General features: G+C 35.9%; 1 protein-coding gene across 1 annotated transcript; it reads left to right on the forward strand.

The window, feature by feature from the left end:
- The first annotated feature begins 23,955 nt into the window (after nt 1–23,955).
- On the forward strand, nt 23,956–58,563 carry LOC142345957 (uncharacterized). The gene is made up of 4 exons (XM_075398423.1): nt 23,956–24,018; nt 44,987–45,439; nt 50,726–50,878; nt 58,362–58,563. The coding sequence occupies exons 2-3, from the start codon at nt 45,165–45,167 to the stop codon at nt 50,874–50,876; spliced, it is 426 nt and encodes a 141-aa protein (XP_075254538.1). The 5' UTR covers nt 23,956–24,018; nt 44,987–45,164; the 3' UTR covers nt 50,877–50,878; nt 58,362–58,563.
- Nucleotides 58,564–68,469: the final 9,906 nt, after the last annotated feature.

Consider the following 68,469-nt stretch of genomic DNA (forward strand, 5'->3'; position numbering starts at 1 on the left):
CTGTCCGAATAGATTCTGGGAAGGAACGAATTTTTGACATAGGTGGTATACGAAAAAAGTACTCGATACGTTGTCAAACTTCGCTCTCAAAAACTCGCTTTATAGTGTTTCAACATAAATTTCATTTCAATCTAGTCAAGGTCTTATTCAAAATGAATTAAGGGTCTAGGGAGGAGTGTCACTGTCCGAGCACAGTTTGTGGGGGAAAAGAACTTTTGAACTAGGTTGTATACCAAAAAATTGCTCATTTCGTTGTCAAATTTCGCGCTAAAAACTCGCTATATAGTGATTCAACTTAAATTGCTTCCGAACCTAGTCAATGACCTATTCAAATGAATTTAGGGCCTACGCTAAAAATTCGATATATTTTGACCTAGGTGCTATAAGAAAAATGTACGCCATACGTTGTCAAATTTAGCGCTAAAAACTGGCTATATAGTATTTCAACATAAATTGCTTCTCAACCTAGTCAACAACTTATTCAAATGAATTGAGGGTCTAGGGAGGAGTGCCACTGTCCGAGCACAGTCTGAGAGGGAAAGAGTTTTTGACTTAAGTGGTCTACGAAAATAGTACTCGATACGTTGTCAAATTTCGCGCTAAAGAAACTCGCTATTTAATGTTTCAACATAACTTGCTCATCAACCTAGTCAACAACATATTCAAATGAATTGAGGGTCTAGGGAGGAGTGCCACTGTCTGAGCACAGTCACAGAAAATATAACTTTTTCACTAGGTGTTATACGAAAAAAGTACTCGATACGTTGTCAAATTTCGCGCTAAAAACTTGCTATAAAATGTTTCAACATAAATTGCTTTTCAACCTAGTCAAGGATTTATTCAAATCAATTTAGGGTCTAGGCAGTAGTGTCACTCTCCGAGTAGATTCTGGGAAGGAACGAATTTTTGACATAGGTGGGATACAAAAAAAATACTCGATACGTTGTCAAACTTCGCTCTAAAAACTACCTATATAGTGTTTCGACATAAATTGCCATTCAATCTAGTCAGGGACTTATTCACATGAATTGAGGGTCTATGGAGGAGTTTCACTGTCCAAGTACTGTCTGAGATGGAAAGTTTTTTTGACCTAGTTGGTGTACGAAAAAAGTACTCGATACGTTGTCAAATTTCGCGCTAAAAAACTCGCTATATAATGTTTCAACATAAATTGCTTATCAACCTAGTCAACAACTTTTTCAAATGAATTGAGGGTCTAGGGAGGAGTGCCACTGTCCGAGCACAATCTGAGAGAAAATAGTTGTTGACCTAGTTGTTATACAAAAAAAGTACTCGATACGTTGTCAAATTTCGCGCTAAAAACTCGCTATAAAGTGTTTCAACATAAATTGCTTTTCAACCTAGTCAAGGATTTAATCAAATGAATTGAGGGTCTAGGCAGGAGTGTCACTGTCCGAATAGATTCTGGGAAGGAACGAATTTTTGACATAGGTGGTATACGAAAAGAGTACTCGATACGTTGTCAAACTTCGCTCTCAAAAACTCGCTTTATAGTGTTTCAACATAAATTTCATTTCAATCTAGTCAAGGTCTTATTCAAAATGAATTAAGGGTCTAGGGAGGAGTGTCACTGTCCGAGCACAGTTTGAGGGGAAAAGAACTTTTGAACTAGGTGGTATACGAAAAAATTACTCGATTCGTTGTCAAATTTCGCGCTAAAAACACGCTATATTGATTCAACATAAATTACTTCCGAACCTAGTCAATGACTTATTCAAATGAATTTAGGGTCTACGCTAAAAATTTGATATATTTTGACCTAGGTGGTAAGAGAAAAATGTACGCCATACGTTGTCAAATTTAGCGCTAAAAACTGGCTATATAGTATTTCAACATAAATTGCTTATCAGCCTAGTCAACAACTTTTTCAAATGAATTGAGGGTCTAGGGAGGAGTGCCACTGTCCGAGCACACTCTGAGAGAAAATAATTTTTGACCTAGTTGTTATACGAGAAAAGTACTCGATACGTTGTCAAATTTCGCGCTAAAAACTCGCTATGAAGTGTTTCAACATAAATTGCTTTTCAACCTAGTCAAGGATTTAATCAAATGAATTGAGGGTCTAGGCAGAAGTGTCACTGTCCGAATAGATTCTGGGAAGGAACGAATTTTTGACATAGGTGGTATACGAAAAAAGTACTCGATACGTTGTCAAACTTCGCTCTCAAAAACTCGCTTTATTGTGTTTCAACATAAATTTCATTTCAATCTAGTCAAGGTCTTATTCAAAATGAATTAAGGGTCTAGGGAGGAGTGTCACTGTCCGAGCACAGTTTGAGGGGAAAAGAACTTTTGAACTAGGTGGTATACGAAAAAATTGCTCAATTCGTTGTCAAATTTAGCGCTAAAAACTGGCTATATAGTATTTCAACATAAATTGCTTCTCAACCTAGTCAACAACTTATTCAAATGAATTGAGGGTCTAGGGAGGAGTGCCACTGTCCCAGCACAGTCTGAGAGGGAAAAAACTTTTGACCTAGGTGGTATACGAAAAAATTACTCGATACGTTGTCAAATTTCGCGCTAAAGCTCGCTATTTAGTGATTCAACATAACTTGCTTATCAACCTAGTCAACAACTTATTCAAATGAATTGATGGTCTAGGGAGGAGTGCCACTGTCCGATCACAGTCACAGAAAAAATAACTTTTTACCTAGTTGTTATACGAAAAAAGTACTCGATACGTTGTCAAATTTCGTGCTAAAAACTTGCTATAAAATGTTTCAACATAAATTGCTTTTCAACCTAGTCAAGGATTTATTCAAATCAATTTAGGGTCTAGGCAGGAGTGTCACTCTCCGAGTAGATTCTGGGAAGGAACGAATTTTTGACATAGGTGGTATACGAAAAAAATACTCGATAAATTGTCAAACTTCGCTCTAAAAATCTCGCTTTATAGTGTTTCAGCATAAATTTCTTTTCAACCTAGTCAAGGTTTTTTTCAAATGAATTAAGGGTCTAGGGAGGAGTGTCACTGTCCGAGCACAGTTTGAGTGGGAAAAAACTTTTGACCTAGGTGGTATACGAAAAAATTACTCGATACGTTGTCAAATTTCGCGCTAAAGCTCGCTATTTAGTGATTCAACATAAACTGCTTCTCAACCTAGTCGAGGACTTATTCAAATGAATTGAGGGTCTACACTAAAAACTCGATATATTTTGACCTAGGTGGTATAAGAAAAATGTACGCCATACGTTGTCAAATTTAGCGCTAAAAACTGGCTATATAGTATTTCAACATAAATTGCTTCTCAACCTAGTCAACAACTTATTCAAATGAATTGAGGGTCTAGGGAGGAGTGCCACTGTCCGAGCACAGTGTGAGAGGGAAAGAGTTTTTGACTTAAGTGGTCTACGAAAATAGTACTCGATGCGTTGTCAAATTTCGCGCTAAAAAACTAGCTATTTAATGTTTCAACATAAATTGCTTATGAACCTAGTCAACAACTTATTCAAATGAATTGAGGGTCTAGGGAGGAGTGCCACTGTCCGAGCACAGTCACAGAAAAAATAACTTTTTACCTAGTTGTTTTACGAAGAAAGTACTCGATACGTTGTCAAATTTCGTGCTAAAAACTTGCTATAAAATGTTTCAACATAAATTGCTTTTCAACCTAGTCAAGGATTTATTCAAATCAATTTGGGGTCTAGGCAGGAGTGTCACTCTCCGAGTAGATTCTGGGAAGGAACGAATTTTTGACATAGGTGGTATACGAAAAAAATACTCGATAAAATGTCAAACTTCGCTCTAAAATTCTCGCTTTATAGTGTTTCAGCATAAATTTCTTTTCAACCTAGTCAAGGTTTTTTTCAAATGAATTAAGGGTCTAGGGAGGAGTGTCACTGTCCGAGCACAGTTTGAGTGGGAAAAAACTTTTGACCTAGGTGGTATACGAAAAAATTACTCGATACGTTGTCAAATTTCGCGCTAAAGCTCGCTATTTAGTGATTCAACATAAACTGCTTCTCAACCTAGTCGAGGACTTATTCAAATGAATTGAGGGTCTACACTAAAAACTCGATATATTTTGACCTAGGTGGTATGAGAAAAATGTACGCCATACGTTGTCAAATTTAGCGCGAAAAACTGGCTATATAGTATTTCAACATGAATTGCTTCTCAACCTAGTCAACAACTTATTCAAATGAATTGAGGGTCTAGGGAGGAGTGCCACTGTCCGAGCACAGTCTGAGAGGGAAAGAGTTTTTGACTTAAGTGGTCTACGAAAATAGTACTCGATACGTTGTCAAATTTCGCGCTAAAAAACTCGCTATTTAATGTTTCAACATAAATTGCTTATGAACCTAGTCAACAATATATTCAAATGAATTGAGGGTCTAGGGAGGAGTGCCACTGTCCGAGCACAGTCACAGAAAAAATAATTGTTTACGTAGGTGCTATACAAAAAAAGTACCCGATACGTTGTCAAATTTCGCTCTAAAAACTTGCTATAAAGTGTTTCAACATAAATTGCGTTTCAACCTAGTCAAGGATTTATTCAAACCAATTGAGGGTTTGGCAGGAGTGTCACTCTCCGAGTAAATTCTGGGAAGGAACGAATTTTTGACATAGGCGGTATACGAAAAAAGTACTCGATACGTTGTCAAACTTCGCCCTAAAAATCTCGCTTTATAGTGTTTCAACATAAATTTCTTTTCAACCTAGTCAAGGTTTTTTTCAAATGAATTAAGGGTCTACGCTAAAAACTCGATATATTTTGACCTAGGTGGTATAAGAAAAATGTACGCCATACGTTGTCAAATTTAGCGCTAAAAACTGGCTATATAGTATTTCAACATAAATTGCTTCTCAACCTAGTCAAGGACTTATTCAAATGAATTGAGGGTCTAGGGAGGAGTGCCACTGTCCAAGTACAGTCTGAGAGGGAAAGAATTTTTGACCTAGGTGGTATACGAAAAAAGTACTCGATACGTTGTCAAATTTCGTGCTAAAAAACTCGCTATATAATGTTTCAACATAAATTGCTTTTCAACCTAGTCAACAACTTATTCAAATGAATTGATGGTCTAGGGAGGAGTGCCATTGTCCGAGCACAGTCTGAGAGAAAATAACTTTTGACCTAGGTGTTATACGAAAAAAGTACTCGATACGTTGTCAAATTTCGCGCTAAAAACTCGCTATAAAGTGTTTCAACATATATTGCTTTTCAACCTAGTCAATGGTTTAATCGAATGAATTGAGGGTAAGGCAGGAGTGTCACTGTCCGAATAGATTCTGGGAAGGAACGAATTTTTGACATAGGTGGTATACGAAAAAAGTAATCGATACGTTGTCAAGCTTCGCTCTGAAAAACGCGCTTTATAGTGTTTCAACATAAATTGCTTTTCAACCTAGTCAAGGACTTATTCAAATGAATTGAGGGTCTAGGGAGGAGTGCCACTGTTTGAGCACAGTCTGAGAGAAATATTTTTTGACCTAGGTGTTATATAAAAAAAGTACTCGATACGTTGTCAAATTTCGCGCTAAAAACTCGCTATAAAGTTTTTCAACATCTATTGCTTTTCAACCTAGTCAATGGTTTAATCGAATGAATTGAGGGTAAGGCAGGAGTGTCACTGTCCGAGTAGATTCTGGGAAGGAACGAAATTTTGACATAGGTGGTATACGAAAAAAGTAATCGATACGTTGTCAAGCTTCGCTCTGAAAAACGCGCTTTATAGTGTTTCAACATAAATTGCTTTTCAACCTAGTCAAGGATTTATTCAAATGAATTGAGGGTCTAGGGAGGAGTGCCACTGTTTGAGCACAGTCTGAGAGAAATAATTTTTGACCTAGGTGTTATACAAAAAAAGTACTCGATACGTTGTCAAATTTCGCGCTAAAAACTCGCTATAAAGTGTTTCAACATAATTTGCTTCTCAACCTAGTCAACGACTTATTCAAATGAATTGAGGGTCTAGGGAGGAGTTCCACTGTTTGAGCACAGTCTGAGAGGAAATAATTTTTGACCTAGGTGTTATACAAAAAAAGTACTCGATACGTTGTCAAACTTGGCTCTAAAAAAACTCGCTTTATAGTGTTTCAACATGATTTTTTTTCAACCTAGTCAAGGTCTTATTCAATTGAATTGAGGGTCTAGGCAGGAGTGTCACTGTCCGAATAGATTCTGGGAAGGAACGAAATTTTGACATAGATAATATACGAAAAAGGTAATCGATACGTTGTCAAACTTCGCTCTAAAAAACTAGCTTTATAGTGTTTCAACATAAATTGCTTCTCAACCTAGTCATGGACTTTTTCAAGTGAATTGAGGGTCTACGCTAAAAACTTGACATATTTTGACCTAGATAGTATAAGAAAAATGTACGCCATGCGTTGTCAACTTTAGCGCTAAAACTTGCTAAATAGTATTTCAACATAAATTGCTTCTCAACCTAGTCAAGGACTGATTCAAATGAACTGAGGCTCTAGGCAGGAGTGCCACTGTCCGAGCACAGTCTGAGAGAAAAAAATTTTTGACCGAGGTGGCATACGAAAAATGTACTCGATACGTTGTCAAATTTCTTCTAAAAAATTATTCTTAAGCAGTTTCATAAAGGGTCTTTTTAAGTATAGTCAAGGACTTTCTCAAATGATCTGATAGTCTACGCAGGAGTGTGATGACACTAATAGGCGTCGAAAGGGAGTTAATTGCTGACCTAGCTGCTCTGAGAAAAAAGTACTTTATACGTTGTCAAATTTCGAGCGCAAAAATTGTTCTTATGCCGCTGCATAAAAAGTCTCTTTCAGTATAGTCAAGGACTTGTTCAAATGACTTGATGTCTACATGGGAGTATCACAGTCCTATTAGGTTATGACTGAAGGCTAATTGTTGATATAGCTGGTCCGAGAAAAAAGTACTTAATAGGTTGTCAAATTTTGAGCTCAAAAAGTGTTCTTATGAGGTTCCATAAAAAGTCTCTATGAGTATAGTCAAGGACTTGTTCAAATGATTTGAGGTTCTACGTGGGAGTGTCACAGTCCTAGTAGGTTCCGATTGAGGGCTAATTCTTGATCTAGCTGGTCTGGGAAAAACATTCAATACGTTGTCAAATTTCGAGCTCAAAATTTTTTCTTATGCAGTTTGATAAAAAGTCTCTTTAAGTATAGTCAAGGACTTGCAAAAATAATCTGAGGGTCTACGCAGGAGAGTGATAACACCAATAGGTGTCGAATATCAGTGAATTGCTGATCTAGCTGGTCTGAGAAAAAAGTACTTAATACGTTATCAAATTTCGAGCTCAAAGTTTTTTCTTATGCAGTTTGGTAAAAACTCTTTTAAGTATATATAAGGACTTGCTCAAATGATCTGAGGGTCTACGCAGGAGCGTGATAACACTAATGGGTGTCAAAAGTGAGTTAATTGCTGATCTAGCTGCTCTGAGAAAAAAGTACTTAAAACATTGTCAAAGTTCGAGCGCAAAAATTGTTCTTATGCAGCTGCATAAAAAGTTTCTTTCAGTATAGTCAAGGACTTGTTCAAATGATTTGAGGTCTACGTGGGAGTATCACAGTCCTAGTAGATTCAGATTGAGGGCTAGTTGTTGGTCTAGCTGGTCTGGGAAAAAATTTGATACGTTGTCAAATTTCGAGCTCAAAATTTTTTCTTATGCAGTTTGATAAAAAGTCTTTTTAAGAATGGTCAAGGACTTGCACAAATGATCTGAGGGTCTACGCAGGAGTGTGATAACACCAATAGGTGTCGAACATGAGTGAATTGCTGATCTAGCAGGTCTGAGAAAAAAGTACTTAATACGTTGTCAAATTTTGAGCTCAAAGTTTTTTCTTATGCAGTTTGATAAAAAGTCTTTTTAAGTATAGTCAAGGACTTATTCAAATGATCTGAGGGTCCAAGCAGGAGCGTGATAACACTAATAGGTTTTGAAAATGAGTTAATTGTTGACCTAGCTGGTCTGGGAAAAAATATTTAATACATTGTCAAAGTTCGAGCTCAAAGTTTTTTCTCATGCAGTTTGATAAAAAGGTCTTTTTAAGTATAGTCAAGGACTTGCTCAAATGATCTGAGAGTCTACGCAGGAGTGTGATCACACTAATAGGTGTCAAAAGTGAGTTAATTGCTGATCTAGCTGCGCTGAGAAAAAAGTACTTAGTACATTGTCAAAGTTCGAGCTCAAAGTTTTTTCTTATGCAGTTTGACAAAAAGTCTTTTTAAGTATAGTCAAGGACTTGCTCAAATGATCTGAGGGTCTACGCAGGAGTGTGATAACACCAATAGGTGTTGAATATGAATGAATTACTGATTTAGCTGGTCTGTGAAAAAAGTACTTAATACGTTGTCAAATTTTGAGCTCAAAGTTTTTTCTTATGCAGTTTGATAAAAAGTTCTTTTTAAGTATAGTCAAGGACTTGCTCAAATGATCTGAGGGTCCACGCAGGAGCGTGATAACACTAATAGGTTTCGAAAATGAGTTAATTGTTGACCTAGCTGGTCTGGGAAAAAATGTCTAATACGTTGTCAAATTTCGAGCGCAAAAATTGTTCTTATGCAACTGCAAAAAAAGTATCTTTCAGTATAGTCAAGGACTTATTCAAATGATTTGAGTGTCTACGTGGGAGTATCACAGACCTATTAGGTTCTGATTGAAGGCTAATCGTTGATCTAGCTGGTCTGACAAAAAGTTGTTAATATTTTGTCAAATTTCGAGCTCAAAGTTATTCTTATGCAGTTTTATAAAAAGCCTATTTCAGTATAGTCAAGGATTTGCTCAAATGAGCATTAAATTACGGTTTTCAGCGGGTTTATCTCCTCCTGCTGCTTAAAACAGATAGTTTATGTTATCAGCGAGTTTCTTTCCTGCTGTGCTGAGGAACCTAGGAAATGCGTTTTGCGGCGTGTGCGCTTCCTGCTATGCCTTAAAACGACCGAATTGCTTTTTCGGTAGGTTTGGTTCCTGCTTTCTCCAAGCAAGAAGGTTTGTAACTTCATTCTTTACTTATTATTTGTCTAAAAGTCCATTTTAAATGCGTGATTCAGCGGGTGAGTTTCCTGCTGCGCCTTAAACTTGTTCTTTACGGATTTCAGCGGGTTTGTTTCCTGCTGCACTTAGGAAACTGGAATATGCCTTTTTCAGCGGGTTGAATTCCTGCTGCGCCCTAAGACCATTAAATTACGGTTTTCAGTGGGTTTCTTTCCAGCTGCGGCTTAAAACAGATAGTTTGCGTTCTCAGCGGGTTTCTTTCCTGTTGCGCTTAGGAACCTTGTAAATGCGTTTCGCAGCGTGTGATTCGCCTTAAGCTGACAAGGTTGCTTTTTCAGTAGGTTTGGTGCCTGCTAGGTCTAACAAGGAAAAAGTCCTTTTTGTATGTATATATGTTCATTGTGTGTGTATTTATATATAAAGGCTTGGTACGAGTGGGCTACGTGAAACTAATTAAATTTTAACTACTGTTTGAAAGGTTGTTTGTTTCGAAAGCTCTATGATATTTTCCTTTCTTTTCCTCAGTTTTTGATGATGGATAAGAAAAGAGTCGGAATCCCGTATGCTTCTGATAGCAGTGTTCCTCACAAGAAACAGTTTAAGCCTCTCTTCTCTACAAGTCAAGAACATGGGCGTACAATAAAAAAATCAGACACTGGTAAGCTATTGGAGTTCATTTACAGTAACTTCAGTAACAACGAAAACATTCACACGGCTATTGTTGGAGGCTCCACCTTTGACAACAATTGCATTGACAATTGTGGGACGTTTTCTCACTCCGCGGAAAAGTTGACAACTTCTTTTTCTAATTTGACACCCTCAAATCTTACCCAAATGTGATTCTCGCAGTGGGCCGGAACAATCTGTCAAACCGCAATGGTCGACGAGGGAGCAGCCTGCCGACATGCTGCGAAAAATTCGCGAACTTTAGGATATTATAAAATCCTTACAGCATTCTCCGCGTGTAAGAGTCTGCACCGTTTTGAAAAGACTTAATTGTGGGCATTTCAACATACAGAGTTTTAATGCAACGCTAGCAAATTCAAATCTACTACTTTTAAAGTTACTTCAAGAAGTCCATAATCCCAAAGGCTTCATGCCGGACGGTTTGCATTTGAAAGAAAAAGGAAGAGGCGACCTGGCAAGTGCAATGAACAAAGTGCTGATCGAGAAGGGGCTTCAATAAAATTTAAATTTGCTGTTTTTATAATTGTGATGATTTCTAAATGATTTGATTGTTTCTATTCAATTGTGATGACGGTTGTTTACTGATGCAAGTTTGTACTCTAATGCCTTTTTTCAAGTATTTACAAAATTGTGCTTTCTTATTTTTCATTGTTTGTTATTGGATTCTATTGATTAAAAGAAGAATTTTGAGCAAATTCATTAATAACTTTTTGCCGCTGGTTGTTTCCTTATTAGTTGTTTTCCCTGCTAAGCCAGGAGGACTTGAAGTTGTGTTTTTCAGCGGATTGTGTTTCCTGCTGCGCCCTAAGAACGTTGAAATTCGTTTTTCAGCGGGTTTGTTTCCTGCTATGTCTAAACAAGAAGGTTCAAATTTTCAATGTTTGCCTATCTGTCTAAAGCCCATTTAAGATGAGTGGTTCAGCGGGTTAGTTTCCTGCTGCGCCCTAAAATTGTCCATCACGATTTTCAGGGAGTTTGTTTCTCGGTGTGCTTAGGAGATTTCCATTTTCAGCTGGTTGGTTTCCTGCTGAGCCCTAAGAGCATTAAGTTGCGGTTTTCAGTGGGTTTTTTTACTGCTGCGCTTAGGAACCTAGCAAATGCGTTTTGAATCGTGTGCGTTTCCTGCTGCGCCTTAAAATGACAGAGTTGCTTCTTTCAGTAGGTTTGGTTCCGGCTTTGTCAAAGCAAGAAGGTACCTAATGTCGTTGTTTACCTATTTTTTGTCTAAAAGCCCATTTTTAATGCGTGATTCATCGGATGAGTTTCCTGCTGCGCCTTAAATTTGCACTCTACGGTTCTTAGACGGTTTGTTACCTGCTGCGCTTAGAAAACTCGAAATTGCCTTTTTCAGCGGGTTGGTTTCCTGCTGCGACCTATGAGCATTAAGTTACGGTTTTTAGCGGGTTTGTTTCCTGTTATATCTAAACAAGAAGGTTCGTATAATCAATGTTTGCCTATTGCCTAAAAGGCCAATTAAGATGCGTGACTCAGCGGGGAGTTCCCTGCTGCGCCTTATTTTCGTAATTTACAGTTTTCAGCGGGTTTGTTTTCAGCTGCGCTTTTTAATCTGGAAATTGCTTTTCAGCGGGTTGGTTTCCTGCTGCGCCTCAAGACCAATTAGTTGCGGTTGTCAGTGGGTATGTTTCCTTGTGCGTCCTAAGACAGATACGTTGAATTTCATATAAATGAGGGAAAACCACTCATGTACTTAACTTTAGTTTTTTTGAAATGGGAAGCAATAAGTTCCAATGGCTCATTATGTCCCTAGAAAAGGACAACATTTGCATTATTGACGCTGAATCAGATATGTGGGGTGAGAGAATACTAGCATAGAAGTTGCTTAAAATGGAAGGAAAACAAGTTGTGATTCTCAAGGTCTAACATTAAGGAGTTATTGGGTTGTGAAAAACGGTGTGGGCAACATGAACAAATTGTCAGAGGAATTAAAACAAGAATGTGTTTTCAGCTGTTCATCTGAAACACAGTTCGCTGTGGCGTCCAATTTAGCGAAAGAAGTATCACAAAAAGTAAACCGTTGGATGGGGGAGATAGGAATAAAGAGTCCAGACAAAGGAATGTAACAAAAACCGTTCCCTCAGAGAGCATTCGTGTTGTTCAGGTTAATGAGTTAATTTTAAATTAAAGGTAAAATCTGTAAGGTAGTTTCAATAGTAGTTGCTGAATTGCATTTGTCAAGAATTAATTGTCAAAGGGAGAAAGCAGCAAGAAAGTTTCAAAATTTAATTTTTTGGGTTTAGTGCTGTGAGAAACATCAGTTTGCTGCAGAAGTTATGCTGAAAGACGAGAAAAGAGTCCATGAGGTCATTAAGGTCTGAAACAGGCTACCAGCCAGGCCGCTGAGGAGCTTGCGTGCTTGAAGAGAACGTTAAATTCTGTTGTAAGCTCTTTAATTCGTGACTTTGTGCTCTGCGTCTTTAGTTTTCAACGAAATGCTTCTGAACTATTTCAACTGAGTTTCATTCACAAGGGCGGCATTGGTCTTCTCTGTGCTCATCGCTGAGTTTTTTTGTGGTCCTTTTTTTGTTCTTGATCTTTCATCGAATTTTTTCTTTGTCTCAGGTGAAGTGTTTGTGGTTGGCAATCTCGAGTACGCCGAAAGCGATCTGACCGACAGCACCGAAACACGTAGCTTAGATTCTAGTGATGAAGGCGATGAAGAAAATCGGGAAGAGTCCCTTGAAGCTGCAGCTGTTTATAAACAAGTTGAGGTAAAGCCACGGTTCAAATTGGACTCGATAATAAAAATTGGGATCAAATCTATTCTGGTTATCGGCCATGGGATTTTATTATTTTATGGATTTTTGGTGTTAATGGACTGGCATACGAGGTGATCTTGCCGAAGAAACTGCAAGGTCTCAAGCGAACTGTGTCTCATTGGAGAAAATGATTGTTTTTTTGGTAAGTTTTTCTTTAACTTTCAGTTGTTCTTTACTCAGGGTCCCTCCAATCAAAGTTTTTTGACAGATCGTTTTCATCGAATTCTCACATTTCCAATGAAGGCTGAGAAAAATAATATTCAATTTAAATCGATATTTGCTTTGATTTCTTGCCGGCGCAGTTTAGCGGGAATTTTCTAAACGAGCTTTCCTTGATCCCAGAAAACTAGACTTGAGGGCTGCCAATAAAGCAGGACTGAACGCGAAGCAGCGTATGGAAAAAACTGAGATATACAGTGCTGATGCAACACTTAGGAAGCAAGAAGCTCAAAAGAAACGTCAGGTTGCGAAGTAGATGTTTGTAGTCAATGCTTATCAAAAGCTTATAATCTGAATTGGGTATAAAGTTTCAAGTTTGTGTTGCTACAAACGCGTGTATTGATCTTTTAAAATTTTTGAGAACACTTCATTATTATTCAATACAAAAATGTTTTGATTGATTTTGATGTCGTCGTGCTTTGATTTTGTACAGCCTGAAATCTTTATTATTCTTAGCGCCTGAGGTTACATAGATTAGTACTGTTTTCTTGCCTTGTAGGTAGATTGGAGGTAGATAGATAATTTTAGTTTTTGTGTTTACTAATATTCGAAAAATTTTGGTGGCTTCAATTGAGAATGACAAATAGCCTTTGGGCAAAACTCTTGACGAAAAACTTTATTTGAAGCCCGGTGACCGGTCAAAATCATCTTAAACAGCCTGACTTGTTATGTGACGCTTCTTGGAAGCTGCATCTTCCTTTAAAATAAAAGCTGAACTTAGGCTTTCCAAACGTCTGCAATTGGAATTTCTTGATTGTCCACCTGTGCCAAAAGCCATGAAATCTCCGAGACAAAATCCCTCAAGCATTCTTGCAGACTCAGTTACAGCGCATGAGGTAACAGGGACCCCAATTTCTTCACAGAATCAGAGTTCCCAGGTGTTTTCACAGGCTGCTCAACAGGTGAAATGAAAATTGACGCTCGCGAACAATAGGGAAATTTTCCGAGAGTCCCCTATTGAAGAAAATAATCCAAGAGAAAGCCCACTACTGCTCTTCAAACCAGATACTGCCTTGCCACACAAACATTGGAATGTCAAGTCGCACAGGTGATAAAGGCATATAGATACCTATCCTTTCTTTCGCCGCTTCGTTTTTGTTAGCTAACTGCTTGTTTAGGCTTTCCTTTTGCAGGCTGGTGCTCCTGGAATTCTTATTCGTTAACAAACGTTTTGAGAAATTAGAACACTCAATTCTGAATTATTTACAGGAAGCAAATTTTGAATTGATTTTGAATTATTTTTTTTTTAAAAAAACACAATTTTAGGAATATGAATCAGTTTGTGAGGACTTCACCAGTTCTGCTGAGGAACATGACCAGCGAATGGTGAGAAGTGCAGCTGTTGCCTCTGCCGTCAAGATAAATTCCGAAAAGAAGCGAAGGAAATCTTTCGAGGCTTGTGAGGAATCGGTAAAATTTTGTTTTTTGTAGATATTTTCTCATACTGCTAACCTTAATTTTACTGCTAATAAAAAACATATAAATTAAGTACGATTTATTGGGAAATAGTATACATGAGGCTTGACAAAATGTTGTTTTACTCGGGACATGTTTTTGAAATTGGGAATTCAAGTAGTGTGTAGACAAACCTTATAAATGAGTTCCCAATCAGATTACAAAGTGCTGAGGACGTTTCATGAAAGTTAGGTCTCTTTAATTTTTTTTTTGTAGATAAAACAAATAAACGAAGTTACAATTCTTTAAAAAAAGGATTCCAGACTTGCTTGAGGCATATACTGAGGAATGTGTTGTGAACCAAGACACAAATTTAATGGAATTGCGAGCAGATGCTCATCCATCTTTGCTTGGGCGACCTCTCAGAAAAGATTTTTGGAATTGATGGGCTCACTGACGACATGATAGACTGTCAGAACTCTCCCAAGCGAAATGAGGCCGCGTTGGATAAAACAATGAAATTCAAATGTGTATTTTTCAACTTCTAGAAACCTGATTTTGTGCAGTAGTTGATGAAAGAAGCTGCAGTATTGTTTACCTTGTTAACTTGTCAGATATGGGGGAAAAGTTTAAGGTTTTAAGCTGCAAGGTGAGCATGTTGGCTTCACTTATTGTGTATTAGTTAGAGCTAAATAAAAACTTGTTTTAGACCTCGTAAACCAGAAGTATCGCCTCACACATCGATTGGTTTATGAGAAGGCAAAACTAGCTGCTAACCAAGCTGGGCGGGAAAGAAAGTCGTTTTTACGACTGTCTCAGTCCGCGGAAGTGCCTCCTAACTCAAATGAAGAGCCAAATTCAACTGAAATACCAGTTTCACAGAACGATGCGATTTCAAATAATGTCAATTATCCATGAATAATCTAGATGGAGAAATTCATTTTGATAGTGTGTAGTGATAACTCTTTTGGGCCAAAGTCTGAAAATTGAGTTTGAGTTAAAGCTTTAGTTACAAAAGTTTTTTTTTGTAACTTCATACTTATGTGTTTAAACATGAAGTCATGTTTGGAAGATTTAAACTGTAGTGCAATCGTACTGTTGATGTATCATAAAGAGCTTAATTCTTTTTGCGTTGTTCTCTGAATTCTCTATTGAATGTTGACATATGAGAGAAGTTTTTGAAAACCTGAAAGACAATTTTTCTTTGAAAGTATAACTCAAATTTACTTTTTTAACCATGAGTCTGTCAACCAGGACACTTTAATATTCTTCTGACTCTTTTGTTATCAAAATATTGCAGGAAAAATGCGACAATGAGCCAGCTGATCCAACGTGATTTTTTAAAATGACTATTTGGTTGGGTGAAAACTGCTGCGTGAAGTAAGACTTATGCAATTAGAAAGTTTGTTTCAAATTGGCCGTTGCACAATTGCTCTTGAGAACTTTTTATCGTCTGCGTTATTTGTGTTTCTCACTTTTTTGATTTTGAAACTCATGATATTTTTGTCATTTTATCTTTTTTTGAACTTCAGAAATTTGGATTATTGTGAAAATATAGCGCAAATTGAAGGCCACGTGTCTGTTAAATTTCTTGAGAGCATTGGTAGACAACCACATAATTTAACCAGTTTGTTATCTGAAGAAGAGTTGTTTGAGCTCCAGAATGAAGACAGAAAGTTGAGGAAACTCTTTGAAGATATGAGACAGATCTATTCAGATGCGTCTCAAGCGGGCTTTAAAATTGAACCTGATAGTTTTGATCGCGTCCGTCTTATGAACAGACTGGTGATAAAATTCGACACGGTGAAACTAGTTGTACTGTCGGATTGCTTGGCAATCAGCCTAAGGGTCGTTTTCCGGACAATTGGTCACTGATGGAAGGAGATAAGTTGCATGTTGGTGTAGCTCGATGGGCCAATCGTTCATGTCGTCCAAACTGTGACTATTACATCGGTGGTGGAATTAATGGACGCGTTTGTGTTCGGCTGCGCGCCCTGAGGGAAATTGAAGTAGGAGAAGAGCTTGTGATATTCTATAACGCTGACATCTTTGGAAGGGGTAATAAAGATTGTTTGTTCGTAAAATTGGAAGATCACGACAAGGATATGCTTTCTGGGGATGAAATTTGCGAAACAGTAGTGACGACAAAGCTGCGGAAAAGATTAAAGCACGCTATCAAACTTATTTGATCAAAGAAGCAATCAGATCTTTTGGGTGATATGATAAGATTTTACGATGAACTTCCTAGTGATAGTTCCACTTGAAAGCATAGTTATCTTGACAAAGCAAAATGGGGAATAAGTATGGAGAATCACCAGTGTGGTTAAATTGTAAAACAAAAAGAACTTTTGCTATAACTTGTCCAGGAAAAAAGTTAGTTTTTCATACGGAAATTTGTGAATTTAGCGAATAACGAATTTTAAAAATAGTTCTTTTTTATCGGGTCAAGGAGTTGTTCAAATCAATCTAAACTCGGTATGGAGTATCACCAGTGTTATTAGAGTGTAAGCCAAATAAAATTTTTGGTGTAGCTTGGCTAGGAAAAAAGTTGGGTTTTCATACGTAGTTTTGCGAATTTCGCGAATTGCAAATTTTTTCGAATTTTAAAAAAGAGCTTTTTCATCGGGTCAAGGAGTTGTCCAAATCAAACCAAACTCAGTATGTAGTATCACCAGTGCAGTTAGAGTGTAAAACAAAAAGAACTTTTGCTATAACTTGTCCAAGAAAAAAGTTAGTATTTCACACGTAAATTTGCGAAATTAGCGAATAACGAATTTTAAAAATAGTTCTTTTTTATCGGGTCAAGGAGTTGTTCAAATCAATTCAAACTCGGCATGGAGTATCACCAGTGTTATTAGAGTTTTTAAAAAAAGAGTTTTTGGTGTAGCTTGCCTGGGAAAAAAGTTGGGTTTTCATACAGAATTTTGCGAACTTCCCGAATTGCAAATTTTTCCAGATTTTAAAAATAGGTATTTTTCATCGGGTCAAGGAGTTGTTCAAATCGATCCAATTTGGATTGGAGTACCACCAGTTTTTGTTAGAGTGTAAAACAAAAAGAATTTTTGGTGTAGCTTGCCTAGGAAAAAAGTTGGGTTTTCATACAGAATTTTGCGAACTTCCCGAATTGCAAATTTTTCCAGATTTTAAAAATAGGTTTTTTTCATCGGGTCAAGGAGTTGTTCAAATCGATCCAATTTGGATTGGAGTATCACCAGTTTTTGTTAGAGTGTAAAACAAAAAGAATTTTTGGTGTAGCTTGGCTAGGAAAATTTGGGTTTCCATACGGAATTTTGCGAGTTTCGCGAATTGAGAATTTTTGCGAAGTTTAAAAATAGGTCTTTTTCATCGGGTCAAGGAGTTATTCAAATCAAACCAAACTCGGTATGGAGTATCACCAGTGTAATTAAAGTGTTAAATAAAAAGATTTTTTGGCAAAGCTAGCCTAGCAAAAAAGTTGGGTTTTCATACGGAATTTTGCAAATTTCGCGAATTGAGAGTTTTTGCGAATTTTAAAAATAGGTCTTTTTCATCGGGTCAAGGAGTTATTCAAATCAAACCAAACTCGGTATGGAGTATCACCAGTGTAATTAAAGTGTTAAATAAAAAGTTTTTTTGGCAAAGTTAGCCTAGCAAAAAAGTTGGGTTTTCATACGGAATTTTGCAAATTTCGCGAATTGAGAATTTTTGCGAGTTTTAAAAAGAGGTCTTTTTCATCGGGTCGAGCAGTTGTTCAAATCAATTTAAACTCGGTATGGAGTATCGCCAGTGTAATTACAGTGAAAACAAAAAGAATTTTTGGTAGAGCTTGCCTAGCAAAAAAGTTGGGTTTTCATACGGAAATTTACGATTTTCGCAATAAGCGAATTTTAACTATAGTTATTTTTGATTGGGTCAAGAAGTTGTCCAAATTGAATCAATTTTTTATGGAGTATCCACTGTGTAGCTAGAGTTTGGAAAAAAAATTGCTATAGCTTGTCTCGGAAGTTGCTATAGCTTGTCTCGAATCTATAACTTGCGAATTTCGCGCTTAGCAAATTTTAAAAATAGGTCTTTTCATTGGGTCAAGGAGTTGTTCAAGTCAATCCAAACTCGGTATGGAGTATCACCAGTGTAATTAGAGTGTAAAATAAAAAGAATTTTTGGTATAGCTCAACTAGAAAAAAAGGTGGTCACTTAGTTGTTCCCAGTCGCTTGTCTGGAAACTTTATTTTAAAACGTCGTTTTTTAATGGGGTCTTAGTCTTGTCGAAAGCTGACGAAAATCAACGTAGGGGTTCCGCATTTTGTGTAGGTTCTAGTGCAAAAACAGTTTTTGGTCTATCTCTACTAGAAAAAAAAGTTCGTCACTTAGTTTTTCCTAATAGCTTATTTGGAAATTTTATTTTTTAACGTCTTTTTTTTTACAATCTGGTCTTTGTTAATATTAGTTTAATTTTATTAGTTAGTAAATATTATTTGTTTCATGATATAAACACATCATTTATATTTGTCATTTTATAAAGTTGTCTGTTTTGGAGATGGCTTTTCGAGCCTAGTTTTTTTTTTTCTAGGGCTCTGCCCAATTCTCCTATAGTAGTTTGTTTGTAACTCCGCCGTCGCCAGTCCCCAGCCCGGATGAAAGAGGAGGAGGGAAACACATCCAGAACAAACTGGAAACTTTCAAAAGTTAATTTTTTCAATCAACTTGAGCTAATTTTCCGACAGTACTTCTATAAAAAGATGTTTAAAAAGTGTATGGTACAGACCTTAGCTCGCCTATGATAATGTTTCTAGCTCGTCTGTGGGGTGAACGTGGCTCTTGTATGTGGCAGAACGTGGCTCGTCTATGTTCCAGAATTGGTGCGTCTATGCTGCTGACTTTGGCTCGACCGTAATTACCTGGTGCGTTAATGGTGCTCGACCTAAAATACGTGCTCGTTTATGCAGCTCGTTAAATATGAATCCTCGACTGTGTATTTTTTGAACGCACCGTCCCCCCTGTTTGCGTTCAAAAACGGTCTGCATCATAAGCGAGGACAAACGAAAACCTCGTCCTGGGACGGCCAATTAAGTAATGGTTAAGTGACTCTGCTTGAAGTCACTGAGAACTTCTGGCGTTTATCGAGAACCGCGAAGCGTTCGAGATATTAAGTTAGAATTTCGAAGTAACTTCTGCAGAGTTAATTAACCCTGCTTAAACCACGAAACGCGCACGTTTTAAAATGACGAAAGTCAACGGAAGTCAACTTCTGGCTAAATAGCAACCTCTGGCATATTAACTTCTGGCGCTGCAGATTTTCGTCATATCAAAATGTGCACGTGGGTGTTTTACGATTGCAAACAAGATGAATTTTGACTCCAATAATGCCACACGGCTGTTGCAGTCATCGATATGTTTCCTAATCTGCTCTTGATGTGAAAAAAACATTAGCAGAACTTACCGGTGCAAATAACTTGTTGTTCACGATTAATACTGATAAATGTGAAAGAGTGGCGAAACCTTGCTGTCGTATTAGACTTTTTCAACACTTTAGATCTTTTTCAACACTTTATACTCTTTTCTAATTGCCACTAAGGACTTAAGTGATCAAAATGCAGAGGTTTTTGACAAAGTCAATCTTCTTCGCGCAAAAAATTCAGATTAGTCTTTTGACACTCTCGTCGACTCATGGACAGGATATCATAATTTATAGTCTCCAAGATTTACCGTGAAACGTAAAAAAGGACATTTCAATATGTGGCAACCTCTGAATTAGTATAGCGGAAGTTGCCACATATTCCGGAGACCTGAGACAAAACCTGAGAAAAAACCTGAGACAAGGTGCTTGCTCACCCAGGATGAAGAACGCAACCCAAGACAGGTATTGGCCAGACCGACTTGGGTCGCGGACTGGGTGGTCCGGTGCGACCGTCCACAATGGTCTGGAAAAAATTTGGGTCGCGCCTTCCGTCTGGTCAATAGCAATTTTAGTCTGTTCGTTCTGGCGAATACCATATTTCGGTTTGTTCGGTCTGGCCAATACCCATATTTCGGTCTTTTCGGTCTGGCCAATACCCATATTTCGGTCTGGCCAATACCCAAATTTTGGCCTGTTCGGTCTGGCAATACCCTTATATTGGTCTGTTCGGTCTGGCCAATACCCATATTTCTGTCTGTCCGGTCTGGCCAATACCCATATTTCGGTCTGTTCGGTCTAGCCAATACCTAATTTCAAGGCCTAGTGGTCCAGCCAAATAAGGGCCATATTGTATATATGCGTGCTGTATTGACTGTTATTCAAAATAGCAGCCCATAAATGGTATACGACATCTACATCTAGATGATTAGAATACTTCATTAAGATTCTTGTGAAATTTGCATTTGTCTTTAAATCGACGGGTTTTTTTCAATAATTTCTTTTTAAAATCTTATATTCATTTGTCATTGAAAAGAATGAAACGAATTAATTATAAATTTTGTTGGATGTTTATACACGTTTAAATGAGTCTCGCTAATCGTCTGGCCTAGGATCTGTTCGGTCTGGCCAATGGTCTGGACAACGGTCTGGCGGATGGTCTGGCCTACGGTCTGGACAATGGTCTGGCCTAAAGTCTGTTCGGTCTGGCCATTGGTCTAGACAACGGTCTGACCGATGGTCTGAACAACGGTCTGGCCTAAGGTCTGTTCGGTCTGCCCAATGGTCTGGACAATGTCTGGTCAGTCTGGCCAATGGAGGCCAAAGTCTGCTCGTTCTGGCCAATACCTATCTTTGGGTATTGTCGGTCTGGCCAATGCCTGTTTTGGGTATGGTCGGTGTGGCCAATACCTGTCTTGGTTCGCGGACTTCATCCTGGGCACTACAACTGCAAAATCAAGATAGAGCCTCACACATGAACAGTTTATCGAAAGGATTATTAGAAATTGATCTGCAAGAAAATTTAATTGGCCATTTTTCAGAGTGTAGTTAATCAGGCAGCGCGCGACCCCCATGTCTGTTCCGGTCATTACTCAATCTGATCATGGCGGGTTTTGAGCCACACTTGGGTCGCAAAGAGAGGGGACTGGTGGAACCCTAGACTGAGATAGTAGGTCTGATAGTTAAAGGAATTAGATCCAATCGATCGGAAATTTTGTTGACATTCAGTATCGAATCAATAGATGCTTCGAGCTTAATTTGTCAAAAGCCAACCAAGGTTGAGGTGCCATCCGGAAGTGGCCTCTGATCAGACCGTGCCAGACCAAAGTATCCTCTGATCAGACCATCCCAGACGAAAGTAACCTCTGATCAGACTAATGTGCGCTCAAAACACCCAGTGCGCTAAATGTGCGCTCAAAACTGTCTCTGATCATACCATTCCCATCCGCGAGTGACCTCTGATCAGACCCAAATCGGCCCATTGCCAGACGATTGTGCAACCATGGCCCAGACGAAAGCCAGACGATTGTGCGACCGTGGCCCAGACGATTGTGCGCTTCAGATGACCTCTGATCAGACTGTCCCCAGACCCAAATGCCACTGATCAGACCATCTTCTGAACATCTTCCGACCAAAGCCAGGCCATCGTCCCGACAATGGTTCTGTTTCCTGGTGGTCTAATTTTTGTGAGGTATACATTAATGTATACCTCACAAAAATTAGACAACCAGAAAACAGGACATTGAAAACAACACATTTAGCTCTTCTTTCCGACAGGTCTTACCCTACTCTCAATAGCGAATGCATTCGATGACCAATTTATACCGAACTAGTAATAAAACCGATAATTTTTAGGCTCAACAAAAATATTTCCGCCTATATTGTCTTCAATAGATTGTTTCCCGGATGAGGTTTTTGTTTCTTGCCTTACGTTAACAATGTCCAACAAAGCATACTTCAATAATTTTGTTTTTTTAATTCGAGTGACTAAGAAGTGTCTTCAATTTTACGGTTAACGTAAGTTTTCAACCACGGATTTTAGTTGCCGAAAGGTTGCCGAAACCCGCTGGTTGAAACTTTCGGTTTATTCAATTTCGCGAAAAATCAAATCAAAACTGATCTCCATTGAGTTCTATAACAGTTTCTTCCAAAAACGTCTAGTCTAACTCAGTTTAATGGTAAAAATTTTGCTTAGACTGATTTTTTTCTATTTATTCCAATCTTTTTGTGAGAAATCAATCCCTCGGTTTTAGTATCACAACATAACGATTTTAGTAATTTTTTCAAACACAACGTAAACCCTTATCACGTTTTAATTATGAGAAAACCGTCATCAAAATTTGACTTATAACTAATGTTAATGCAAAATATGTCCAAAAGTTTGCTATGCATATTTCAATGATAAGAGATCAATCTCTGGCTATACTCTGGTCGCATGTTGCTTATATTTCCTGTAAGCGACGAACTGTGACGACTTGTACATATGATGAAAAACTTGACGTTATTTCATTCGTAACTTACTTGAATTAGTTTAGATTTATTTTTATATAATTTTAAATGCAGTTATTTTTACTAATTGAGCAAAGGCTAACGTGGGAAAGATGGTCTACTCCGAGGGAGTGTTGATCGCACTCGAGTCGAAGAAAAATTTTGGGTGGCAAGAAAGTTGCACGAAGGCTTGATCGCACTAAGGCCTGATAAGGGGTAATTTTGTAATGCATTGTCTGACTGAAGGTGGCTACGGTCGAACAACCAACGGTTAGAGTTTCTTTTGAAGTCTCCTATAGACTCATAAAATCCACCCAGATAAGCCTGAACCTTTGAGACTACAATAGAACAACTAAGCAGTTTTATCTATGTAAAATTGATTTATCTGGTGAAAATGAATTAAATAAAGACTGGATATCACATACAACCAAATATCCAAAATGTCCACGGGCAATGTCGAAAAAACCGAATAAACCTGGGATTCTTGTTTTATGCGAAAAGTTACTAATATTCCTGGTTTGACAAGAAAGATTCCGCGGCAACCAATTGCTCAGTTATAGTATATAAATTCCACAATTTCAACAAACCTAGTTTAATGATTTAATTATGAGAAAACCGTCATCAAAATTTGACATAAGCATTTTATTAAAATAAACTATGTCGCTTTAGTATGCTACGCGTAGTTTGCTACGCGTAATTTGATGATGAGAGATCAAGTTCTGGATATGCTTTGGTCGCTTGTTGCACATATCTCCTGTCAACGACGAAAAGTGTGACAAAGAAAAAAATATCTCAAAACTTTGTGCAAGCGCTGCACTCTGATCAGGGACAATATACAAAAATGCAGCGAATTTGAAATATTTTTTGTTAATACTTCCATCGATAAACTTTGACCTAACCATAGGAGAACTACTAATGATTGGACTTGCGAATTTTACGAAGAAATTGAAGTTTTTTTAACTGAAAGGTATTTTAATTATTTTATAATTAATTAGTTTTATTTTGATTGAAGCTTTTTTTATTGTTTGAGCAGAGGCTGACGTGTGGTCTCATCCGAGGGAGCGTTGGTAGCACTTTAGCCGAAGAAAAATTTTGGGTCGGATGAAAGCTTCATTGAAAACTTGGTCGCACTAAGGCCTGATAAGAGGTAATTTTGAATTGCCTTGTCTGGTTAGAGGTGGCTACGGTCGCACAGCAATTCCAGTTTCCGTTGGGTCGTACGAAAGTCTGATCAGAGGTCACTTCTTTTTGGCACGGTCCGAACAGAGACAAAATCTGGACATAGCCTGAATAGAGTTGACTGGGGTCTGGGACCTCAACCTGGTTGGGCTATCTTCATAGAACAAATAAAGCCAGAATTCTTGAACAATAATATGTACCGCTGCAGTCTAGACAGAAACAAATAACACATCAATAAATTTCAGTACAAAAGTTTTCTTCATCTAATTTAATCTTGTATTTGCCCTGCTTTCAACCCACCAGTGCTTTGAGAGTTTTATTTTTGAGGGCTAGTTCATCTTACTTACGGCTCTGTCTTCATTCAGTCATAATTGACGCAAGTTTATCAGTGTGACCTTGTTGCTAATTGATTCTTTAACCTGATTTTGCTATTCATAGGTAGTTTTCTGTTTCCAGCCTCAAAATCACAATACTTGGCAACTAGCAGATTTCGCAAACCTTCCTTTTGCAACTATTTTCCGTTCAAGGAGGTTCAATTAGCCTAAATTATCCTTGAGCGATATTTGTTATTAACTACTTGGGACCTTTAATATATAATAAAGTTCTAAAAATTAATCTGAAATGGGGAGTTTTGTGATTTTAAGGCAATACAGTGGGATATGAGTACAAAAAGCCTGTATATACATTGCATAAGAGTAGCTTTTTGCAAAGTAATATAGATTGAGAAAAGTGTCAAAAAATGAGTTTTTGCCACTCTACAACTCTTCAGATCCTTCTATACATCGTTCTTCATCTACCACAGTTGATGATAGTAGTAAGGTGTCTTACTGGGCACGCAAAGGGGGGGGGGCATTTGGGTGTTACTGTGTTCGCAACGGGGGGACACGAATATTTTTCCCAATTTTTTGTAATTTTTCGGCGTTTTGGCGAGAACAGTCTCCCGTTGCGAACACATTAACACCCAAATGTCCGCCATCCATTGCTTGCCCAGTAAGACACAATTTCTTTCAAAAAATTTTCATGGGTTAAAAAGGGAACCTATTTATTACTAAAGAAAATGTATTCGTACACTTCATGGTAATAACAAGCGGATAAAGATATCTGGTTTTCCCTTCAAATATTCCAAACACTTTTCGGTCATTTCATTTTGTTATTTGGTTTTGTTTTGATTGCTTGTTTCAACTCTCGACTTTATTTATAATTCCCTCAAATACTTTGCAATTGCGTTCTGGTCATTTCGGTCTTCTACTTTTATTATTTGTTTACTAATTATAGTTGAAGGACTTTTCTGTCAATTTCGCCTGAAATACTTTCTTTTAATTACAAAGTGGAATGTTCACAATTGAATGCTTGAAAGCGGCGAGGGAGAACTTCAAACAAGGATTGCCTGGGTGTAATAAAACTGTATTCAGTGTACTATGAAACAAGTAACCGCGCTGGTTTGAGAATGCTGTTGAGATAAACAACAAAATAGCCCGTGTGTTATTAGCGCAAACACATTTGATTGTTTGCGGGCATTTAAGTTGTTTGCGGGCAAGATAAGTTTAGATCAGGAGATTAATGTTTATTAGTTTGATGAACAAGTCTAATGGTAGTAACTGTTTTTTGTATTGGATTTACTTTTTTTAACTTTCTTATTGACTGTCTTATTGGATATTTAAAGCTTTAAATATCCTTTTGAAAGAAAAAGGTCAGTTTCTACAAGTAGAATCGAAAATCATATTAAATTTGAGACTTCCATTGTTTTCATAATTTCCCCGCTGGTTGAAACTTTCGGTTTATTCAATTTCGCGAAAAATCAAATCAAAACTGATCTCCATTGAGTTCTATAACAGTTTCTTCCAAAAACGTCTTGTCTAACTCAGTTTAATGGTAAAAATTTTGCTTAGACTGATTTTTTTCTATTTATTCCAATCTTTTTGTGAGAAATCAATCCCTCGGTTTTAGTATCACAACATAACGATTTTAGTAATTTTTTCAAACACAACGTAAACCCTTATCACGTTTTAATTATGAGAAAACCGACATCAAAATTTCACTTATAACTAATGTTAATGCAAAATATGTCCAAAAGTTTGCTATGCATATTTCAATGATAAGAGATCAATCTCTGGCTATACTCTGGTCGCATGTTGCTTATATTTCCTGTAAGCGACGAACTGTGACGACTTGTACATATGATGAAAAACTTGACGTTATTTCATTCGTAACTTACTTGAATTAGTTTAGATTTATTTTTATATAATTTTAAATGCAGTTATTTTTACTAATTGAGCAAAGGCTAACATGGGAAAGATGGTCTACTCCGAGGGAGTGTTGATCGCACTCGAGTCGAAGAAAAATTTTGGGTGGCAAGAAAGTTGCACGAAAGCTTGATCGCACTAAGGCCTGATAAGGGGTAATTTTGTAATGCATTGTCTGACTGAAGGTGGCTACGGTCGAACAACCAACGGTTAGAGTTTCTTTTGAAGTCTCCTATAAACTCATAAAATCCACCCAGATAAGCCTGAACCTTTGAGACTACAATAGAGCAACTAAGCAGTTTTATCTATGTAAAATTGATTTATCTCGTGAAAATGAATTAAATAAAGACTGGATATCACATACCACCAAATATCCAAAATGTCCACGGGCAATGTCGAAAAAACCGAATAAACCTGGGAATCTTGTTTTATGCGAAAAGTTACTAATATTCCTGGTTTGACAAGAAAGATTCCGCGGCAACCAATTGCTCAGTTATAGTATATAAATTCCACAATTTCAACAAACCTAGTTTAATGATTTAATTATGAGAAAACCGTCATCAAAATTTGACATAAGCATTTTATTAAAATAAACAATGTCGCTTTAGTATGCTACGCGTAGTTTGCTATGCGTAATTTGATGATGAGAGATCAAGTTCTGGATATGCTTTGGTCGCTTGTTGCACATACCTCCTGTCAACGACGAAAAGTGTGACAAAGAAAATAATATCTCAAAACTTTGTGCAAGCGCTGCACTCTGATCAGGGACAATATACAAAAATGCAGCGAATTTGAAATAATTTTTGTTAATATTTCCATCGATAAACTTTGACCTAACCATAGGAGAACTACTATTGATAGGACTTGCGAATATTACGAAGAAATTGAAGTTTTTTTAACTGAAAGGTATTTTAATTATTTTATAATTAATTAGTTTTATTTTGATTGAAGCTTTTTTTATTGTTTGAGCAGAGGCTGACGTGTGGTCTCATCCAAGGGAGCGTTGGCAGCACTTTAGCCGAAGAAAAATTTTGGGTCGGATGAAAGCTTCATTGAAAACTTGGTCGCACTAAGGCCTGATAAGAGGTAATTTTGAATTGCCTTGTCTGATTAGAGGTGGCTACGGTCGCACAGCAATTCCAGTTTCCGTTGGGTCGTACGAAAGTCTGATCAGAGGTCACTTCTTTTTGGCACGGTCCGAACAGAGACAAAATCTGGACATAGCCTGAATAGAGTTGACTGGGGTCTGGGACCTCAACCTGGTTGGGCTATCTTCATAGAACAAATAAAGCCAGAAATCTTGAACAATAATATGTACCGCTGCAGTCTAGACAGAAACAAATATCACATCAATAAATTTCAGTACAAAAGTTTTCTTCATCTAATTTAATCTTGTATTTGCCCTGCTTTCAACCCACCAGTGCTTTGAGAATTTTATTTTTGAGGGCTAGTTCATCTTACTTACGGCTCTGTCTTCATTCAGTCAAAATTGACGCAAGTTTATCAGTGTGACCTTGTTGCAAATTGATTCTTTAACCTGATTTTGCAATTCATAGGTAGTTTTCTGTTTCCAGCCTCAAAATCACAATACTTGGCAACTAGCAGATTTCGCAAACCTTCCTTTTGCAACTATTTTCCGTTCAAGGAGGTTCAATTAGCCTAAATTATCCTTGAGCGATATTTGTTATTAACTACTTGGGACCTTTAATATATAATAAAGTTCTAAAAATTAATCTGAAATGGGGAGTTTTGTGATTTTAAGGCAATACAGTGGGATATGAGTACAAAAAGCCTGTATATACATTGCATAAGAGTAGCTTTTTGCAAAGTAATATAGATTGAGAAAAGTGTCAAAAAATGAGTTTTTGCCACTCTACAACTCTTCAGGTCATTCTATACATCGTTCTTCATCTATCACAGTTGATGATAGTAGTAAGGTGCCTTACTGGGCACGCAACGGGGGGGGGGCATTTGGGTGTTACTGTGTTCGCAACGGGGGGGACCCGAAAATTTTTCCCAATTTTTTGTAATTTTTCGGCGTTTTGGCGAGAACAGTCCCCCGTTGCGAACACATTAACACCCAAATGTCCGCCACCCATTGCGTGCCCAGTAAGACACGATTTCTTTCAAAAAATTTTCATGGGTTAAAAAGGGAACCTGTTTATTACTAAAGAAATTGTATTCGTACACTTCATGGTAATAACAAGCGGATAAAGATTTCTGGTTTTCCCTTCAAATATTCCAAACACTTTTCGGTCATTTCATTTTGTTATTTGGTTTTGTTTTGGTTGTTTGTTTCAACTCTCGACTTTATTTATAATTCCCTCAAATACTTTGCAATTGCGTTCTGGTCATTTCAGTCTTCTACTTTTATTATTTGTTTACTAATTATAATTGAAGGACTTTTCTGTCAATTTCGCCTGAAATACTTTCTTTTAATTACAAAGTGGAATGTTCACAATTGAATGCTTGAAAGCGGCGAGGGAGAACTTCAAACAAGGATTGCCTGGGTGTAATAAAACTGTATTCAGTGTACTATGAAACAAGTAACCGCGCTGGTTTGAGAATGCTGTTGAGATAAACAACAAAATAGCCCGTGTGTTATTAGCGCAAACACATTTGATTGTTTGCGGGCATTTAATTAGAAAACAGTGTGAATCGTTTCTGTTTTGTCTCTAATGAATTAAGCACCGCAGCTATTTCAAGCAAACCAAATTTTTAATTATCTCTGCCTATGGTACCAAAAGGGAATTCTTGTGTATTAAAGTTTAAAAGAAGCAAGATAAAGCGAAATTTTTGCAAGCTGCAAACTTGATAGGAGGTTTTAAGCTGCTTGAAGGCAGAGACACTATTTATTGTGAGTGTCACACAATTTACCGCTACTATTACTTCTTTCAAAGGATTCCTCCCAAGGAAAGCTAAAACTTGTTAGGTTTCCGACAAAAGCAAACATTTTCATAGGGTTTGAAGGCCTTAATTACTTCTAAAAATTTTTGTTGAACGGACCACCTTTCTGGTATCAACTTATCTGTTTCTAACTTGTATTCCAGTTAAAATTTCAATTATTTTAAAAGTTCTAACTTTTTCAAAGTCTTGAAAAACATCAAAAGGCACTGATAATAAAAGTTCAAACAATAGTAGTTTCTCCTGAAATGTATAAGAGAATTGAAATTGCAAAAATCAACAAATGTTTAAAATTTCTCGAGTTTTTCTTTTATTCGAAATGATAATCTATGTAACACAAGAAGCTCTTCTGACAAAATGGGTCGGCAAAGTACACGTTGTTTTGGCGTCTGCATAATAAAAGCCAATGCGTTCCTGGTTCTGACGATTCGGATGCATTAACAATAATGAAACTCTCTGGTTTGAGTCCAGGAAAGTTCTCAGCTGCAAAGACACCCAAAAATTTATGCTTGAGATGGCAACATTTTCGAACAAAGTTAAAAATTTCAAAACTATCCATGTCCTGGGTAAGTTACCAGAGCATTTTTGTTACTTTACGGTCCGAAGTAATATAAAACGTAGAGTTGCGTTCTCCTAATAGAAGAATTTCTACATTGTCAGCTAGTGCGAAATGGAGAATGTGAGATCAACTGATATTGAACAGTTGGTTAGTTCTGGATGAATGAAATCATGAGAAGCTTCCTGAGTAGATGTGAGATCAAAAGCCATAATGAAATGATTATCATAATCTCCAAGAGGAATACCATGTCCTGTGCCCTTCTGTAGAAAATCCAAGGCTTCAATTGTGTTGAAGTAAATTCGTTTACGCTGTGTTGTTGAAATAGGAGTGCCTACAATAGGTAAACCGTTATGGTATATAGTGACTTCGGATAAATTGAAGGCTCGGTAATGAAAGGGGTTTGTCCTGTTTGTACCCAGGTAAGCTTGATTAGTTGTCATTGCAATTATCATCCGGCGTACTGCTTCTTTCGAAAATACATCCTCTTGACGCCAACTTTGAACACCTGTTGTATCCAGAAACGTTCGAGGTAGAACTTCTGTGAAACCATACACAGCAGGTGTCTTCATTAGCTGTTTTTCAAGTGCTCCCAGAACATTATCAGTAAATGTCATTTTTCTAACGTATAAGTTGGCTTGTACTATTTTAACTTTATAATTTTTAGCTGCTGCTTCTGCTATGGTTACAAATTCATTGGAGCTCCTTCGGAAAGAAAATCGTAGAGTTACACCACTCAGAAGATGTTTATCACATGTTAAAATGTCACAAGCCGGCTTACCAATAAAAGTGGCTTCAACTGACTGTGAAACCAGTGCCTTACGCTCACCAACATCTGTTATCGGGTATCGGCGCCGTCAACTTTCTGAGGTTCATCTTCGTAATAATATCCTTGACAGACCAACCAAGTGTTTTTAGCACTGTCTCCATGAGAAAATTCAGTTTCAATGAATCCCTTGTGTGCATAATTACCATGTGTGTTAGAAATTTTGATACCATTAGCCGAAACAGTGCATTCAGAGAAGAGGGAGTGAAGGGTATTGTTCACAAAATATGGGGTAACTCTATTGGCGGCTTCAGTTCCTGCTCGTAGGTCAGCATTATTTGCTTGGGTAATTTTACATTTGATCTCCAAAACAATTTTCTGAAGGTCAATAAAGTTGTTTCGATCACCCAATACCTCACATTCTAAGACTGGCCCATCGGGCGAGAAAGATGGTCCAATTTTTTGTGTGAAAGCGTTCTCGAAAGAAACCAGAAGCGGTGGTTTCTCGAAAAGATCTAGAGATGTGTGTGTTGCCTCGGATGGTAACAGGTTAGCAATCATTGTTCACATTTGAGAAAAAATCAGAGCGACTGCGCGTGACCTGGTTTTTCCATGAAATATTTGACGTCGGTACTTTTGTAGGAGAATTGTTTTTTCTTCTACTTACTTTTGAAAACCGTGCTTTTTTTCCACTCCCATATGGTCTTTTGACTCTTTTTTGAACTGATTTTCGCCTTCTTGCGCGGTAAGCTCCCATTGAACCTCCAACTTGTTTCCGTACAGTTTTCTTGACGGTGCTTTTGAGCGCTTGTTTGGGTATTTTGCGCATGCTAGCTACCTCAATTAACTCGGGAGCAGCCTGAAGAAATAACTCTTTTCCAATACGTTTAACAGCAGGCAGCACAAATTTCCTGGCAATAGGTAGGGCTGCTCTCCCAATTCCAGCAGCAAGAGCACCGAAACCACTTCCTCGTTGTCTATAGTGTCCCGAAAAATAAGGCGATACTGCTTGTTGCGCGTAGTATGCCTCCATACAAAAACTATGGGTAGAATTTTTTAAAGTGTAAGGTCAGAATAACTTTTCCGGTCCCTGCAAATGGGACTAAGTTACCTGTTTCACTGCGGAGTTGAACTGCAACACACTGAATACTTTTTGTTAACAGCTTTTTGTAATCCAAATTACTGAATACATTTCTGTGACTGGGCTCAACAATGCCAATGTTTCCGTTTTTCAATCGTCTTTTTGTGTCAATGATTCTCAACAAGCCTTTGAGTGTCCCACGTGTTGGTAATCGATGATATCGAGGTAAATAAACTTTGAACACCTGTTGTATCCAGAAACGTTCGAGGTAGAACTTCTGTGAAACCATACACAGCAGGTGTCTTCATTAGCTGTTTTTCAAGTGCTCCCAGAACATTATCAGTAATTGTCATTTTTCTAACGTATAAGTTGGCTTGTACTATTTTAACTTTATAATTTTTAGCTGCTGCTTCTGCTATGGTTACAAATTCATTGGAGCTCCTTCGGAAAGAAAATCGTAGAGTTACACCACTCAGAAGATGTTTATCACATGTTAAAATGTCACAAGCCGGCTTACCAATAAAAGTGGGTTCAACTGACTGTGAAACCAGTGCCTTACGCTCACCAACATCTGTTGCACGGGTATCGGCGCCGTCAACTTTCTGAGGTTCCTCTTCGTAATAATATCCTTGACAGACCAACCAAGTTTTTTTAGCACTGTCTCCATGAGAAAATTCAGTTTCAATGAATCCCTTGTGTGCATAATTACCATTTGTGTTAGAAATTTTGATACCATTAGCCGAAACAGTGCATTCAGAGAAGAGGGAGTGAAGGGTATTGTTCACAAAATATGGGGTAACTCTATTGGCGGCTTCAGTTCCTGCTCGTAGGTCAGCATTATTTGCTTGGGTAATTTTACATTTGATCTCCAAAACAATTTTCTGAAGGTCAATAAAGTTGTTTCGATCACCCAATACCTCACATTCTAAGACTGGGCCATCGGGCGAGAAAGATGGTCCAATTTTTTGTGTGAAAGTGTTCTCGAAAGAAACCAGAAGCGGTGGTTTCTCGAAAAGATCTAGAGATGTGTGTGTTGCCTCGGATGGTAACAGGTTAGTAATCATTGTTCACATTTGAGAAAAAATCAGAGCGACTGCGCGTGACCTGGTTTTTCCATGAAATATTTGACGTCGGTACTTTTGTAGGAGAATTGTTTTTTCTTCTACTTACTTTTGAAAACCGTGCTTTTTTTTCACTCCCATATGGTCTTTTGACTCTTTTTTGAACTGATTTTCGCCTTCTTGCGCGGTAAGCTCCCATTGAACCTCCAACTTTTTTCCGTACAGTTTTCTTGACGGTGCTTTTGAGCGCTTGTTTGGGTATTTTGCGCTTGCTAGCTACCTCAATTAACTCGGGAGCAGCCTGAAGAAATAACTCTTTTCCAATACGTTTAACAGCAGGTAGCACAAATTTCCTGGCAATAGGTAGGGCTGCTCTCCCAATTCCAGCAGCAAGAGAACCGAAACCACTTCCTCGTTGTCTATAGTGTCCCAAAAAATAAGGCGATACTGCTTGTTGCGCGTAGTATGCCTCCATACAAAAACTATGGGTAGAATTTTTTAAAGTGTAAGGTCAGAATAACTTTTCCGGTCCCTGCAAATGGGACTAAGTTACCTGTTTCACTGCGGAGTTGAACTGCAACACACTGAATACTTTTTGTTAACAGCTTTTTGTAATCCAAATTACTGAATACAATTCTGTGACTGGGCTTAACAATGCCAATGTTACCGTTTTTCAATCGTCTTTTTGTGTCAATGATTCTCAACAAGCCTTTGAGTGTCCCACGTGTTGGTATTCGATGATATCGAGGTAAATAAACTTTGAACACCTGTTGTATCCAGAAACGTTCGAGGTAGAACTTCTGTGAAACCATACACAGCAGGTGTCTTCATTAGCTGTTTTTCAAGTGCTCCCAGAACATTATCAGTAATTGTCATTTTTCTAACGTATAAGTTGGCTTGTACTATTTTAACTTTATAATTTTTAGCTGCTGCTTCTGCTATGGTTACAAATTCATTGGAGCTCCTTCGGAAAGAAAATCGTAGAGTTACACCACTCAGAAGATGTTTATCACATGTTAAAATGTCACAAGCCGGCTTACCAATAAAAGTGGGTTCAACTGACTGTGAAACCAGTGCCTTACGCTCACCAACATCTGTTGCACGGGTATCGGCGCCGTCAACTTTCTGAGGTTCCTCTTCGTAATAATATCCTTGACAGACCAACCAAGTTTTTTTAGCACTGTCTCCATGAGAAAATTCAGTTTCAATGAATCCCTTGTGTGCATAATTACCATTTGTGTTAGAAATTTTGATACCATTAGCCGAAACAGTGCATTCAGAGAAGAGGGAGTGAAGGGTATTGTTCGCAAAATATGGGGTAACTCTATTGGCGGCTTCAGTTCCTGCTCGTAGGTCAGCATTATTTGCTTGGGTAATTTTACATTTGATCTCCAAAACAATTTTCTGAAGGTCAATAAATTTGTTTCGGTCACCCAATACCTCACATTCTAAGACTGGGCCATCGGGCGAGAAAGATGGTCCAATTTTTTGTGTGAAAGCGTTCTCGAAAGAAACCAGAAGCGGTGGTTTCTCGAAAAGATCTAGAGATGTGTGTGTTGCCTCGGATGGTAACAGGTTAGCAATCATTGTTCACATTTGAGAAAAAATCAGAGCGACTGCGCGTGACCTGGTTTTTCCATGAAATATTTGACGTCGGTACTTTTGTAGGAGAATTGTTTTTTCTTCTACTTACTTTTGAAAACCGTGCTTTTTTTCCACTCCCATATGGTCTTTTGACTCTTTTTTGAACTGATTTTCGCCTTCTTGCGCGGTAAGCTCCCATTGAACCTCCAACTTGTTTCCGTACAGTTTTCTTGACGGTGCTTTTGAGCGCTTGTTTGGGTATTTTGCGCTTGCTAGCTACCTCAATTAACTCGGGAGCAGCCTGAAGAAATAACTCTTTTCCAATACGTTTAACAGCAGGTAGCACAAATTTCCTGGCAATAGGTAGGGCTGCTCTCCCAATTCCAGCAGCAAGAGCACCGAAACCACTTCCTCGTTGTCTATAGTGTCCCGAAAAATAAGGCGATACTGCTTGTTGCGCGTAGTATGCCTCCATACAAAAACTATGGGTAGAATTTTTTAAAGTGTAAGGTCAGAATAACTTTTCCGGTCCCTGCAAATGGGACTAAGTTACCTGTTTCACTGCGGAGTTGAACTGCAACACACTGAATACTTTTTGTTAACAGCTTTTTGTAATCCAAATTACTGAATACAATTCTGTGACTGGGCTTAACAATGCCAATGTTACCGTTTTTCAATCGTCTTTTTGTGTCAATGATTCTCAACAAGCCTTTGAGTGTCCCACGTGTTGGTAATCGATGATATCGAGGTAAATAAACATGAGTTCAATTCCAGCCGAGTGGTCAAAGGGGTAATCTGAGTCGTGTTCATTTAGATTACTTGTCAACTGCAGATGAGGCTGTGACTTGAAGCCAATGTGGAAACCTGTCCCTCCGTCTTGAGATCCTTTAAAACCGAGCAGACTGGGAATTTGTGGCGTGGGGAACGTTATTCCCTCTTCTTTGTTTTTGAATGTTATATTAACATGAACAGTTATTTTGTTAACTTTTGCTTTCATTTCCAGCTTCAACTGATTATTGAGCTGTTGAATCAATTCTTCAACATTTTCGTAGGCCCCTTTCAAAACACTTCCTCTTTCTCCAATGTACGGTTTACTAACAGTAAATTCACTGTTTGTTCGGTTTTCTAGTTTCTCTTTTTTTTATACACTCTTACCTCTGTGTCGACAACATTATAAATAAACGCAGGAAAATTTACTTCACTCAGTGCCACGCGCCAGTCACCTTCAAGAATGCTTTCTTCACTAAACAAATTTTTAAAGTTTGCAAGCGTGTTGTCTGTGAAAACACCCATAGAAGCAGATGAAACAAGATGAACTGTGGATTCGCCTTCTCCAAAACCTCTTCGACTCATTGTCAGAATCGTATGATAACTAGAATTTTGTTTCGTTGTCGTATTAATTCTTCACGACAACCTTACTCAACTCCGCTTCGTATTTCCCCAGAATTGGTTCAGCGTTTTTGTCTAATAAACTGTAAGTTGGTGGGTTTTTAGTTGGAATGTCTATTATTTCAAACAACTCATCGGTAAATGTTTGCTTATAACATTTTCGAAACGTTGTATCTGCTTTCGAAATCCTCACAAAATCTCCAACACTATATTTAGGTTGTTTTTTCATGCAATATGATGCATCTGTTGTGAGAGAGCTTAAATACGGCCATCTCTTTTTGTTATCTTGTTAGGAGCCATTTTGGTAACCCTGTTAGTACGACCATTAATAGTGTTCACAAAGTCTTGTAGCTTTGTTATATAAGAGTATGTCCATTTGTCCTCGAGGTATCTGTAGATTATGATATGATATTTCGCTCTGCAAATGCCGATTTTTTTCGCTGTGAGTTGTGTAGAGTTCTATTCCTTTTTTCTCGTATAGATTTTTGAACGAGCCTTTGAATTCTGTTCCTTGATCAACCCAGACCTTCTTTGGTTTCTTCACTTTTATCATTTTTTTGAATGCTTCCATACATGTTGTAGCATACTTTGACTTCATTGGTTGTACACGTAAATATCGAGATAAGCAATCGACAGCAACCAGTAAGTAATTTACGTCTCCATTGTACTTTGCAAGTTTGTCAACGTGGGCCTGATCCAGAGACCAGATCTCATTCAGGTCAAACACTTTGACCTTTAATTGAGGAAATTTTTTACGGTAAGTTTTGTGTTTGGTATAAGCGTTTTGTGTGTGTAAGAAAATTTCAACTGTCTTTTCTGGGAGTTTCAATGCCTTTTGAAGACTTTTTACACTGCCGTATGCTGCCGGACCCTTTCTGTATAATTTTTTCAATCTTTCGTCAGGCGCTACAACTTTTGACGTTTTATTTGAACGTAAACCATTGCTTGATTCCTCTGGTGTTTGGTGAGGTGACGAGGTTATCTTTGGCGTCGTTGAATTCATCTTCTTCTTCATCGTCCTGGTCTTAAGTTTGGACTCATTTTCAAGTGATATTGTATTTGTTTCACTTCGCGTGAAAGTTGAAGGTTGTTCGTTTTCTGACCTCAATTGAGTTCTTTCAAGTTTTCGCCTGACTACAGCTTTTGCGTATTTATTAATTACCATCTCCTCTTCAATGTCAATAGCCTTCAAAATGTTCTCGCAGGGAGTCAAGTTTTTATCTATTCTCTTTGTTGGTTGTTGAATGTTGTACAGAAATGTTGTTGCCTTCAAACCTGTGTCGCCAATCGATGTCAAAAAAAAAGTTGCCGCTGATTTCATCAATTGTAATTTCATCAGAATTTTTAACAATTTAGAGTATATTTCGAACCCTATCTAGTTTATGACCTTCGAGAATTGATAAACCAAAAAGTACTTTTTCGTACTGTCCTGAGCTCTGCTTTTCATCTGGCACAGTTTCAACAGATTCCTCTGCTGACTGCTCAATTTCACTTTCTAAGCCAAGATTAACTGTGTCTGAACTCTGCTTTCGTGTTTGTAAACGCTTTAGAAATGACAGCTGATGGTTCTTGTGTCTTACATTTGGATCATTCAAAATTCTGCCAACATACAACTCATCTTTTTGTTGCATTCTCAGGTACCGTATTTTTGGAATCAGAATAAACTCTTCTGCTGTACTGTTTAATGACATTTTTTAATTTGTAAGGTAATTGTAACAGAAGAAGATAACTTGTTGCACTAATTTGAAACCCAGTTTGGAAAGAAATACTGCTCTCCTCCTTTCTGCTGTATTGAACTTCCGTAGGATAATTTTTGAAATTTTTTCATTCTTTTCGATTTTTTTATTCCTAACAGGTACTACACTTTTAACTATATTATATAAACATTCAGTTATTAAAACTAACACTCTATTGTTACGTTTCGATCGCAAAGTTTTCCTCAGCTGTGCCCTTGTTAACTGATTCAAACGTTTTAGCATATAAACTTTTGTCTCTCTCATTGCTCAAGGGTTTTTCATCGGGTTGTGGAGCTGGTAGGTAAAATATAGAGGGTCCAGGGCCGGTAATATTGGAACAAAATCTTAAAATTTCTGATGTTTTGGGATTCAGGTCTATTAAAAAGTGACCGAACGCTTCTTTTGTAGACAACTGATAACAATGAGGAAGGAATTTTGCGAGATTCAATTGTCTTCCCAAGTAATCAACTTGTTGAACATCACGAGGGGACTTGAACAAAATGATATGAGTGGTATTCAGGTCAATTGTTCGCGACCATCTACTTTGCTGGAACAAATTGTGTTTTACATAAACGGTATCTATGTTTTTATGTCTACCAGCAGTTGCCAGCTTTACAAACGTTCTGTTGCTGTAAATTTCTTCGCATGAGTCATCAAAGATAAGCAGACAATCTTCTAAGTCTGCGAGAAAGTCAAAATTTTGAAAACGTAGGAATTGAACGGACAATTTTTTCTTCATAAGAGAAAACTGGGGTTGAAAGTCTTTATAGCAAAACACAACTTTTGAAAAGCGTGGCTGAAAAGTTCCCCGGAGTAACATATTGAGTATCAATTGCGTTTTCCCAGAGCCAGAAGGTCCTACAACAGCCATGAAAACCCTATCTTTTGTTGAAATAATTTTGTTCATAATCTGGGGTTGGGTAAAATGTAACCGACTAGACTTGACAGAATAGATATCCATACTGATGTCTCTTCACAGGTAGAAGAAGAGAAAGCTAGTTTGATTATACAAAGTGTCATCAGCGAGAATATGACAAACATTTGAACAAAGAACACAACCTCTGACCGAGGCAGGTTAATATTATTACGGAATCTCCACGAACTTCTTTCGCTCTCATTACTGTCATATAGAAAATCTTGAACGACATGCGGAGAGTCAATTTCATCAATTGCATTGTCTTGATCCATTTCAATTTTTATAAAAGTTTATAAGAATTTACAAAAGTTTACTTTTCTTCATAAAAGATTTGATAACGAACAAAACCAGTTCTCAAGTCTTCTTCGGTTTCCACTAGACGACAGATGAAACATGCAGGTAAACAGTTTGTTTTCTCGTAATGAATAATGCTTTGAATTTCTTCCGTTGAAAGAAATGATATTAGAGCTGAAGGCAAGGAAGAGCTACATGTTTCCATGATTTTTTCAATTGGTTGTTTTGGAACCAGTATTAACTTGGGCGGAATGAGTTTCTTTAGACGAGCGTTCTGTTTGCAATTGTTGCTGCTGTTGTTGCTGCTGCTGTTGTTGATGGTGCTGCTGTTGCTGTTGAATTGGTTCGTGTTGATGGTGCTGCGGTTGTTGAATTGGTTGCTGTTGATTATATTGTTGGTAGCACAGATAGTCGTACTGCAGCTGCTGCTGTCTGTTACAAGTTGTTGGTTGTGCTCCATGATGATTTCCTCTAGTCTGATAGAAGAATATGAATTGATCAAGTATGGGCAGAAATGTTGCAAAGTGTACTAGCTCTTCTTGAGATAATTCGATTTCCTGCTTGTGCTGCAGTTTCTGGTTTTTGAAACTGACTTTCTCGTATTTAATCACTGATGTCAGAACTTGACCCGATGTTGTTATCCAAGTTGAGATAGCTAAATTTGGAGATATCAGTGTCTCCAACTTCGATGGATTTTGATTCGTAATTTGATGTTGTTTCCAAAAGTTGTAACTGCTCTGGTTGTTCATCATCAGCTTGTTCTTTCAACCAATTAAAGAAGAAATTAACTTTTCGGCGAGCACAATTATTCAGGAGTTTGCCAGCTATCCTGCTAGGGTAATGGGTTTCACAAATGTTTACAAATCTTTGAGTTGTTGCCTCTGGCATCAAATTTTGGACAACCAATCAGATCCAAGTTAATGACTTTACAGTCGAGCAGGTTTGCCAAGAACTCTGACTTTTCTTTTCCTTTGGCATAGTATACAGTTTTCGGATTTCTCAGTTTCACGCTTTGTAATTTTTGTGTAAGTTAAATATGCGGGTAGACACCATGTTCCCAATGTAGACCATGAAGATACTTGGTAAGCCAATTAAATGCTCGCTGCTCAGCCGGAGGCAATGAATTGAATGAGCTAGGAGGAAGAAAAAGAATGCAATCTATATACTCTTCTGTACAAATTGCCAATTCCTTCACAATAAAATTTTGTTTTGAATAACGAAATGTTCACAGTCAAAAAAAACTGTTCGCTCTCACAACATTCTAACAAACTAAAAGTGATAGGTTTGAACAATTTTGTATACCAACAAAAAGCAATTCCTGTAATATGCCCTGCAAATTGGCTGTTAATGTTACATGGTAACATGTAAGCATAGCCCGGTCCTTGTTTGTAGTACTCTTGAATGTATCCGGCTGCATCATGTAGAATAGCATGCAGTCTCAATATTTTCGAATCTTTCAAAAAAACGATCCATTGATGAACTATCTATTCCAATCAAACCTCCATAATGTCGAAGTTTCATAGCAATGTCAAAATCAAAGTCTGTTGATCCGTTGAACAAGGAACATGGTCCTAAAAATAGTTGCGTCTTACAGAGTTGTCAGGATAAATTTTTTGTAATGATAAATATGTTTCGTGATTGATTTCCAGGTCATTTGTTGTTATAACAGGTTTGGTAAACAACATTATACACCGTCTCTGAGCAATTGTTGTAATCGGTGAATTTCATTCCAATAGAAGTAAAAATAACCGTAGTATTGCCACCGGCCGCGTGCTTTTTGATAAATTGTTAAATGAAGCCTCGGAATATTTTTGGAAGTAAATTTCTTGTTGATACTTAGAACAGTCTTCCTCTCAACATCTAGTTCCGTGCAAATTGTTTTGAACTCGTAGTAGCAATCGTATCTCCTACCCTGAACAATTTCTGTATTTTCCAAGCAATGCTGACCAATAAAAACTCCGTCTGCTCCACAAAGACTCTGAACTAATTCAAATGTTAGTCGAAAAATTTCAACGCAGTAAAACTTCTCCATTCGAACTTGAACACATTCTGAAGAGAGTAAGCTTTCTGTGCTTTTCCACCGGCTCAGTACAACTGTTTTTAGGTGAAAATTTCTGTCATGAAGTAATTTAATTCTCAAATATTGTTTTGAAGAGCTATCATCTTGTTTGATACACCAATCACCAATCTTTTTCAAACTACCTACAGCTTCAACAGCTTCAGACGGAGTCATTTTTTGAAAGGAATGTTTTTTTCTATGGATTCAGTTTCTGTTTCAAAAAAAATTGAACTATATTCATGTGTAAGAAAACATGTCTGATACTAAAATGTTCTCACTCTACTGAAAACATTTGCCCAACAGAACAAAAAACTCTCCCTTAGTCTCTTGTTAGACTTTACCACCTCTCTGCGAATGTGGTAAGGCTGGAGACTGGGTGGGGGGTAATTGAAGATAGTGGTTCTACTCTATCGTATCTTCAATTACCCCTCACTCTGGGCCTCCACCCGGAAGATGTATGGAATCTCAGCTTAAGCCTAAAATCTACAAGCTGGAACCACGCATCTTCCTTGGGCAGTAACACACATCAGTCATCTGAACTCCAGGTGGAAGGTGTAATTGTTACTCTCCACTTTGAAAAAGCAAATTGCTTTTCAAAGAAAATAAACTTTTCATAAATGAATTAAATATATCTTCATTATATTTCTCCAATTAGTTCCCTGAACCGCTGAACCTGGGGGGGGGGGGGAGGCGCTCACGTTCAGAGCCGATTGTCTTTGAGATCTGGAAAACGGTGCTAAAAATATTACACAAAATTTTAACACTTCAAATTTCATCAATTTTTCAGATTTTTTTTGAATTTTTTTTAAAATTTTTAAATGATGAGGCTCACCTGGGCTGACGATGACAAACATTACATAACTGCTACATCCCAACAACCCTCTTAATACAAAACATTCCCATCAAAAACGTCAAGATTTCAAGAAAAATACCAAAACTGTGTATTACTGGGCACGCAAAGGGGGGGGACATTTGGGTGTTACTGTGTTCGCAACGGGGGGGGGGGGGGGGGACACGAAAAATTTTTTCGAAAAGTTGATAGCTTTTGGCGTTCTCCACCGCTCTTGCCAAAACGCCAAAAACTATCAACTTTTCAAAAAAAATTTTCGTGTCCCCCCCCCCCCCGTTGCGAACACAGTAACACCCAAATGTCCCCCCCCCCCCGTTGCGTGCCCAGTAAGACACCTTACTACTGATGATTGCTGCTAAATCTACAGATAAAAGTAACAATTTTTGCCACAATTATTGCCATATATAGTTTGTATGACGGTGACATTTTTTCATTAGAAAATGGGATCGAACTGTTGTGCGCTCAACTGCCCAAATTTATCATGCAGTCACCAATAAGAATTTATCAATTACTTTTCAGCTCATAAAAAGCAGCAATTGCGCTTGAATGATGTGCAATGGGTCATAAGCCTATATCTCTCGGGTTTCAAATGAAAGATCATAGACAAATATTTTCAAATTTTTCAAATATTAAAAATTATTGACAGATAAATGCAACACCAAAGTTTAATTTGGAGCCATTTTTTGATAGAAGAAAGCATAAATTGTCTCCTCCCCACGGCCTTTCACTTAACAACTTTTGGAACTCACAATGACATGTTTACATACACTAGATGACAAAAACTTAAATGACCTTGGGGGTGGGGGCAGGTTTAGTGAAAGTAAGGCTAACATCGGAGATTAGACACAATTTGGAGAATCGCTCCCATTTAAGTCCTTCTTATTAATTTTATCCAAAGTACCAATTAACCACAAATGATAATAGGAGAGAAAATTTACCATATGTCAATAGGACCAGTTTTGATGACAACAATCTTTTCTGTTTTGCCTTTCTTTGTGGCACATAATATTTTATGTTGTTCCCTCAAAAAGATAAAGTCCGTATTTTTAAAACAGAGGCAATTTCAAATCGTTTTTGACGGAGCTGTTTCTTTATCATTTCAAAATCACACCTAGAAACTTTTTCACAGATTAGTATGATTTTGGAATTGAAAACACAAAAATTGATATCTGTTGCAGCCAGTGCTTTTTTTGTTCAGTTTTTTATACACTATCCCCGGCGAATATCAATGGCAACGCAAATTTCGATATTTATTTCAGTTACATTCTTTTTAGTCTAGAAAAATCAAAAACTAGCTTTTTTGAAGTTGTTATCTTCAATCGATTTTCATATGTCTTATTACTAAAAAATGAGTCATGATTGGCAAATGTCTTCCCTAGTAAGTACCAGATGTTCGTCCTGCTAGATTTTATTAAATCATTGGTATCTTGCAAGATAGGTGATCAGCTATCTTTCGTCACTTTAGACTATTTCTTTTATTTTGAAAGAAAGATTTTGAGATACAGTTGAATATATTTTAAACGATAATCTAGGTCAATTTTAAATATGATAATTTTTTCAACAGTAACACAAAATTGAGGAGCTATGAACAATATTTCCAGCGTCTTCAAGTACAGAAATTGTTGAGTTAATTGCTCACTTTTGTAACCAAGTACCACTTTTCCTATCTTATTACATTGTACGTGTAAAATTTACTTACAAAATTCGCAGAATGAAAAGCGGTAGTCTACATGAAAGTTTTTTTTGCTCTGGAGGTTGTAAAGTGGAACCCTTTTCTTTCCTCAAAACTAGCGTAGTTATACTTCACTTAACTGCAGTATCATCCCTAATTTTAGCAATCAATGTTGGTGAAAATGTGTATACTTCACTTCACTTGACTCTCGCTTCACATCAAAAAATATTGAAAATTTGTGAACTGCCCCTACCGCCGAATGGAACCACTTGTTATTGTAGTATTTACTACTTCAGTCTATTTAATTGCCTTGCTGAAACTACTTCACAACATTTAAGTGCTCTCCACATTGACCGCCACAAGGCAAGTGGGAGCACAAGCTATAGTTCTCTTAACTAGTCGTTTTTGGGACCCGTAGACGCTCGTAATGAACTTTGAAACTTTAATTTAATTGTTTCATGAATCCCTGCGGTTACACATTCAATTAAATATTCATAAAAAAATCTAATGCTTCATATCTTTGTTTTAACTACCTTTGTCTGCAATTGTTCACTTTTTAGAGCTATGATTCCGCATAACCTCTTACACTCTGCTTAGGATTTTTTTTAATCAGAGCAAAACAATTTTATTCTTTTGCTTGTTAAATTTTATTCATTGCTTAGTTCTCGTGTCATATAGTTTCATGTATAGCGGTAACCCAACATCAAAAGTTGTCAGTATTTAATTAGCATTTTTCATTATTTCTGGTAAATTTGGAGATTTAATTTTGAGAGGGGAACGAACTTCTATTTGATAATCGATATTTCGAACTTCTATAAAGAAAAGTATCAATTTCATGACAAATTTTGGACGTAATGTCCAAAAATTGATCTCAATTTCGTTTGGTTTCTCACTGAAACTAAACTTGGTATAACTTACAAAGTTGTGCAAATAATTGAACCACTTGTCCGAAATCCTTGTTGAACCCTTGATCAAACAGATTTATCGCGAATTTTTCTACGATCTTTTTCCGTTGCTATTATGAAGAGAGATTTTGATTTTGCATCAATTCGTGACGTGTTCGTAGCAAGTTTCATGGCAAAATCCCGACAAGTTTTCCTATGTTCTACTGTTTTTGTCATACAGGCTACAGGCCTTATTTTTATTGGCTTAGTAAAAATTCTAAACAACTAAATGTTTCATAAAATCGAAATCATTGTCCAAATAGCTGGCTTTTGTGTCATGTTCCCAACATTTGGGTGAGCGCAATCAGAATCTAAACTCTTTGAGAATGAATAGGAGAGTGTGTGAGCACATATACCTTGAACAACCCTAGTCCAAACCCATGGTCAAAATTACAAATTTGCAAAATTTGGACATTGAATTACAAACTTTTTGTAAAATTATGTATTATATTTGAAAATATTTGCAAACAGGTTTTGCAATTATGACCGTAATTAGCAAATTTTTGCAAATGCTCACATTAGTTTGCAAACAATTTTATAACTTTGACAGTATTTTGCAACTCTCACATTAATTTGAAACTTTTTTATACAAATTAAACCTCGCTTTTTTATTTAAAATTTGGCCCAAAAAATCTTTAAAAACCGTCCCAAATCTAAGCTCAACCTTGAAAAAAGAGACGTGTTCAAGTACCATGAAAACAAATTGACAGTAGTGCGTAGAACTGGACATACAAGTAAGGGAGGCAGAAAAGTAGGCATTACGTTTTGCGTAGCGGTTAATAAACGTTTTTGTTTATCAAATGTGTAAATGGTGAAAACCGTAAGTGGTACTTTTTTAGCCTTCCAATCCTTTTATAAAGTGGCCTGTAGGAGAACGGAACTCCTACTGAGGGTAACACACAGCTAAAAATTGACAAATTTGGTCCAATTTTTTTTAAACCCATTTTCTCTCGGGCCTAAACAGAATGTCTCATATCAACTTTAACAATTGAGATGAGTTAAGTTGTTTTGTAAGGTAAAGTTACCTGAGCTTTATATAGTGTATCTCCAGAAGTAGTGATGGGTACAGCAACGGATTGTTTTTATCATTTTTTACGAGTTTCCAAATATTTGCAATGTTTGCCTTGGTTTGCAAAAATTTGCAAAATTGACCTTCAGCAGTGAAAATTTGCAAATATTTCCAAATTTGTCATTAATCCCGAACAAAATCGAAATATTTGCAAATTTGACATTACGTTTAGACTAGGGAAGTTACAGTTTCAATTCCTTTGAGCAACTCAATTGAAAGGTTGACAAACTAGAGTTCTTACCATTTTAATCCAAAGTTTAACTGGCGCATTGTTTATTTCAGGTTACAAAGCTTGTTATGAGTTTCCAACTGACAAAATAGAGAATAAACTATACAGAATAACCGAATCCACCGACCAAATTACTGTACCGTGCGACACTTCTCAACCGTACTCTGAAGAGAAAGAAAGCGGATATTATCCCGTGTTCATGCCCCCGATTCCTCTTCCCAAGGATACAAGATGATAGGTGAGGGCTCCTCGGCTGCCCTTAGTTTGGACAACAATGATGAAACCCGCTCAGGGTTCTACTGTTGCGAGTTATTTTATGGGAGTCCTTACAACACATACGTTTCTAAAGTGTACGAGGTTGTGATTATAAAAGACAACTTGAAGCCGACGTTGAAGGCCTCAACCGGTGATAACCTGGTGGATAGTGGAACCAAGATTGAACTGCATTGTTCAGAACTGGCACTCGGAACCCAAGTCGGTTCCTCAATTGTGCCGACCATCCAATGGTATGTCCGGTTATAGGGGGGAGAATTTGGGTCATTCAAATTTAATTATGGGTATCCCCAACTCCAGCCCCATTTGATGAATACTTTGGAGAAAAATTAGAGTCAGAACAAATGAGTTTATTGCAGTGATGAAACGAAACTGCGCGCTGGCCAAAGAACGGTATAATCAAATAAAACCATTTCTCGTCTTCGTTTTATGAAACAGGAGCTTCGAAAAGCGCGCATTTTGTCTAGGACAATTGATTGAAAATTCTCAAAGATATCGAACCAAATGACCAGTATTTGCATTGCAATTTTTTGCAACTTCTTTTTGAATTAAAAAGAATCACTTACAAATCATCTACGTTTTGATTGCCTTGCCTGCACATGTTCTGTGTTGAAAATACGTTGACAATTAGATCCAGGGGTGTTGCCATCGGGAGTGTTTGAATTGAATGTTAGTCATATTATATGGCGAGCTGTTTCTGAAAATGAAGATTTCATTAAAAATAACACTGCAGCTACACTCCGACAGATAAAAAGCGTCGCAAGTGCAATGGGAAGTGTTTCACATATGATAAAGGTTGATCAAAAAAGTATACGGTTTAGCAGAAAAACAATTTAACTTCATTGAGCCTACCTACAAATATATCGATAATGTTACCTAAAAGAACTTAAACATACGCAGCGACTTCTTTCATTATCTTGTTTTATTCTGTCTGCGTCTATTCCTGCAAAAAAATTTTTCCTAAATTGCGAGGAATAATTCTTTATTAGTCAGCGAATTCCAGGTGTTACGATCTGGCTTAGAATCTTGGTTTTTTTTAAAAGTTTCTCACTACAGTTTTGCATAATAATGGCTGTGGAATAATGCTCTGGAAACAGATTTTAGAACTTTGATTGGTAAAAATGTAATTAGTGGGCTGAAAATTTGTTGTTTTTAAATTTCCAGAAGTACTATTGGCCTTCTAAGTCGATGATAATTATTTTGCTGAAATTTTTTATTAGTTTTTAGATCAGTGGGGCGATCATGTTTGCTGCGGTTGACGCTTGATCCTGTTGCGCAACTTAACTGATGATCAAACTTTAAGTTTAGATGGTAAACTAATGCCACATGGTAAAATTCTAAGTAGTCGGATGGCTTATTTGCAATGTATTTATTAACGAACTCATTTTTTTTGGTAAAGGATCAACTATAATATTTAACAATGTAGCACCATTAGCCATCGTATTTTGCTTATGCTTAACTTCAACTTGATCTGCTTAGTGCGAGTGACTTATCACTGCCAGGTAACTTATATTTTTTCCTAATAGCTATGCCGTTTCCATTCTAGGCCGGACTCTGTTTTTTAATCTTCTGTGATCATTAAAAAAAACAAGGACTCGCTTTTGGATTCATTTAGATTTCGTCTGTTGATTTCAATAAGGTTAAAGATTTTTTTGGTTGCCTTGAGCTGCATGCGACTTGACAAAAAGATATTTTTCTTTGCATTGTCTGTCCATGAACACATTCACAGTAGAGTTGGTAGCCATTAATGAATAATAGAGAATGTTAGTGAAGTTTTGAAATTTGTCATTATTTAATCTTTTTTGTCCACATGTAGCTTAATCTCAATTTATACAGGTCGAAACCTATTCGAAGGTGGAAACCTATTCGAATACTTTTTCATCTGTTTTTCATTCAAGTAGTGTTTTTTGGCTTTCGTAGTACAAAATTTCATAAAAATGCATGAATTTTTTCAAGATTTTTGCATATTTTTCTGAATTTGAGGTAGATACTTTTTTCCTTTTTGGACCAATACTATTAAGAACAGCTCCAATTGGCAATAAAATAATGTGCAAAATAAACATTGTATATGACTTCCATGGCTAGCTGATAGTTTTAAAGAATGCGAAGTCATTTTCTGACAAATTTTATCAGATTTTTGTCGCTGCCTGTAATTGTGCTTCTTTTCGTTTTCTTTCGGCATATTCCTGTCAATGGAAAGCGCTACTTGCTTGCACGCTTAAATGAATCAATTTACTGGTTCTTCATTAGAGCTAAAAGGTTTAATGATTTCCAATTATTTTTTTGAAAATATTTTTTATCATTCCAATTTTTGATTTTTTTCTATATTTGGGATGGTTATTTGTTCTCTGTTCAACATATCACACTATAGATAGCTCCAATTGGCCTTTAAGGAAAGCGTATAGATACCTCTTTTAGTTTCGCCTCTAAAAGTCGTTTTTTTGTTGTCGATCGGAATAGTTATGACAGTCAAAGTCCTTGATTATTTCCACGATTGTTTACCTAAATCTGTTTCCCGAGTTTGGTTTATAGCTAACGGTTTTCAAAAGTTTCAATAATTTGTTCTAGACAAAAACTTTTTGTTATTGCAATTTCTTGTTCTGGTTTGCGTTAGCAGGTAGCTAAGTCTTATTATTCACAAAGCTCATCGCTTTACTGTTGCTGTAAAAAAAATTACTTGTTTTGGTTACGTTTTGACAGATTTATATAGTTCGTAGAAAAGTGTTTTCATAGTTTGTGAGTTTTGTGAGCTTTGATACTGGTAAAAATTTCATGAGTTTTGATAATGGTAGAGATTTGTGGATCTTTTTGTCGTCTTTTCGACAAAGACCCTTTGCAGAGAGGGGCCAGTTAAAATCAAAAGTGGTCAATAGCAAACGTTTTGATCGTTTTCGTCAGTTTAATTTCTTTAATGATTTTTAATGTTTCATAGACATAATGGCTACAAATATGTGGGTTCGATAAACTGTTTGTGAAATTTTGAGTTCTGTCCGCATTTGCTGTTTTTGTCGTCCTATAATTTTTCTAAATTATAATAAACACAACTGAATTCCTGATCAGTTTCAATTTGATCTGTTCGTGCTTTAAGTTGAAAGCTTAAGGTATGTTTGAACTTTTCAAATTTTTCTTTGAAAAAATCAGTTTATTTTTGAGCTTTGTCACTTTTATATTATTTCTTTCAATTTTGTAGCTTGGTCTCCGTAACGACTGGTTGCATCCTCTTTCCAATAAAACAAGATCCAATCGTCGTTACAATTTTTTAAGAAACTAATGGTCTTTGGCTTTGGCACTAGACAGTGGTTTCAAAGTTTGCTGCACCACTTTCTTGTTGAATTCAATTGTTTTTTGTTTCGTTTTTGCTGTTATTTTTGGGATGACGACAATTCTCAATCGATTCATATGACATTTAAATTAGCATTCCTATTGAGCCGAGTTGATACGGAAAGGTTTCAATCAGTTTGAATTTTTTTTTTTTCAAAAAGAGAAACTTTTTTTGATTTTTGAATTTTTGCTCTTCGTTGTCGGCCTGTCACCGAGCCGCCTTTTTGAGAGGTCTTATGTTTTATCGAATGAACATTTAATGAAGTATAGGTTGATTTGTTTAGATACGGTTTTTTCGGATTCCTTTTTCGTCTTGATGTTTTCTGTTTTTTGAATATAGTAATCGAGTTTTGGCCCTAATTAACGTTTGCTGTTTTTGTTTTGGTGTGTGTCTTGTCCAGTACAGATGGCAAGTATCATCGGCTCTATAAGCCATCATTTTTTTACTTAATTGTTTTTTGAAAGATGCGTGATTTTTTGCACGTATTCTTTCTCCTCCTCATTCGACGGTCTATTAGATCAAAACGGGAATGAGCGGGGTCGGAATATCACCTGCAAACGCACATTACTGCGTCTCCTTGTTGTTAATATGGTATCATGGCTCCCTTTTCTTCAAAAAGAAGCATGTACCTACTCTTTTGGCCCGAGAGTTGTTGTGATTAAAATCTCTTTTCATTGAGATGGAAAATTTTGTTTCCCGACTTTTGAGCTTGAGATAATTGTTAGGATTCGACTTGATATTTGTTAGTAAAATAGCAAAAAAAACCTCAAAATGTTGAGGGGGTGAGCTTAAAATGTCGATCCCTAGATCTAAAAGCAGACATTTTTTATTACCTTAATTCGTATATCGTGCTAGGATTTTCCAGAGCAAATTTATTTTAAGAATTGGGGTGATTACCGGCGAAAAAAAATGTTGTCACCGTAAAGCGCCTGCATGTTTTCAGGTGAAGGGAGTGAAAAATTACTTGTTTAATTTTTCAGTCAATTTTGATTTCACAGCACCAGCTCTCACGTTCCTTTTCATTTTTTGTGTTTGAATCCCCTTTAAGTGAAAAACATGCAAAGAAATGTGTAAGATTAAATGTTCTCAGCAGTGAAAGTTTTCTATCGTTTTTGAGCAGCGAAGGAACGGATGTCAGCTGTTCCAACAAGAACATTGGTAAAAATTACAATTTCACCGGTAAAAATCGCAGTTCTTACCGCCAAATATTTGTTGCATCTTTTGTGGTGATTCGCTGTAAGAAATTTATCACAGCTTCAACAACATCCAGCGCAAAAACAGCAAACTCTACAACATTTCACGGCAATTTATGACATTTTCGGCAATTTTTGAATCTTTTCCGTTTGTGTCCCTCACCCCCAGCTTAGTGGGCGCATGTTGCATAATATTTGCACCCCCCCCCCGTACGTGTCATATTTTTACATAATGATTTATTATTAGTGGCACGTGCTCTGTAACGGGGGGGGGGGGAAACGTGGGGGGGGGGGGGGGGGGGGGGGCATAAACGGAAAAGATCCCAATTGTAGCTTTGCAACACATTGAAACGTGATCGAAAACGGTATAATTGTTTATTTATTCATGTTTTCTGTTGCTACCCTAATCGAGACCTGGAAATATAAAATATAAAAGATTTAAGGTGTGAAAAGACTGTCCTCGACAGATATTGGCTATGCAAAGAATTTTTCTGGACCAAATGTGATGTCCTGGACTTTGGCTGGAACTAAAACAACCATCCTACAATTTGGCTGGAACTAAAACAACCATCCTAGAATTTGGCTGGAACTAAAACATACGTCCTGGAATTTGGCTGTACAATAAAACATGTCCTGGAATTACGCTCGCGACCGTTATAATGACTTGTTTTCAGTTTCCTTCAAATTTAAGGACATGTAGCGGACTTGGTTAAGCATTGGGTAGGATTGCAGGTATTAACGAGATCGAACCCAGGTGTTGTCGGAACTTTTTAGATTGCCTCATTTTTGCATATGAAAAGAATTTGGCTGGACTTATGGAAAGAAGAAGCCTCGAATTTAACTAGGGTCCTCGACCGTGTAAATATTTACCGCCTCCACCTGGGGGTAATAGGTCTTTTCATAATTTTCAGGCCTCGACTAGGGTAGTGTTTGCAAAGAAAATATCTACCCATGAGTCTGCTGTATTATAGATTAAAAAGCGCCGTTTCCCTTTTTCTTAATAGGACCATTCCCGAAGGTCTCCCATGTGCCAAGGAAGGTTCGACATCCTATTCCTTCTTTGCTACTGAACAAATGAATGGAGCCCAGATTTACTGCAGCCACTTGTACCCTTCAATCTCTGATCCATACACAGTAGCAGTGCGCTCTAAATAGAGGTTGGATTTAAAATAAGCTGTGGAAATATTTTTTTTCCAAAATCTTTTGTTGGCAAGAAAGGTAGTTTCGTATAAACGAAGCATAAGAAGTATAACAATCTTATAAGATCTTACGAATTTTTACAACTCTTATAAGATCTTATAAGTTTAGAGTAAATCTTGTAAGTATCTTATACAATCTTACAAGATTAATGCATTAACTTGTAAGGCTAGGTAAGAATCTTATAAGATCTTATAAGATTTGCAATGGTCAATGACTGGGGTGATCAAAGAGTCCTTTCCCTAGTTGTTCCGACCCCACTTGTGGGGGGGGGAGGAACTATGTACTCAAATGGGTCTTTTTTTGTTCCGTGAATTTTGGCCGACCGATATATTCATCGTAGAGAAATGTGCATGGTATCATTAAAAAGCTCGTCCAGCGTAGAATTCGAAGTTAAAAAGATTTTTTTATGAATTTCGTTTTTTTTTTGAGGAGTTATCGCGGTTTAAAGTTTCATGTGAACACTGGATATTTGGTTCACTTTTGTTCACTTTTACCGTAATTTTCGTTCGAATTAACGTTTTCTCTACGAAAAATTTAGTTCAAAACTAGATTTAAAGCGAAAAACTAAACCAATTTTAGGTTTTTAATAGACGAAAGGAGATAAAAAAGACTAGTTCTAGTCTTAGAAGGAAGTTTAATATATAAAAAAAAATCGAATTAGGTTTGGGAGCTCTTTTTTTTTAGAAATTTTGCAATTTTTTTGTTTTTTTTTTCAAGTCACCTAGAGACTACTAGAGACTTTTAAAATCGAAGTTCCGTTAATTACAAACCTCTTTTACGATCAAATGAAGCCCAATGAAAAAATTTTTTTGTTTCAAAGGGATCGCTCATGTTTTTTTTTGGATTCGTATCTCAAATTTCGTAATTTCAAATAAAATTTTGATTTATTTTTTGAGGTTTTACTAAAGTTTTATAATCCTATGGCATAAACTTGTTGACTAAAGGTGCAAAACATTTGCTAATGATTGTTAAGTGAACCTATCTAGTGCTGTGAGTGGACAGCTAATGGCTGTTAAGACTTTGAAAATAAATTTTCGAAATTTTTTTTTAAAATTAGTAAATCATAAACTTATTTTTGTGAACTCTAAGTTCGTCTCAGTAAAAACAGGATTGAATTCCTTCATACCACTGCAACATAAGTTAATCTCATTGGCGGCTTTATCAAGTAACTATTGGTTATACGTCTTCAATGCCACAAGATTTCAAATTTTTTAAAAAAACTTTTGGACATTTCGTTTTATTTGTTCATTTTGAAATCTTATCACGTCATCCTAATATTGATGGCTACATCTTCCATTAGTTAAGACGTTCAAAGGATCATAGATAAAATTTTCTGAGAGAAAAATATGGTTTAAATGGCTTCAACACTTTCTTCTCCCATTTTTCTAAAGAAATTTTGGTTTTTGCCTGTATTTGTTGTTTTTTTTTCATAGTCATAAGAGATATTGTGATGTCTTATTGATTACCTAGGCTTGATAAACATCCTTGTATTCACATCGTGGCATAGCTGGGCGTATTCATTGAATTCCTATGAAAGCTTTTGAGTTTAATGGCTGCTAAGACTTTTAAAAAATTTCATTTTTGAATTTTTTTTTGAACATAAATCAATCTTAAGCTTATTTTCTTGGATTGTGAGTCAGCCTCGGTAATGACAGAATTGCTTTTTTGCTACATCAACAACAATTTATCTAGTTAGCGGTTTTGTCTTCTAACTATTGGTTTTCTTTACTTCGGTGCAAGAGTTTTCATAATTTTTATAATTTTTGTTTTTTTTTAGTAATTTTGGTTCCTTATGAAATCGTATTACATCATCCTAATATTGATAGCTCCCATTGATTTAGTGAAGACGTTCAATGGACCGTTGAAAAATTTTTCAGAGAAGAAAGCTCATGGTTTAAATGGCTTCGACACTTTCTTCTCTCAATTTTCTACCGAACTTTTGAATTTTGCCTGTTTTTGTTGTTGTTTTCATAGTCAATGACTTGTTGTATTGTCTTATTGATAAATTTTAAACGACAAACATCCTGGTCGTCACATCATCTAGGCATAATTTAGCGTATTAAATGCCTTCCGTTGAAAGCTGTAGAATTTTAAGACTTTGATTTTATGGGTTTTCTCAAAAACTTCGTGATTTTGATGTATTTTTCTTTGCCATACGACTTATTGTGATGAGTTATTGATGTGACAAGAACGAAACATATGATTGCTATTTCATCGAGGCAGAATTTAGTGTGTTTTATTAACTCTGTTGAAAATAATTGAATTTAATGTCTTTGATACTAGGGCTTTTCTCAAAAACTTCGTGGTTTTAATACATTTGTTTATATTTGTTGTTTTTCAAGTCACTTTGTAACAATAGAAACAATCACCTTGCTGTTAAAAACTAATCAAAAATAGAAGAGTTTATACTGAAAAGTTCATTCTCTAATGGCTTTGAAACTTTTCTCGCTTAATTTTTGTGAGTTTGCTGTTTTTGCTTTTTTTTATTTTTAGGTAGCCGTGAAACTCTGATCGGTCTCACAAACCTGTAATGTTGCCCATAAACTTGTAATGAGTGATGTTACCCGAAGCAGGCAGTTTAAAGCCAATAGTCTTAAAAATTATGATATTATACATCTTCAAAGATTTTTCAGTTTTTTTTGTTCTTTTCGTCAACTTATTCTCGTCATTGAGAAGTCCACTCCAATTCCTTGAATTTCAAAAAACAACTTGTGTACTAATATTATGTCGTAATTGATGTTTTCTTTGGTGGACATTATGCGTCTTCATAAAAAATATTGTGAGTGGTGTATTTGTGTTTGTGAGTGGTGTTTTCAAAATATTGTGAGTGGTGTTTTCAAATGTGGCCCAAATGAACAAACTTCTTTTCTCTTTCAGTATAATTTTAGCTGAATGAGTATGATTGTAAACTGAAATAAAATTAAATAAAATTCAGATAATAGCTAATGATTTTAATGGCTTCAATAATTTATGTTATTGTTCGTAATTTTTCGAGATTTTCTGCGTCTTCGTGTAAATTGTTCGTTTTTTTGAGATTTTCGGCGTTTTTAGTTTATTCCTATGGTTTAGTCTCAACAAACACAGGTCCCATTAGTTTCATATTGACTTTTTATTAAATTTATCAAGAATTATTTTGTTAAAAAGCTAAAGATTTTTTTAGACTTTTGAAATTATTTGGTTTAAGAAATGTTGATTGATCTTTGACTTTAAACTCATTTTTTTTCTCTATGTCAACTTTTTACCTAATCTCATTATGAAAAACATACATCTGCTGTATAGTTAGCAAAAACTAAATTTGTGGAGTTAAGGTTTTATCTGATTGCATTTTGACGTTGTTACTAGGTGCTTTTAAAATTATATATTTGGTTTCTGCCGTGAAAATTTTGTTTTTGCATATTTTGTTGTTTGCTGTATTCTCTCGTAGTCTTTTTTTGGTAGATTGCGCTGTAATGAGAAATGGCATTATGTAATTCAATTTGTAGTTAGGTTCTGTAGTTTTTTTTTTAATTCAAACATCTATTTTTGTTATCTCTTCATTTGGTTGACAATTAAGTCAAAAATGTAGATGAGCTCGGGTCGGAACATCATGTGCGAACGCAGATTAACGAGCCGCCTTGTTCAGAAGTTATATTATGGAAACGTAGAAAAATCTTAGATGTGTTTTTAGCTCGACGAATACAGCAGAAACATAACATTCTTTAGTTTTCTTTCCGTTTGTACATTTGGTGTTGAAACGTAGAGAAATCGGCGATATGTTCTTTATCAAAACAAGAGAAACCATGAAATGTATGAAACGTGTTGTGTAAGGTTCAAGGGTCGTTTCAGTACTCCGTGAAAACAAATTAACGAAATATTTCCTCGTCAGTACTCATACAAATTCAAAAATTTATAAAACGATCCGAGAAAATAATTTTCGCTGGCTCAGCATTGTGAACAAGCAGATGGCAGCGTTGAATCGGTTCAAACTTTTTTTTTTAATTTTCTCCAAGATTTACGTTTGAAAATCCCTTAGACAGAGAACTGAAGAAACGACAATTACTTTGTGTTAACTGATAATGCTGACCGTTTCAGACGCTTTTAGTTGAACATACACACAATTTGGTCTGTTTAATGTGCAAACATACCTTGGAGGTTATAGTTTTGAGAGCAAATTTACAGAACAAATTAAAAATACCGACAATTTTGTACGTTACCAAACATATCAAAATTTTTTGGTTAACATTTAATGCAACTTTTGCTAATCAAATAAAAGATTAGCAAATGTGAACAATTATTTGTCTAATGTATGCCATGAAGAGTTAACTTGGAAGAGTAAAAAACATGATGGAGTTTAAAAGATTCACTACTGATTTAAACTTGATGCTAGGTCCGAGTAACCCAAAATTTCAGCAAAATAGGAACACTTAGTTGAGACCACCTGGACAAAAAAGTGCTACAAAAAAAAGTCTGACTGGAAATGGCTTTCGTGTTTTCAAACCAAATTTCTGAATACCCAGTTTTGTTTGCGATGCAAAAATTTATGAAACATGTTAACCAATTTCAGTTAGAGTTAAGGTCTTCAAATTTGACTAAAAACTTAAAGAAAACTTTTTTTGAGTGCTTTTGTAGAAATATGAGGATGCGCAATCAATTGGGTATCAACTGTCGTTGAGTAAAATACAATCCAGCAAATAAAAGCTGTATAAATGGGTTAAAAAGAGAGTCTTCAGTTTCTTGGCGAGTAACTATAGTTACTAAAGAATTCAAGAAGGATTCGACAACAGAAGATTTAGATCACAAATAAAACAACTGAAGGAAATATTTTGGTTTGCTTCTCAGAATCATAATCAAAAAGAAGGCGGGGAGAAAATGAAGGGCCAGAGAAGTTTCCATCTACTACAATTAACTAAAGCAAAACATTCAAAAAGTCGATCAAAGCAGCAGTTGAATTGATGGCGTACGTTATCACAATCACAAAGCTAGTTTAATAATAATTGTTAACAGATGTTTTATCTCTTTGCTCAAATATTATTCATCTATAAGTCTGATCCGAGACCTCAACAGGATCTCAGAAAACAGAATGAAATAAGTTTGGTCTATGTCTAAGCATCCAGAAAATTAATCATTGCGGGCAACAACCAACAATTCCAATAGCGCCTTAGATTGAACAGGAAACTAAAAAGAAAAAAAGAGAGATATACGGAAAAGAAAACAATAAAAAAGCTTTTTTTATATTTTAATGTTCATTTTTATGCAAAAGAGTGTTTTGGTGCGCTCAAAAACAACTTTTTAGTATAAAATTGCAAGAATAAATTATATATAAAAAAGAAAAGGACAAATGAACACATCAAACTCTCAAATGAAGATAGGATTTTTCTCTGAAATATTTTGCTAAATTATGTCTCAGGGAACACAATTCAAGCCAAACAGTAACCACCAAAGCCCACGAAGACGCAAAGTCAACTGAAATTCGCCTTTAAAAACTCAATGGAATCTTTAAATACAATGTTTCCATCGTTTAGAAAAGTTCTCAGCGAAAAAAAGTTAGAAGCAGCTGTAATTTGCTTCTCGAATCTAAACTTCTAAACATTTGCTTTCGAAACTATTAAATAACTAAGTAGCAAAAACAAAATGAAAAAGCTAATAAAAAAATTCAACGTTTCTACACATTGCTCCCAAATTGTTTTAAACCTATAGCGAGCCTACAATCACTGGCGACGAGAAACGTTGCCCCGTTTCTTACACCACTGTGAGACAATACACTAATTTTTGAGGGACTTTATTCGTTACCATTCGAAAACAACGGTCATCAATCTTCTCAAACAATTGATCAAAATATTTTCCTTTTATAAATATTTTGCGAATAATTGTTTCATTGAATTAAGAACAAACGCCACTTTCTTGAAAAGATAACACACACCTTATTAGAGCCGTTTTTCAAAAAAATTAAGCAACTTGCTTTTATTTTTTTTGCTATAATTTTTCTTAGCACGATTTTTGCAGGCATTGATTTTTAGAGACAAACTGTTTAAGAGTAAAGAAACCATTTGAGTAAAGAATCCATTTGAAGACTTACTGGAGAAAAAACTGCTGAAACGTTTCTAATCTATGTAACAGAAGCGACCTGGGAAATTTAGGTGAATTGTGTCTCAAGAAACGCATGGAAAAACAGCATCTTTATTTAAAAAACCTTCACTTTTAAAACTAAAATAGAACATTGCAGGAGATAATTTATCTATTCAATTGCAGACAAAAGAATCCGTTTTCCTTGAACATTTGAAGAGCTTTTGCATAAAATTGACTTTTTTCGCCATGAACTTACATTGTTTCACATCTGTTGGCCGGACTACAACCACTGGTGACGAGAATGCACCACTGTGAGACGATACACTAACTTTTTAGGGAATTTCTTCATTACCATTCGAAATCTAAAGTCGCCGTCTTTCTTAATCAGTTCGTGAGTCCTCCTCCCATATTAGTCTAGTCTCCACCAAACGTTTGGTACTCTCCACCAACTGCTAAACAACAAATATGGAATTGCCAAACTTTTGTCACAGTTTTAGAACCTCTCGTTTTTTGACATTTTAATACCCAACACTGGACGTTTTTGATATTTAAATACCAAAATCGGTTTAATTACAAAAATCTGTCGAGAAGATTGCATTTTGACTCTTCAATCTAGCCCTCCTGTATCTTTACGCCCATAACCCGACGAACAAATCAATCCCAATAAAATCCTCAAAGTTCTGTAATGATAATACATGTAAACAAACGGAAAAATGGGTGTTCACTGGCAAAGTTCATGGCTATTGAGGCTCAACTGTTGAGTACGAAACCAATCAGTTCGGCTGACGAATCTCATTGGCTTCGAAACCAGCCAATGATACTGCTAAGGACCATTGAGACTCAAATGTCAGCTCCGGTAGTGCATAATTGTCTAATTTCAACAACGAAAATTTTAGCATAGAATTTATGCAATGTCAAAGCTAAATTAAAACTGCCTTTTGAAAAACCAAAGATGTAAATTGTGAGATTGAGTTAAATGAACGTTCAAAAACACCAAATTAACATCTTCAACTCGGAACGCCAAAAAATGAAATTTAGAGCTCAGCAACTTCAAAGTAATGGAAAATCTACTCTTAGCAGAGCAAAGCTTATGTTTGATCTGCGTTAGGTAATGCCAAAAATTTTTAATATCTACGCCTGTGACCACTCAATTGTGTAAGCTCAACGCTTTTTATTGCAACGTTTCCTTAAAACGCGTTTAGCGTATATTTTGCACAAAATCAGCGCATCGACCTCCAATAGCAATTATTTCTTCGTTTTTATGCTGACATCCCGACTTGTGAAGTGAATTTTACTTCAGTTCCACAAGAGTTTTAACACTGTGATGTTGGAGATACTACAGATACAGGAAAAGTATCCGGATCAATTTATTCTGATTTGTCTTTTTCTTTTCAGGTGAGAAAACTAACCTCTGGTATCTTCGGTTAATATACCTTTCATGATCTGAAGATTGGCGATATTCGATCATACATTTATGGATGCGCTTTATTGAACTACAATTCTTCATCAGAGGCCGAATCGTCTCTCCAGATGATCTATTTTTGGAGCTAACAGATTTATTAAAATGATATAAAAAAAGAGTTTATCACAAGAAGAAAAAGACGTGTCGTATAATTTTACTTAATTCATAGAAAAATTATACCGTTTGTTATTCCGCCTTTTCAAAAAAATACATTACGACGCAGAGGTGTACCCAAAATTTCCACCTTAGTAAAGTTGGCTCGAAAATTAGATATATACAATGAACAAAATTAAGAGACATCCATTGTATCTTACTTTTAGCAAAAGGGGTTCCGCCAATTTTGCGAAACAAAAGAACATTCGGTGCGAAAAGTAGGTAACAAATCTTGTAGCTCGTTTCTGCTCAATTTAAGTGCCTATTATTCGACCGCATTTTGAGCATGCAATAAGCACTTTAAAAAAATTTAATTGAAGCTTTTAAAGCTTTAAAGTGCTCTAAATACATGGAACCACAAACACTGATTTTTTTTTTCGAAAAATCCCTCTCGCATCAAAGTGTTTGTATATCAATGTGGGACTGGCCGATTTTAATAAGTAGTAATACAGAGCACTATTACGTAGTAATCGGTAGTAATAAAGTACTATAAGTAATAATAAATTAGTAATAAAGTACTACTAGTAGTAATAAGTCAGACTTAATTAAATAAGTTATAAGTAAAATAGGCTTAATTGCGGATTATATGCGAAATCGAGCTACATTGCGTGCGAAAAATTGATACATGAATGGAGAAGATATGTGATACAACTCGCGCGAAAAATATGTTATTAAGCTTGTACTTGTATTTCGCGGCCAAAATTAGGACACTTTTGCGATCACGGCATACGATGTCCCCTTTCATTTTACCAGTTTCTGCTAAAGTAGATATTTTCCGCAATATTGTTCCACTTTCAACGTATTAACATAGTAAAATGAACACGAAATACACGCATCGGGCATATCTGCCCGTGACGATTTGGGTATACTTCTGCATCATAATATAGGCAGATTCCACCATCTTAATCGCGTGGGTACCAATATAAAAGCACCGTAAACGTTTCGCGGGTAATTGCCAATCCAACTTGAATAAAACGAACACAAGTAGTGTAGTGTAGGCTAAGCAACGCAAGTATGTAAAAGGTTGTGGCCACGTATGAATATCTGATATCCCCTATTCTCAACCCTTTTATAAAGAAATACTTATGTAGCAAGACGAAATAAATATAAAACTGTATCCAGTCAAAGCGTTAATAGGTGGGTCCAATTGTTATCAATTTTTCAAAGAATTCTCTGTGGTTCAAATTTAATTGTACTTTTATCAGCTGAAGCTAAAAGGAAAAACAATTGACCTGTCGTATATTACCCTTAAAAATTAATGGGAAAGGCGTTCTGCCGGTTTCTTTGACTATCATTGCCTCATTCAAGTTCTTTTTCTTTGGTGTCACTGTCTAATCTTATGTACCTGACAAGATCTGCAGTCGATTTCAACTTTCAATGCATCGCTTTCTTCAAAAAATTCAGTTTCTACGGAACTTCATGCTATTTTTTCATCGTCAAAAACAACCTTCATCTTATGCGCAACTGCGACCGAACAGTTCGTCTAGATTTTATCAAAAATTAATCAAACGCCATCACATTATTAGCATCAATAGTAAAATTGCCCTAATCTTATCCAATTTTTTTGCAATTATACGAATTAATAGCTAAAATTCAACAAATGTTTTACATGTTTTCAAAAAATACGTGCGGTACCAAAAAAGCATGAACTTGCTGTTTTACCGTCCACCTTGGTGCTTTTTATTTCATTGATTTATTAAAATGAAATTGTTATTCATATAGCATTGAGGAAATTAAATTATTATTATTATACACAAATTTTAAGCAATGTTTTTTTTGAAAATTTGAAACCAGGAGGCTCGTTAATGTGCGTTTGCACATGATGTTCCGATCCGAGCTCATCTACAGTTTTGACATCGACTTAATTGTCAACAAAATGAAGAGATAATCAAAAAAAGAAGTTTCAGTTATAAAAAAACTCTACACACCCAAACGACTAATTGAATTACATAATCTCATGCCTCATTGCGCCGCTCACGAGGTCTGCCATTGAAAAGACAACGGGAAAAAACAAACAACAAAAAAAGCAAATAAGCAAAAACTAATTTTCACGGCAAGAACTCAAAATCTAAACTTAAAAGCACCTTGTAACAATGTCAAAACACAAACAGATAAAACCTTAGCTACACAACTTTATTCGTTTTCAATTACACAGCAGATGGGATTTTTCCTTAAGGGGACTAGGTAACAAACCGACAAAAAAATAATGAGGCGAAAATCAAAAATCAATCAACATTTTAGAAAACTTTCAATGACTTCATACATCTCAAAAACTTTAAGCCTTTAACGAAACAATTGTTGACGAGGTTACAAAAACGTCATAAGGAAACCGATAGGGTTTAAATTTGTTAAGACAAAGTCATAGAAACAAACTAAAGTCGTACAAAGCTAAAGAAAACAAATTGCGAAATCACAAAATATTGAAGCTATTAAAGTCAAAGCTTTGTCTGGATATTTGTTTTTCTTATGTCGATTATTATATAAACTAATTCAACTGAACGATTAAATAGGTTCATTTGGTCTTTATTTGAAAATCATTGGGATCTGTTATTACGCTAATATGCTAAAAAACATCCTTCTAAAAAGAAAAAAATCGGAAAAAAAATTGAAAACAAATAATAATATAAACTTTGAGGCTAATTGCTATAAATTGATGTCATGGTGTAATATCATTCAGTCAATCCTCATAATCAGCTTATGCGACCTCTCTCAAAAATCCTCATAATCAGCTTATGCGACCTCTCCTAATCAGCTTAGGACTAAAAAAAAGTAAAAAACAGCAATATAAAAAAAGAGAGAGAAAAGTGTCGAGGCCTATAAAAAAAGATTTTTTCAGTAAAAACTTTCTATCTTCAATTATTTTTTAGGAATAGGATACCTCATTGTTTAAAAAAAGACTTCAGCAACTATGAACAACTATACTAAAAACACGAAACTTTTACGAAAAACACGTAATACCAACGACATTAAATTCAATAGCTTTCAAAGAAAATCAATATATCCTCTAAAGTTTACCTCAGTGGTAAGACTATAAAGTTTTTCAATCATAAGTTATCAATAAGACATCACAATAAGTCTTACGGTTTGAAAAAAAAACAACACATACGGGCAAAAATCAAAAAGCAATAGAAAAGTGCGAGAAGAAATCGTCTAAGACATTTAAATCATAAGTTTTTCTCTGAAAACTTTCTCTATGATCCATTCAATGTTTTTCCTAAGCAAATGAGAACCATCAGTAATTTGATAATACTATAAGATTTCAAAAGGAACCACAATAGTGAGAAAAAATTATCCTGAAAATATAAAAATTATGAAAACTCGTGCCATCGAAGTCATAACCGATAGGTAGGAATCCCTATCGCTATCAAGAATATTTTTGTTGCATTGGAAAGGAAAGAGGTCCTGTTATTACTGAAAACGACATAATTTTAACAAAAAAGATTAATGTCGGTTAAAGTTCAAAAAAAATTGAAAAATTACTTTTAATGACTTAACAGCCAATTGCTCTCCGGACAAAGCGCTAGGTAGGTTCACTTGAAGCTCATTATTGAGCCTACTGCATTTCTTAGTCACTGAGTTAATGCTATAAGTCTGAAGAACTTTCGTGATATCTTGAAAAGAAAATCAAAATTTCATTAAAAATTACAAAAAATCAGAGTAGAAGCCAAAAGAAAACAAATGCGATCACTCGAAAACGAGTTTTTTCTTCATTGAACTTCCTTTGACCGCAAATGAGAATCGTCAATAAAGTAATTATAAAATGGAAAGTGACTAGTCTATAAGTGACTTTAAAAAACAACAAAAATGTAAATGTTTTCTAAAAAAGCTCTCAAAGAGAATTCGAGCTTTATTTTTTATAGTTAACTTACCCATGCAACCAAAACACTCATTTTTGTCGTCTTTCTTCAAATGGGAATGAAAAGAGTTTATATTTAGTTTAAAAAAGAGTTACATGTAGTCTTGAACTGATATTTTTTGAGAGAAACACTTAATTCGATTGAAAAATTAAGATAAAAAGGAACATCATCATGCAAAATGACCTGTGGTCACAAAAAAATCTTAACCTTGATAACTCCTTCGTAAAAACTGAAACTCAAAAAAAATCTTTTTTATTCCTAACTCTAACCTGCACGCGGTTTTTTGTTGATACCACTCACATATCTCTACAAAGAAAAAATTGATCGGCCGAAATTGTGTGAACAAAAGAAAACCATTTGAGTATTTACTCCACCAATCATTAGAAAATTTTTCAGATTATACTGAGTAACATCAAAATTTTCTTTTTAAAATAAGTCGTAAGAATATATTACGTTGGGAAGAAGATGATCCACATTACACCGCAGAAGTATACCCCAAAATTAAACAAAATTAGTTGACATCCTCTGTATTTTATTTTTTGGAAAAGGGTTTCGACATTTTTGAGAAATGAAAGATAGTTAAAATTTTAAAATAGATGACAAGTCTTGTAGCATGTTTCCGCTCATTTTTTTAATCTATTATTTGCCTTAAAAGCATCCGATACCCTGTAATAATCACCTTAATAAAGATATAATTGAAACTTTTAAAGCTTTAAAGCGATTTAATTACGAACAATTTTAAGGATAAAGTCGAAAAGCCGAGCCATTGTTATTTTCCGAAAAAACCCTCGCTCAAAAAAGGGCTTTTATATCAATGTTGGACTGGTAAACTCATGGGCACTATAAGTAGAGGCGCTGATATAGAAACCAGCGGTTTTGTTAACCAGGGGGGAAAATCCGACAATTATGATCAAAAAATTTTGATTGATTTTTTAGAAAAAAAAAACTATTTTTTTTTCTGTTTTTATTTCACTGAGCAATAATTTTAAATTGCAAACTAATCAAAAAGTTTACTCGAGTTTTTGAATCAAGTTTTTTTTTCGGTTTCTCAATTTTTACTACATTGTAACCTGGAAGACACGAGTTATCTTTTGTTGTCAAAAATTCTTCCCTCAGAAAAGTCTTCTGATTTTACAAGCTTCAAAATCTCGTTCTTTATCACTTCTTCAATGTTTTTGGACTTATAAACTTCAAGTCTATTCGCTATAAACTGACGTCATTGATTAACATCATTCATTCAGTCCTCAGTTGGAAGCTTTTGAGACATCTCACTAATTTCGACCACAAAAAGAACAAAAAACTGTCAAAAAGAGCAAAGTAAAAAAGAGGGAGAAAAGTGTCGAAGACTTTAATATTGACCTTTTCTGGAAAAACTCTATCTTCAATTATTTTTTAACAACAATGGGATGCCTCTTCGTTGAAAAAAACTGACCTCAAAAAATCAACACCTATGAACAAGAATATTAAAACCACTATTTTTTTTAACGAAAAACACGTAATACCAAAGACAATAAATTCAATAGCTTTCCAAGAAAATAAAAAAAATACGCTAAGATTTGTCTCGATGGGAAAACTATAAAAATTGTCATTCATAAGTCATTATTAGGGCATCACCATAGGTCTTACAGTTGTGTCTGAAAACAACAACAAACACAGGCAAAAAACCAAAAAATCAACAAGAAATTGCGAGAAAAAATTGTCTAAGCCATTTAAACAATTAGCTTCTCTCTGAAACCTTTTTCTCTGATCCATTCAATGTTTTTCCTAAGCAAATGAGAACTATCAGTATTATGATAAAAATATAAGTTGTCAACGGGAACCACAATAATGAGAAAAATTATCCTGAAAACAAAAAAAAACTTGTGGCATCGAAGTCATAACCGATAGTTAGGAATCCCTATCGCTATCCAGAATATTTTTGTAGCATTGGAAAAGAAAGAGGTCCTGTTATTACTGAAAACGACAGAATTTTAACAAAAAGGATTAATGTCGATTAAAGTTCAAAAAAATTTGAAAAGTTACTTTTAATGACTTAACAGCCATTTGCTGTCCGGACAAAGCGCTAGATAGGTTCAATTGAAGCTCATTATTGAGCCTACTGCATTTCGTTGTCACTGAGTTAATGCTATTAAAGTAAAAACTTTCTATCTTCAATTATTTTTTTGGAATAGGATACCTCTTTGTTCAAAAAAAAATTCAGCAAATATGAACAAGTATACTAAAAACACGAAACTTTTACAAAAAACACGTAATACCAACGACATTAAATTCAATAGCTTCCAAAGAAAATCAATAAATCATGTAAAGTTTACCTCAATGGTAAGACTATAAAGATTTTCAATCTTAAGTCATCAATAAGACATCATAATAAGTCTTACCGTTTTGAAAAAAAACAAATACGGGCAAAAACCAAAAAGCAATAGAAAAGTGCGAGAAGAAATTGTCTAAGACATTTAAATCATAAGTTTTTCTCTGAAAACTTTCTCTATGATCCATTCAATGTTTTTCCTAAGCAAATGAGAACCATCAGTATTTTGATAATAATATAAGATTTCAAAAGGGACCACAATAATGAGAAAAAATTATCCTGAAAATATAAAAATTATGAAAACTCGTGCCATCGAAGTCATAACCGATAGGTAGGAATCCCTATCGCTATCCAGAATATTTTTGTTGCAATGGAAAAGAAAGAGGTCGTGTTATTACTGAAAACAACAGACTTTTTAACAGAAAAAATTAATGTCAGTTAAAGTTCAAATATATTCGAAAAACTACTTTTAATGTCTTAACAGCCATTTGCTGTCCACACGAAGCACTAGATAAGTTCAGCTGAAGCTCATTATTGAGCCTACTGCATTTTTTAGTCACTGAGTTAATGCTAAAGGTCTGCAAAACTTTCGTAAAATCTCATAAGGAAGATCAAAATTTCATTCAAAATTACAAAAAATCAGAGTAGAATCCAAAAGAGAACAAATGTGATCACTCGATAACAAATTTCTTCTTCATTGGGCTTCATTGGACCGCATCAAAATATGGCTTTCAGATTTCGGAAGAAAATGATCCACATTACACCGCAGAGGTATACACCAAAATTTCTGCCTTCGAAAAAATTGATCGAAAGTTAGATGAATAAAATAAAGGAAATTAGTTGACACCCTTTGTACCTTATTTTTGGAAGAAGAAATGAAATAACCTGAAAATTGTAACACAGGCGATAAAACTTGCAGAGCGTTTTCACTCATTTTAGGTATCTATTATTCGAATTAAAAGTATCTCTAATCCTTAATTAAGCCTAAGTAAAAGCGCGCATTTTGAGAATGCAAAATTGATTTATTACTGTTTAATAAGCACTTTGTTCAAGATTTTTTTTTGAAGCTTTTAAAGACTTAGAGCGATTTAAATACAAATCAATTAACCGATGAAGTCGAAAAGCCGAGCCATTTGTTTTTTTTTCCGAAAAATCTCTCCCTCAAAAAAGGGCTTGTATATCAATGTTGGACTGGCAATTTAAGGGGCACTATAAGTAGGGGCACTGATATATAGAAACCAGCGGTTTTGTTAACCAGAAAGGGAAATCCCACAATTATGATCTGCTGCACGAGCTCTTTAATGATACCACTCACATTTTTATATAATGAGTTTATCGATCGACCAAATTGTCTGAAAGAAAACACTTTTGAGTATATAATTCCTCCACCAACAAGTCGTGTCGGAACCAAAAACCGCAAATTTTGACATCACCATCAACGATGAGATCAAGTAAAAGTGCGTAATTTTCAAACAAAATCATGAAATCGCCTGAAACGTAATCAGTTTGAAAAACAAAAAAAAATCTTGACTATAAATCAAACATTTATTGAGGATGAGATTTTGTCTCTAAAAGTTTAACTCTTAAGTTAGTAAAACCGCAATTTATATTAAAAATTTACTTTACATCGAAGTCAGACAACATTAGGGTCAACCAGATATTGCTCGAAAGAGTTTAGCAGGATGAAAACATGAAGTTTGTTCTTCTGAGGCCAAATTTCAAAATAAGCGGTATGGATATTAAAATGACGCTTTTGCAAAATGAGATAAAGAAAAAAACATTTACTAGTTTGACTACACAATCAATTGAGACAAATTCAGAACATTTTGTTACCACCAATCACCAGCAATGTTTTCAGATTTTACTGAGTACCGTCAATTTTTTTTCGAAATTTGCCTTTAAGAATTTGGAAGAAAATGATCCACATTAGACCGCAGATGTATACCCCAAAATTTCCGCCTAAAAAAATTTGATCGAAAATTCGATCAATTAAATGGAGGAAATTAGATGAAATCCTTTGTTCCTTATTTTCGGAAGAGGGGTTTCGCCATTTTTGCGAAATGAAAGAACCTGAAAATTGTAAAATAGGTGATAAGTCTTGCAGAGCGTTTTCATTGATTTTAGATATCTATTATTCGCATTAAAAGTATCTCTAATTCTTAATTAAGCCTAAGTAAAAGCGCGCATTTTGAGAATGCAAAATTGATTTATTACTCTGTAATAAGCATTTTGTTCAATGTTTATTTGAAGCTTTAAGGGATTTAGAGCGATTTAAATACAAACAAATTAAAAGACGAATTCAGAACTCCGAGCCACTGGCTTTTTTCCGAAAAATCCCTTGCTCAGAAAGGGGCTTGCTTATCAATGTCGGACTGGCAAATTTGGGGACACTATACGTAGGGGCACTGATATAGAAACCAGCGGTTTTGTTATCCAGGAAGGGAAAATCCGCCAATTATGATAAAAAATGTAGAGGAATATTACAGAAAAAAATTCAAACTTATTTTTTTCTGTTTTTAATTCACTGAACAATAATTTTAAATTGCAAACTAATCCAAAAGTTTATTGGCCTTTTTTGTTGTATTGTTTTTGGTTTTATTTTTTCGGCTGCTCAATTTTTACTATATGGAAGACAGGATTTGTCTTTCGTTGTCAAAATTTCTTCGGAAACGTCTTCTGATTTTACAAGCTTCCAAATCTCGCTCTTAATCACTTTTTCATTGTTTTTGGACTTTGATTCATTACTACAAAGTGGATGGATTTAGTTGATGTGCTCAAAAAGCGAGAAATAATGGTTTTGAAAAGTGTGTGGAAGTTTTAACTTTTTTAATTTTGTCGGGAAAAAATCTTTTCAAACTATGTTTGGCCGTCTGTAGCAAAGAGTGCTAGTTTTTAACAGTTGGCAAAGTGTTTAAAGTGTTTTTTTACAAAGTGCTTAAAGTGTTGCTCTTGTGGCAAAAGTGTAAATTTTATTCCAAAAATCTGATGTACGTCCCAGTGCCACAAAAACTGATTTTTTTTCGAAAAATCCTTCTCTGAAAAAAGGCTTTGTTTGTCAATGTGTAACTGGCCGAATCTGTTTCCAAATCTTTTTCCATTGGCCAAATCTCTTTTCAATTGTCGAATCTACTTCTTGAAACATATGAAGTACGTCCCAGTGCCTCAAAAACTAATCTTTTCCCAAAAAATCCCTCGCTCAATTAAGGCTTCGTTTGTCAAAATGGGACTGCCCGACTCTATTTGCACTAGTCAGATCTATTTTTTGGCCAAATCTATTTTCACTGTCGAATCTATTTTATGAAATATGTGATGTACATCCCAGTGCCACAAAAACAGATTTTTTTTTCGAAAAATCCCGCGCTCAATGAAGGTTTTTTGTTATGTGGGACAGGTGTAGATTCAATGAACCGGGTAGGATCCCTCTGATAAGTTTTAAAAAAAGTCGTAATAAGTACAATTGAGTGTAATAAAGCTTTAATAACCACTTTAATGCTCAAAAACGCGCATTAATTTAGGCTTAATTGAAGATTATTGTGCGAAATCAAATTACGTTGCGAAATCAAAAAACCAGCAGGTTCTTGATACATAGCGCAAAGAAAATGATACATAGCTTGTACTTTTATTTTGCAGCTAAAATTTGGACACTTTTGCGAACATAGGCTGCCCAATTCCCTCCAATTTTGCCTGTTTTTGCTAAAGTAGCTATTTTTCGCTATATTGTTG

This window comes from Convolutriloba macropyga, chromosome 9, assembly GCF_964194025.1.
Source record: "Convolutriloba macropyga chromosome 9, txConMacr16.3, whole genome shotgun sequence".
In the NCBI taxonomy this organism is placed as follows: domain Eukaryota; kingdom Metazoa; phylum Xenacoelomorpha; order Acoela; family Convolutidae; genus Convolutriloba; species Convolutriloba macropyga.

Coding starts and splice junctions, on each gene's coding strand:
- LOC142345957 (XM_075398423.1), top strand. CDS start 45,165: ATGATAGGTGAGGGCTCCTCGGCTGCCCTTAGTTTGGACAACAATGAT. Junction 45,440..50,725: donor ATTGTGCCGACCATCCAATG/GTATGTCCGGTT, acceptor TTTTCTTAATAG/GACCATTCCCGAAGGTCTCC.